This window comes from Lepeophtheirus salmonis, chromosome 13, assembly GCF_016086655.4.
Source record: "Lepeophtheirus salmonis chromosome 13, UVic_Lsal_1.4, whole genome shotgun sequence".
Lineage (NCBI taxonomy): Eukaryota > Metazoa > Arthropoda > Copepoda > Siphonostomatoida > Caligidae > Lepeophtheirus > Lepeophtheirus salmonis.
In genome coordinates this window covers 10,928,046-10,998,720 of record NC_052143.2, presented here as the reverse complement: position 1 = coordinate 10,998,720, position 70,675 = coordinate 10,928,046, and the positions used below count along the sequence as shown (strand labels likewise).

Below are 70,675 nucleotides of genomic sequence, written 5' to 3'. Positions count from 1 at the left end.
CTACGAATCTCCTAAAAAGAATTTGGGTTTGACAGTTTTGTATTCTTTGTTAAAATCCCGATCAGGACAAAGTAGAGTTTAGAGATATGTATGTGACTATAAAGGGGAAGGGGGGTATGGGTGGATGCTGCTACAATCCCCCTCCCCTCTCCCATGGACGGAAGTCTTGTTGTCATTTTTTTTTTTTTTTTTGTTACAAATTAATTGATGCTGTCATAATTTGTTTGTGGTCACAAAGGAAAATGTAAAATATTCACTCTTGTTAACTTTTATCAAACTAAAAAAGTCCTTAAAAAAATATTCTCAAAATTGTCAAAAATTATAACAAGAAAAATCCTAGTAATGCTCCTGTTTAGGAAGCATTTAGACTTAAGAAGATTAAGTGTTATATCAAAATTCTAAGGCGTCAACAGGATTTTTGATTGGGGGCAGCTCAGAAATTTGATTAGCAACACAAGGAAGAGTATTCTTATTTTATTACCAATTGATTTTTTTATTTTTGTTCATAATTTATATTCTAAATTTGATGAGAAAATTTCACTTAGTTTGGGGTATTAAAGTCATTTAGCCCTCCAACAGAGAACGTCCTTGAAATTATATTTGAGTCCAAATCTATATATTGTTTAGGATAATTATCAAATATTTAATTCTTGGTTTTTATATATAATAGGAAATATATATTTTTGTTTTTATCAAATGTATCTTTTTGTTTACGAAAATTACCAAATCAGTGCCACAATGTTATTTCCTTTAGTATAGATCTTTATATTAAATTAAATTGAACTGGCATTTCATTTTGTAAATAGTAATTTTGACATTTTCTAAATAAAATTATTTTAAATAACAAGTAATTATATCATTTTATTTATCTTAAACCTATTGCAATTCTTTTATACGATATAATGTCTAAAGATACCTTACTCGCGAAGAAGAAAAACTAATACTTCTTTGACGTAGATTTAGTCCTTTTCGTTTGTTTGGTTGAGTCGTACACAGTATTTGTAGTCTTTGGATATTCTGATCAACTTTTTGCAGATATATTTGGTATAGTGTATGTAACTTTATAATATTTTTTGTTTTCGGTTTATTTTTTACTTGTAGTTGTATTTGCTTTATACGCAAATATATAAATAAATTCTTTTATAAACTTACGCACGCTCCTAAGCTATAGTTGAGCTGTGGTAAAAACAACCAATAGGATTGATATATTAATATAACTCCATTTCCTTTTCTGTATGTTTATAAATAAATTTATTCACATAGTCACAGATCAGTACATAGAAAGAGTAAATAAGTATACGTACTCAGATAAAACGATCATTTGCTGAATAGCTGTGCTTTATGAGCATATTGGAGTTCGATTATATAAGCAGGTGCTGCACAACAGAGGAACCATGGTCACCCTCCTTTTTTAAGAATTGACATATAGCAACAAAATAAATAATGTGTAAAAAAGATTGAGAACCACCTGTATTTATAGGACATCTTCCTTAAGGCAAAATTACTATTTAATTTTAGCATTTTGTGTTCTTTCAGCAATGTACATTCATTTATGTCCAGTTCTATAATTATCTTAATTTGTAGATGTCCTTTTATAGACTACCGCTACGATTTATTATAATCCAGGTTACAACTAGTTCAAAAAGGGCTTACATATAATGACAGTAAATAGAAGAAGTCAATTGCGAATAAAATTATCTATTTTTAATTTCATTTTCAACCTATTTTTTGCTCTGGTTAATTGGTGTACTATAGTCAAACCATCATATTTTGATGTAGACATGTTAAAGGAAAAAAAGGCAATAATTGAACCAATTCTCAAGTTATACGTCTAAAAATGAAAGATGAATGTGTCTCAGTTATATCAAATTATCACTTTAGGTATACACATCCGTAACAATACTATTCCTTCAAATGAGGTAGAATAACTGTAGTTCTAGGATTTCTATGATATGAAGGTACATATGGAATGTATTCAGATTCAATTAATAATAATTTCAAACAGAGAAAGGGACCTTAATTTGCTTTTATTATACATAAATAACTGCAAAGCCATTTATTTTAAGGTGTACTTTCTACTTCATAAGAAAGCCCTATAGTATAAATGTTATGTACAATCATGGATCATACAAGAGAAGGATAGGGACAAGAGAAAATATATTTCTACTCGCTATACATTAGTCGTCATAACATTTCCCTCTAATTTTTATAACTGTATATACTTATTCCCTTGAATGAATCGATAAGTTAATATATTAATTTGAAGAACTGCATCACTTTGGATTTTAATTTTTGTGAGAATGCCAGATCGTAAAAAATGTAATCAGGGTAATGAAAAAACAGAGATTTGAATATGCTTACATAAGTTTCCACCGAATCTCAAGGACAGAGAGAAATAGATATAGGTCATGAAAAATGTTAGGGCTCAATTAGACTTATGCCTCAAATACTAAGAAAACTCTAAAACTAAATACCAACAGCAGAAATGTTATATTCAAAGTTTCCATAACAAAGCAAACATAATTACTGGAAAAATGTTCTCTGTATCAATAACAAATTGCGTTACAGAAAAGGGGGATCATATGCAGCAAAGTAATTCAGGGGCTCCCACGGTGGATGTGTTGTAGGGGCTGTAGTACTCAACCCCCAATTCAGGAATTTCTGCTTTTTACTAGAAAATTAAATATTTGAATTTTTTTTTTCAAAAAATTTATCATTTGAATATTTTTTCAAAAAAATTAATATTAGATGAAAAATTAAATTTTTCAATTTTTTTTTAAAATTAATTTTCTGTAAATAGCTATAGATTTTTAAATTATTTTTCCAAAAAAATTAATATTTGAATTTTTTTAAATTTTGATAAACAAATCCATACACCAAGCCCCCCTCAAAAATATATACTTCATCTTTGGACGCCCCTCTAATTGCCGAACAAACATTGATAAGAAAAATGATCAAGGTTGTGCCCGGTACAGATTCAGTGATACTTGTCGGTACCGTCTCGGTTCTGGTCTTCGGTCTTTGTTCTTTTTAATAGAGGCTCAGTTTGGTAACAGGTACTTAAAACAGGGGGTGCCGCTAAAAAATCGATCTCAGCAAATGATATTTGATATAAACAGGGCCGCAGCCACCTTATACGCAGAGTGTGTACTTCCCCAAATTTCCCTACGAAAACCAAGGTTGCTTAATAAAATGGTTTTCAAAGTGAGGACCGCGTGGGATGTGTAGTGGAGGGGGGCTTATTGCAGGATGATAGAGAATTGAGGATTTCTCTCAGTCTATACATACATAGTACACATGTTTCGTACAAAGGGAGCCTCAGCTAATAATGTATATGTGAAGGAAGCCTTGGTATAGTAAAGTTTGGGAATAGTTATTATTTTTAGAGCCCCGACAAACTTAGTACCGGACCTGGATCCATAAGAAGCCCTTAGCTATTTGTAACTCAGATACAATTGTATCACTCTGGTGACGTAGAAAAATCATATATTAAAACTTTGAAATTGCACATAAGAAACTCATAAAATGGACTTGTTGATTAAACCTAGTTTATTTTTATAAAGTATATGTATACAATATTTTCTTTATATATTCTATACAGGAACTAAAGTATAAGAACCGAGACCGATAAGCAATATATTACGGTATCGGTTCCGCTCTCGGTTTGACTTTGTCGGTTCCGGTTCTAGCGGTTCAAGAACTGGAACCGCTTAAACTGCTAGACTGATTAGGGTACAACCTTAAAAATGATACTACCGATCAATGAAACATACCAAAATTGAATGGTACATTATAAATATTATATAGTATATTAAAGATAAGTTTGTTATTATTTAATAGATATTTTCTATAAATGTTGTTTTCCTAGTTTTTGGCAGATATATATCATATTTTTTCATATTATAATATTGATCTCATTTCTATAGCGTAGCTATATTTTTTATGACGACAAATGAATTTGTAGGATTGTTTTGCAAATTGCACTTAAAGTATCAAATATTAATCATTATAATAAAAAAAAATTAGAAATTGATAGATTTATATTGATAGGGCATATCGGAACAAAATTATATCTAATAATTCAAATGAAGGTTCTAAACCAGGAGTAGGCAACCTTAGAGACATCATATCAACAATAATGGTAAAAAAATACATACAAACTATGGAAATGTGTTCTAAATTGCGCGTGGCAGTCAAAACGCCTCTGCGTGCCAGCATTGGCACGTGTTCCATAGGTTGCTGACTCCTGTTCTAAACTATATTTAACATTCTTGGGTAAATCCCAGAAATTTGAATACAAATTTGAATATAAATGACCAAAATATATATATATATAATCTTTCGGTTGTATCAAGCTAAATAGAAATACAAAGTTATACCATAACGGGTGTACTGATGTTAGACTTCCACCACACTTTTTAATATTGACATCATAGTATATGATTGGTTGCGTGTTTTGTCAAAATTTGTCTGTCTTGTCCAGCAATCGGTACCATACATCAAACTGAAATTCTAGCAAGCCCGATTACATGATGGTCAAACCGTGTATTTCTATTAACCTAGGGCTGTATGCATATCAATGATATGGTTAAGACGAACACACTTAATACGGATAGATATTACCGAATTAGTGAAGTAAATCAATTTTTGGTTTTAAATAGTCAACATTAATCAAAAATAAAAATAAAACAATTGGAGATTGAAAATACAATATAATATATGCTATTTTGTAGCTATTATCATTTTCTTGTGCTATAAAATTTGCATTGAACTTGAATTTATCATATTTATTTTATATTATAAACCCCCAAGATCCCGTGACAACCACCTTACTTCCAATATAATTGGAAAGTTGTATATTAATTGAGATTAATTATAAATATATTTGATTAGTATTATACAGCACAATATGTAGTCATCAATAACGTTAACCTCAAACCATTATCATCCAATTTCATTATCATTGGATACTAATAATTATTTGTAATGGAGGTCGTAGGTGGCTTATGTATATAAGCTAATAGCTTATCGATCAAAAATAGTAGCAAATTGAATTCATGGCTATTTAAGAGAGCCCCTCATAAGTTGGGTTTAGAATAAAAAATATGTTACCGAGAATATATAAAAGCTCCACAATTTAATTACTGCTTGATTAGGAAACAACAGACATTGCAAAAGAAAATTATATGTCAAACAAGTGAAAAATGTGCAGAACACAAAAAAACAACTAAAGAATTAGAATAAAAACTACTACGTAATAAGTTTATAATTTGAGACAGATAGTGACTCAATTCATTGTAATTAACCAATACAATAGTACAATTATTCTAATCTATGTAAGGAGAGTGCCTATGTGCATATTAAAGAGCATGATTTACTTTTGAATTTTTCGACGTTAAACCCCACTGTGGGTACAATATTATTTTCTCTAAACTCCTCCGGTTTAAAATGATTTAAGACAGTAGACTTTCCCGAATTATCCAATCCTACAATAAGGACATTACATTCCTTCTTTTTTATACCCAAAAAGTTTGTTAGTCTTTCGAGAAACTTCATAACATTGCAGGTCCTAAAACAAATGACAATAAACTTTTTATTGAATGATTTTGATCAAGTTTGCATTAAAGGAAAAAATATCATATTTTTATATTTCATGATTTATATATTTCGATAAATTAATTATCTTTCTCTCTGATTGTTGCTTACATTAGATCAAAAAGTATTATCACATTTCATTTAACATCCTTTATATTCATAATGGCCATAAAAGATATTCATCGGCATTAAAGGTTTGATATCTCATACAGCAAATATGAAATAATTATGGGTGATATAACAATGCATAATAATTATTTTTTTAAGTTCATTTTTGGAACAACGTTAGTATTCGACTTATGAATAATCACAAAATATTATTATTCTAATATCACTCAGCTTATATAATTAAGCCTAATTACTCAAAAAGAAAAGATATTACCTAACAGGTGCGTTCAAGACACGTCGAATTTGTGTTATGAAATACTACTTAATGGTAAACAGCAAACTCAAGGTAGACGGAAATTACTAATTTAGAATGAAAATACAGTTAATTAAATAAGAGAACTTTTAATTTAATAAATTATGTTCCTAAGGAATGAGTACATTTCTTAACTCGATTCTTGGTGCATTCAGCATGAGGAAAAAAGTTCTAGTATGACAGCAAAAGAAAACAGAGAGAAAGTGAAGAAAATTTACGAAAACTATTAATACATTCTTATTTCAAACAGACTTTACATAAGCTTGGAGTGGAATGATTTATATATATATATATGTATATGAGTCCTTCCTTCGTATTCATATTTAATTAAACTATTAATAATATTCAGCTAAACAACTGCTCAGTGGCTTTATGTAAGTCCCAACTGCAAGAAGACAGAGCGACTCGTGCTTTTGTTTCATCAACACCCATTTCTTGTAATTGTCTTAATAGGGAATCAAACTCAGAGTTAGAATCCTTGGCTCCAGCAAAAACAGAAGCCCAATGTCTGGCAGTTTTCCTAAAGGTTTCAGGTGTGTCAGAATACTGCTTAGCAACAACTGCATCAAGGGGATCATCCGGTTCAGGCGCCTGAAGAAGAGCTTGTAAAGATAGTAAAACGGTACGGAGAGTCATAGCCGCAGCCCATTGATCTTTCAGTATATCAAGACATATAGCTCCAGTTACAGATGATATATTTGGATGCCAAATTTTAGTCACGAATCTAACTTTAGGTGGCATGAACGGATACGATTCAGGTATTTTTATTTCCAATTTATAAGTCCCTCCTTCGTAAGGAGTGTCAGGCGGGCCCAAAATAGTACCAGACAAGTTGGTTAGGTCATCATTCACAAGACTAAGCTGAACTCCAGAATTAGATACTTCTTCACTTTTTACTACTTCGCGAAATTCTCGTTTAATCCGTTGCTGAGAAATATTTGACATCATTTTGAAACTTTAATTTAAACAACTCAAGCTGCAAAAACCAAAAAATAGTTTATATAAAACATATTAATTTTAGTGTACTCCTAATTTTAAATAATTATTATCAAATATTGAATACATGTGTTACTACTAGAATCTCGAAAAATATATAAACTATTTCAAAATATATATAAATAGATAATATAACACAATGAAAAATGTCATTTTAATGAAAATTTTCAAAAAAAAAGTCTTGTTAGATTTCATTCAAATATAATATGCATTATTGTTGCTAGAAGTTCAAAGAAAAATAAAATTATGTAGTTCAATCAATTAAGAGTTCCTCAATTCTTAAATATGCACAATACAGCCTTAGAAATTTAAAATTTTGGTCATACTTTCCTTGCGATATTATGTAAACTTAAAGACACATTATATTTGAAAACTATTGAATAGATAAATAAAGCTTATATATTTATCTACTAATTAAAATATTCCAAGAGATTGATAAAAATATCTAATTAATTTATAAGTAATACATTCCCGATATTATTAATTGTTTTATAAAATGGGGGTTATGAAAAAATTGCAAGAAATATATATCTGTAAATATAAATAGGCATTAAGATTAAGACATCGAAGATTAAAATATTATAAAGTTCATAGGTTCTTTCAAACTAATCCATAGGTCATTAAGTACTGGGACATATTTGTAGAAAGAATTTTTATTTTTATGTATATATTTCTCCAGTAGACCTACCTTAAAGGCCAGCCCATTATAGTATTTTGATATTAAACTGGTTCATGGCGCAAAAAAATAAGTCCAATTCCTTTAATTTGTGCTTCATATCTTTGCGAGTCGATATTAGGATGCATTATTAAATCCTAGCATCGACTTGCAAAGATAATATATTTACGTTATCAAAAATTGTCGTAATTGTTTTTTTAGCTTAGATGGAAAGGCATTTTATAGCTGTGTGACTAACTACAGAAATAAACAAGGTAATATGATCCAAGTTTGAATTTTCAAAGGCGAAAAAAAATGATTTGCAACTATGAATCGTTAATATGTTGATAGAGCCTATCATTATAGTAAATAGACCGAAGATACATATACTGACAGAAGAGAGCATGTCAATACGTATAACACACGTCATTTTCTCCATTAATGATTACTCATAATTTGTCAAAGAACAGTTACAGATCTACTTAGTATAAATAAATATGAATTGTAAGCATCTAAATTACTGATTATAAAATAAATATATAACAAGAGTTGTGCTTGAAAGACCTCAAATTTTGTACATTAATAATGTGGGTAAATTAAATTTTGTTTATCCATTTTTTTAAACGCTCCTACAGTATTAGTAGTTAATTTACTGATTTGCGTGATGACTAAGGCTCGAACTATACTGCAAATAAAATAATCAATGGATGGAAATAAATATAATTGACACTAGACACAGCAGGAAACAAATACTTATGAAATATTATAGTTAATAACCCAAGGAAACATGCAACAAGGCAGATTGAGCTTCCTATCCAAAGAAACATTTCTCAGAAACGAATTGATTATCCAATTTTAATTTATGAACCTTCATGGAATTTACAGACCTACAACTATTTACTAGAATAAGTACTAGAAGAAGATGGATTCATGCGGAACCCAACAACTCTTGAAAAATCCAAATGATGTAAAAAGGCAAAATTTCGTAATTTTCGCAAACGTAATAGGGTATACAAATTAATAAAGCCATAAGGAGTCTTTAATTTCTTTAAAAGAATCAAAAAGTGAAAAAACTCACATTCAGCGCATCAAGGGACTACCCGAATATCAAGTAGGGAAAACAACTAAGAAGTGAGAACAGAATCCAGGATATTTACACACTCCTCCGGCTTCTCATAGAAAACCTCAAATAATTTTACATATTTTTCACTTCATTTTTTTAAGGAAGAGCTAATATGTAATTTTCCACTCTGACTCTGATCCGCTGCCCCAATCCTAGAAATATTCTCACAACAACTGCTGCCATCTACAATCTCCTCCTCCTAGCTTCAGCTTAGAATTAGGGGTTATTGGCTCGAACATAACCTTTCAAATCAAGAATATATTCTCGGATATCGAGAGTAGCATAGACATTCCACAAATATACAGGAAAATGATTTATTCCAATTTCCAATGGGACTCTTTATGAGTATAACTTAGTACTCTGACCCGTAAAACGACAAGTTATCGTCCTACAACTAAATCCTAGAGCAGCTACCAGAAATTTTCGGATCAAGCTGTAGTAGTAGCAGCGCATGCCACGGCTTCATCATCAATTGAGGAATTATTAAATAAAATAAAACTGAAGTTAGTGAAGAAGTGGACGAACGAACATCGGTTCGAACTAGAATTCACTAACTGCTCTAAGTAATGTAAATATATATCAAGATACTTCATTTATTATTAAAGTATATCTTGCTAAATATCAAATAAGTATCACAACCTCGCATGTCAATTGTCATCTATTAACTGTTTGGGCAATGTCCTCTCAATTTCGACCCGATTCTTCCTCCCTCGTGGACTTGAAGGCGGAGGTGTATCGTAAAAAGGAAGAAGCAAAGCGAAATAAGGCCCGTAATATCTATGACGAGTCTGTTTATGTACCTAAAATTAGGACTAAAATACTAACAAATGAGACTCCAAAAAATGAAAAAGAGGATGAAGATTTCGAGAAGATTTCCCAAGTCCAAGATACTTTGTCAAAAAAAGCAGCTCTATATGATCATTTAAAAACGTCTAGAGAGGATAATGAACTATTAAGAAATAGATTTCTTGTAGAGTTCAAGGATTTTGAGGTGATATTTGGTGTAACTTATTCATGAATTGATTTCGAATAGAAAGAAAATCATTTTTTAATAATTCTTTTAATTGAAGGAGGCGGATGAGGACATCGTGGAATACACGGATCCGCTCGGGCGGTCGCGTAAAGTAACAAGAGGAGAACTGCGAATATTAGAGAAAGAGGATAAATCCTGGTGTGAAAGTCGTCCTCCTCCTCAAAACCTTAATGAAAGAGAGCCTGACACAGATGAAGAAACACTAAAAAGAGAATTACTAAGGGAAAAATGGTCTCAAGAAGAAGAAGAAAATCTTCGGAAAAGAGATGTTCATTATGGAGATCTTCTCTTTAACGAAGCACGTACACATGGTACTGGATATTATGGATTTTCTCGTGAAGAAATTGAACGTCGTAAAGAAATAGATGCACTCAAAGACTTTCACAAAGAAACATTGGATGCACAAAATGAAAGTAAAAAATCTCAAAAGGCTAAAAGTCGTTTATTAGCTGCTCGCCTGAAAAAAGTAAGGGAACGTAAAAGGTTAAAAATGGGTCTTCCAATTCGTCCAGTTGGTATGGAAGTAGAGGAAGAAAGGGAAGAGTCAGAGTCTGAAGGAGAAAATGCAGAATCAAAACTCGAGGAAAGTATTGCTCAGAGTGTCCGTGCAATGCGTGATAAACGTGATTCTGAAGACAGAAAGCGTAAATTTGTTCGTGAATGGGACTTGGGTAAAGAAGATTATAATGTTATGTCTCAAGAGGATTGGGTGCGTGAAAAAAGAACAGAGAGGCATAGTGAATTTGGTCCTTCATACTCTAGTTATTCAAAATCAAATAAGTATTCCTCAAATCATCATTCTTCAAGTGCAAAGAGATCTGAATATTCATCAAGTTACTCTGATGACGATCTTAACACATCTAGAGAATATCAAAACTCTAGCACCCGCTCAGCTAGAAACATCAAAAAAAATTCATCATCTTTGTCTCTAAAAGAAAGAATTGAATTATATTCAGAGTATACATGCCCCTCAAGTTCAAAATCTGACAGAGAATCTAAAGGTCCAGAAATACCACCTCCTAAATTTAATGAAACTTCAAAATTGTGCATTCCTAATATTAAAGAATCTTTTAAAAAGGGCTTGGATGAGAAAAAGAAATTGAATCAACGAATGTGAATTTCCTATTATTATGAGTTATTGAATTAAAAAATGCATATTCATCCAGTTATTTATCAAGAGTTAATATATCTACACCCTTCCCTAGTACATCGCATATCTATTGTTTGTTTTTTGTTTTTTCAGAATTTCTATAGTCTAATGGCTTCAAACGTCTTTGGTGCCAAAAGTTTTAAGCCAGTACCTCCAGAGAAAGGAAGTTTCCCACTCGATTATGAAGGCAAGTGTAAAATACAATACTTGAAGTTTATGATCTGTTTGAAAGAGAATGATTACGTTGTAGACAAGTGTAGAGAAACTTCAAAAGACTATCTTGTCTGTAGAATGGACAATGACTTAATGGCTAAGGAAACATTGGCAAATTTAGGATTTAAAGAAGATAACTAGCTATATATATGTTTTATTTTTTTTATAAATCCCATTGTCAATCAATAATTTAATACAATGGAAAAGACAGATAAAATATTTAAAATTCTACTTTGTGTAACGGGCAGTGTTGCAGCCATAAAAACTCGTGAGATCATCGAACTTATCAAAAATTGTATGCCTAACTCTGAAGTGAAAGTTATTATTACTCAAAACTCGAAACATTTTCTTCCTAATAAAAGACACTTGATAGAAGTTGGTGCTGAAAGTGTTTTAAGTTGTGCAGACGAATGGAGTGCGTGGCAGGGGCGTGGAGACCCAGTTTTACATATAGAACTTCGTAATTGGGCTGATATTGCATTGATAGCTCCTTTAGATGCGAATACACTAGCAAAGATAAGCAATGGCATATGTGATAATCTTTTGACTTGCATCCTCAGAGCATGGGAAATAGGTATTAATGTTAAAGCGTGTGTGATAAATGTTTATTTCTACTGTTTTACAGGAGAGAATGCAAAGCCTGTATTATTTGCCCCTGCTATGAATACTGGAATGTGGAACCATCCAATTACTTCTGAACAAATTTATATTCTTAATAAATGGGGTTTTACAGAAATTCCTGTTGTAGAGAAATTATTAATGTGCAATCAACGTGGCTTAGGAGCAATGGCAGAGCCTGTGTATATTGTGAAAACTGTGTTTGACGTATTGAGTAATAGGTATCCAATGTAGCAATTTCAAGTGTAAATTAGTTGTAAAGTAGCTGTTTAATACTGGCGTGTTGAGTCATATAAATAAATACATTTTGTTAAATTTGCAGAAGATTGATATTAATTTAATTTACTATTCATTTATAACGTTCAATGATGTATTGGCCAATAAGTAAGAAGTAAGGTTATAGTGAACTAGTGACCTTCTGATAGAAAGTAAGATATGAAATACCTTTACATTTCTTGGATAAAGAGAGTCAAGCAGTAATTTAGTCTACACTGATAACTAAATTATCGGTAGACATTTATCAATTATTTGTATAGCCATACCTTATTCAAAAAAAATAATCACATACGTACATATATAATATATTTATTTTAAATGTAATTAGGAATTATAGTTAGCTACACACCCAGTATATAGCTAGCTAGCTAGTGCATAAAATACATAATGTAATAATTTTAAAACAATATATATTCGGTCCGAACTCATGACACGACGTTGACGTCAGTGGTGTGCCTAGAGTTAATAATTTTGAGCGGCACTCTCACCTCATTGGAATACAATAAATATCTTACGAGATACCGTCAAGGTACGTAGCTAGTTAAATAATAAAGAATAATACATTCGAGTCTGAGGTAAGGGGATGATTCTTGATTTGTATTGGTAATTTAATTGCCATAAAAATTTACAATAGTAATTAATTAAGGGAAATGAATAAATATGAATTACTAATGTGAATGTTTAGAAATAACTATTAGAATGGCTACACACGACGTGTCGGACTTTGATGATTCCCTGGATGGCAAGATCTCCAATGAGGTACAGAATGATTAGCATATATTATACAATGATGAATGTCTTATATAGGTGAAGAAAATGAGTGTGACTGCTCGGAGAGATCCCTCTGCTCCTGCTCCTGAGGAGGAGGAAGAGAAACCATTGAACGCTGCTGAGAAATCCCTTCTACAAAAAGTGATTCGTCGTGGACTTGTTGAAACTACGAATGACATTGAAGTACAGCGGAAGGATCCGAAATCCCCACTCTTTTCCGTTAAAAGTTTTGAAAGTTTGAATTTAAAGCCTGCTTTGCTCAAGGGAGTCTATGGAATGGGCTTCAACAATCCTTCAAAGATTCAAGAAATGGCTTTACCTGCCCTTTTAGCGGACCCACCGCAAAACATGATCGCTCAATCTCAATCTGGAACAGGAAAAACTGCTGCTTTTGTTCTTGCTATGCTTTCTAGGGTTGATACCTCTCTAAACTATCCACAAGTAATATTCAGCAATGGGCCAAAGTTTTTTTTACAGATTTACTTATACTCTAAATTCGATTTTAAGGTTTTATGTCTGTCGCCCACTTATGAACTTGCACTTCAAACGGGAGAAGTGGCAACAAAAATGTCTCAATTTTCACCGGAATTAACAGTCCGTTATGCCGTCCGAGGTGAAGAAATTCCGAGAGGCTCAAAAATTACTGATCACATCATTATTGGAACTCCTGGTAAAACAATGGATTGGGCCATCAAGTTTAAGTTTTTTGACATTAAAAAGGTTAAAGTTTTTGTATTGGATGAGGCGGATGTTATGATTGCAATGCAGGGGCATCAAGATCAAAGTATTAGAATTCAAAAGAGTCTTAGTCCAGATTGTCAAATGTTGTTATTTTCTGCAACATATGACGAAGACGTAATGAATTTTGCCGAAAATATAATATCAAATCCTGTGGTGAGTTATTTTACATATTTAAATAGTTTGATTTTGCTGAATTTAGTTTGAGGTTAATTATTTTATTATGAAAATCACAATTAGTTAATCAGATTGCGGAGAGAAGAAGAGACTCTCGACAATATTAAGCAGTACTGGGTTTCCTGTGAAACCTTAGAGGCAAAGCACGCTGCCATATCGAACATATATGGTGTTATTACTATAGGACAGGCAATGATATTTTGCCAGACGCGGAAGGGTGCGTCATGGCTCGCTGAGAAATTGGTCAAAGAAGGTCATTCCGTCGGAATGTTGTCAGGAGAACTCTCTATTGATGAGCGCATTCGAATGTTGGATCGTTTCCGAGACGGAATGGAAAAAATTCTTATTACAACTAATGTTATGGCTCGAGGCATTGACGTGGAACAGGTTGCTCTTGATTATTATCCTAGGTTTGCCTAATGTTCGTTCAACTACAATTCATTTACTTAGGTGTCCATAGTAGTGAATTTTGATCTTCCTGTGGATGTTGCTGGAAAAGCAGATTGCGAAACTTACCTACACAGGATTGGACGCACTGGAAGATTTGGTAAAAAAGGACTCGCGATTAATCTTGTAGACGGGCCCAAGTCAATGGCTGTTTTAAAGGACATCGAAGATCATTTTAGTCGGCCCATTATTCGATTGGATACAGAAGACTTTGATGAGATAGAAAAAATTCAAAGCTAGATGACCACACTTCCACAATCATAATTACTCTTGTAAATGCTCTCAACTTTTGAGTTAATGTTGAATTATTATTATTGTTATTTATTATATTTTTCGATCATTGAAAAATGTTTGAGTATTTCCATTGACATTGTACATTTATATTATATTTCAAAAAGTGATATATATATATATATTATTTGTATATGTGAATATATGTATACACACACATTGTGGGATTTACAATAGTAGGAAATTATTGAATACTATATAAAATTAACTAAATATAATATATATATGCTTAGGTAGATATTGCGGTTATTCTTTATTTCCGATAAATAATTATTATTAATGTGACAAACAGAACATAAGGGGAGACGCCGTTTACTTATATATATTCCAACCCAGTTGTTCGTCTGAGTTGGTTTTAACTATGTACATAAACTTCTTTATTATCTGGAACAAAAAAAAAAAAAACTTAAAACCAAGTGATGCTATAAATAAATTTTGTTAAAATCCTGAAGAATGAAGTGCGTCTACAAAACAAAGCTCATAATACCAAAAGGCATCATTTTTTTATATCTAAAATATATCGTTACATATATTGAGAACTGACAAAATATGGCTTTGGTAAGTGCCACTAAAATTGGAACAGAATACTTTTTTTACTTATTCGAGTCTATCTTTAGAGTAGTAGGGATGAAAGCAAAAAGATAAATAACATAATAATGAAAAAAAAAACATAAGTACTTTGCCTCGATTATGTGTATAGGCTTGACATCATGTTCATATAATAAATAATATAGTTGTGTGATACGTGTGTATTGCAAATTTTCTTCTTCATTTCTGTTGTTCAAAAACATAACTATTAATTTATCTATTCACGTCCTGTACGTTCAAGATTAGTAACTAACACTATAATTATGGATATTATACCATTATTTAAATCGTGGTTTATTACTATAAATTTGAGAGTCCTATTTCTGTCTAGGTATACATAAGAATTAGATATTGAAAAGGCAAATGGCTCCGAGTTTATGTAAGTATGATAATATTTATTAATTGTACATACAAATCCACGTGAAAAAGATAAGCTCTCGAAATGAATGAAGGGAAGTTGTACTTTACTACCAAAAACATCATCCAAGGTGTGTGTATACTCGTATATATATGTTTATACCTATTCATATTCGTGTCGATTTTGATAACTCACTTAGAGAATGTGTGTAGCACCTTTGAAACAGTAGTAAGATAAACCAATTTATTATGTTTTATTATTGTCTAGAGTATTATTATAATAGAAATCTTTAACGAGAGTAATAACATGACACCAGTCCTTTGCCCTAGACTGAGGGTCAGTTAGATGATATATGCGACCTGGTGTGTGGACGAAAAAAATTCTGAAGTCACGAACTTCAGGAGATATTTCAGGACTCCAAGGGATTTCTCCCTTAAGCACCATATTATCTGGATCGACGTAGTATAAACGAGGCCCTTCAGTAAGAAGAAACATTCTTCGCCTGGCCCAAAGGCCCTTCTTTTTGTCAAGGAGACCTTGCTTTATAATTAAATGTCCTTCAACAAATCGATGATACTTGTTTTCTTTAATTTGCTCATTTAAAAGCCTAGTCCTATGTGGCTCTCCAAGGATAGCATCCACATTTTCGTCAAATGGAGGATCTCCTATGTAGCGTGGAGGACCGTTCTCGCTCTCCTCCTCATCCTCATAACTATTATCTTCAATCATTAATTGCGCTAAACGATCTACTCCTGGTTTAAGGTCTGGATTCCTCTCCCAAACAGGATCTTGAGCTTTATGTTTAGGAGCTAACTTAAGGATTTCATCAGGAGTAGAATTATGGAGGGTGTCAAATTCAAGTCCTTCAAAGAATTTGTGTGCTCGAAGGGATGTATATAAATGGCCAGAATCTTTAGCTCCAATACGATCTTGTGGTTCTAAGACAAGTAAAAGACGCACAAGATCCTTAACATCTTCATTAAAACCTTCGTGAAAATCATATTCCAATTTTTCGATTTTTTTAAGGATGATGTATTCAGATTGAGATTGAAAAGGAGGTAACCCCGTTACCATTTGGTACAGAATACATCCTAATGCCCATAAATCTGCAGATGGTCCACAAGACTTGGAGCTGAGTACCTCAGGGCTGATATATTGAGGAGTACCAACAAAACTGACACGTTTTTTTGGTTTGAGAGAGGAAGAAGTCTCCGGGGTCTCTTCCTTATCACTCCTGTCAATAAACTTGGCGGATCCAAAATCTGTAATTAATATGCGAAGTTCTGCATTGAGAAGTATATTTTCGGGTTTGAGATCCCGATGAACCACTTTGACTTTGAAATGAAGGAATTCGATTGCAGATATAATTTGGGCAGTGTAGAACTGTGTACAATCAACGTTTTGTTGGGCCAAGGTTTCCATAAATCGTAGAAGATCCCCGTTAGGAGCATAAGTCATGACAAAATAAAGACGATCACGATCCATGAAGGTGGAATGAAGTTTAACAAAGAAGGGCCGCTCAGAGTCCCAAGAGTCTGTGATGCTCTTCAATATGTTCTTCTCACTAAAGACATAGTCTGTTTTCTTTTCTTTTCGAATAAAGTCCTTTTGCAAGACTTTGACTGCCATTTCACGACCCGAATAGATTTCCTTGGCTAAAAATACACAACTGAAGGACCCCTCTCCGATCATTCGACCGAAAAGGAAATCATTCGGAGTCAGTTTACGTTGGCTACTTGCTCGACTCATCCTTCAAAATAGTCTTACAATTACTCCATCCTAGAATTCATCCACCTTCACCATAAGACATAAGTACGCAAAGAATCCTCACAACAAATCTCAAATCACTCCGATGCAATTTTCTCCGTCGTTCACCTCTTTTTAGTCTCTTTTTCTTTTTTCTTTTTTTTTTCTTCTTTTTCTTTCTAGCTTTATATATTAGAGATATTTTTTTATTCTTTTATTATATTATGAATGTATGTGTATATACAGGCAGGAAAGTCCCATCTGTACGAGGCTACAATTAATAACAACAAATTTTATTACTTATTTTACAGTAGGATATAGATTTAATTCCTGATTAAGTTATTAGTCTCTACTTTGTAGTCAACACGGACTTGAGATTGAAAATAACTTAGTTCAGGGATTGGCCACCTCTTTGACTAAGAAAATCATTTTTTCAAGTGCTACATAATTATTTATATAGATAATGAATAAACTAAATGAGACAAATCTTAATTTTCTTATATATAAATATATAAAAATTATTAGACATTTTCTTGATCGCTATGTAGACAGGGGAACTTTTGGTCAGGATAAGGGCTATCGTATCATTAAGCATTAAAGCTCTCCTGATAATTATTCATTAATTATATATTGAGTTAATTTTTTGCAGCCATAAAAAGAAACGGAGGTTCCCGAACCCTGTTCTATGCACATAATATATTTATTATCTACTCCCCACTTTGCAAATGATAAGAATGGCGGATCTTGTGAGAAAATATGCGGTAAAAATGCCTTTAAAAGCTGTATTCGAGAAGGTAAATGACACAAAAATGTGGATGGGAACATATACTAAATAAATCATATTAGATAAACATATCATCAGTGAGATAATATCCTAAAACTCGTCCAGTAAGGAATACCTGAATGTGGATGTCTTTATGCACTTTTTTAAATAATATTGAAGTGTGCACTGCTACATTGGTCACTAAACTCAATTCCTTTCCATGATGTCTGTACATATATATGTATATCAATATCACAATTGGTGTACAATAATGATTAGCTTTTAGAAAAAGGATAGTCTTTGACTTATTGTTATTTCCCCAGCATAATACAATAATGGATGATGTTCAAGTAAAGGAATTGTGAGGTATGAACGTACTACTATTGTATAGAATAGTGTTATATCCAGTATTAGTGGGTATGTACATAATATCTGCATAACTGAGATGATTGGAGTTCAACGCCCTTTAGCACGGAAATTTTCTTGTTTACATTATTCCTCTTCAGCGAAGATATCTTTCTTGCTGTTTATTTTATTTTATATTATATAATTTCACGTATTTATTTATCATTTGGTTTTTTCCAAACACACGTTATATAAATTTGTAATAAAATGGATCTTGACTTGAGTCTTCATGTATATATATATATAGAAATCTCAGCTCATATATTTCAACAACTACATTAATTAATATCTATGACAACTTTATATTTTCATTAATTCATTAAGTACGTTTTATTTAAAAATGTTATTTATTAAAATATCAATTGAGATAAAAACTTTTAAACATTCGTATCACGACTTATAATAGGTAACTTATGTATTTATTTTATACAGTTCATTACCCCTATGAATTTGAATGTAGTAGTCAAGGATATAGTACCTAAAACATGTTGCACCAGACATTGCCCATTGAGCAGCTGCTTTGTTTCTTTCCTTTCACAGAATAGCCGTGATTTAATAATACTATTAATACATTTTGCGTTATGAAAAAGTGAGTTGGGACTTGTGCTAGCAGCAGCTCTCTCTCCATGTATTTTTTTCTCTGTGTTTTGCGTTATGGAATGTCATGCGGATTTATCATAATTTCTTACGTAAAAAAAGGCTTGCTAATAGTAATACGTGTTATAATAAATGTTTAAAGATAATAAATTTTTCCTTATGTTGCTAAGGATATTACCGGAATTTTATTCAATTATTTAATATTTCATCAAGTGAAAAATTTATATACATATTTAGATTAGGCACCCTTGTACCCTAAAAAACGATGTTTGCTGCGGCGTGTACAGCGGGATGGGCTAAAGAACCTTGAGCCTCTCCCCCCTTAATCAAGGAGGGTGGTCGTTTTGAGTGATGACACAAAAATTAAATAGAACAACGTAGCTCAATGAACTTGTTCTTGAGAAATTATTCTCTTAAACTCAACGTGCGTTGTTCTTAGAGAAGAAAATATACTTCATGTACGTAAATGGACTTCAAAAGCCATTATTAGGTCAGATGGAGTAATTGTAATACTTTAATGTTTACTTATATTTAATAACTGCAACTTCATCTGACCAATAAAAGGAACATTAAAAAATATCCCTCTTTGGGAAAAAATTTTAAATAGCAAAACTTTTAAAAAGAAAATTCAAGTTTAAAATTCAGGCTCGGTGAAAAATTGTACCTAATATTTTTGCAAAAATTATCCCTCTTCCCTTATCCATGATATATATATATATATATATATCATGTGGAGACCCCTGATTTGTGTCCCCAAAAAATAAATATTAAGATTTAAAGTTTATTCTGTTAAAACTGCAGAATAATGACAAAATCCTCGATTCTTGTGCTTCAGAATAGTACTGGTATTCAATAATTAATTAATAATTATTATTGAAATGTAATCGGTTTAGAGTTTAGATTCATAGTTTTTTAACAGGGGTGGGGAAAAGTTATCTCTGGGAAAAGTCTTCATAATACAAGTAACAGGCGGGGAAATGTATTTGCAAGTAGAGGGAACGTCATCCAAGGTGTTCACAGATTTTTTTTTTTTTTTTTTTTTTTTTTTTTTTTTGGGAGCGGGTTGACAATTTTAACAGAATAGTTTTATAATTGCAAAATTTGATTTCTTTTTTTTTAACTTTAGATTTAAATTTTTTGAGTTGGGATACGATTTGAACTAATAAAATAAATTATAAAATTCAATTTTTTTTATTGCAATAACTATAAAAATTCCTCAAAAGAGGGGAGGCCAATAGCCCCCTATGGATCCTGGATCAATGCTACAAGTCCAAGACCTTAAATCTTTTCATTGAGTCCTTTGTCATTAGAGTTCAATTTATGCCCTACCATAACTATTATATAATAGTCATAGTGTTGAGGAAATTTATAAGTATGAGCAAAAAGTACATATTATTATTACCAATTTCAATCTATCGGATGCTATGAAGAGTACTTTGTATTTAAACTCTTAGAAAAAATTGGAATTTGTTTAAAAAACTTTGAATATCCAATAAAGTATCAAGTCAAGTCTTGACTTAATTATTAAATCAAGTCGGGTTACAAATTTTCAAATACGGACTCGAGTCATAGTACCTCACCTCTATTTTTTAGCTTCAGTGAACAGAATGAACCATATAAGTAATAATTTATTATTATATATATACTACATGAATCCAAATCAATACATAAGCCATCACTTGGACTCGAAAGTCATATCAATTTATTTAAAGGTTATATAGTACTCTTTAAAGTACTTATATTTTATTCTCTGCATGACGAGTGACGACTTGAACTGGACTCGATGAAAATTATTAATGATATGATTTGGACTAATGACCATAGACTTGAGACTCGACTTGGACTTGTAGTATAAGGACTTTTTCCCACCTTTGCAAGCCAACAAAAAAAGTGTAGTACCTATTACATTTTTTAAGCCAATGCGACAATTTACATTTTAGCCTACAAGTAGAAAAATTATATTGTTAATTTATTAACTATCAGAGGACAAGTGATAGTACTCGATCGTATATCCAACAAAAAATATCTTCTCATTTTAAATTACAAAACACAAGATTTAAAATATCGATTTAATTAAGGATTGGTAAATTTTAACAAATTATTATTATTTCAACCTCGAGTTATTTTGGCCTAACTTGATATCAAACAAAATATTAATAAAATTGATCATGAGGTAACATACTATATTATGTAAATGGTCTTTAATAATTATTTAGTTACATAAATATATTACTCTTCAAATCATGATACGACCGATTTTTTAAATACACTTAATAATTATGTGTATTCAGTTTCCCCTGATTTAATAGGAATATTGTAATAATGGTCTTGTAAATAGAAATTTGATAACATCAGTGAAATATATTTGTAATTTTTACTTATTTTGTAAATAAGAGTAAATTAATATGACTTCCAAATTTACATAGTTCTTCAAAAACTATTTTAAATTTATAAGACTTTTTTAGAATTTTTAAACTAGATTAGAAAAAAACAAGAAATTACCACAAGCTATTTTTGAGTTGTTTTGAGTTGAGTTCTAATCAAATTTAGGAATTTACGAACTGGGAAAAAGAATACTTTTTTAAAGACTATTTAGAACTCAAATATCTCAGGATGTTGAAAAATCTATAAAATAAAATATAAATATTGGGAATTGCAAAAATATAAATGATTATGAAATGTTTAGATTAGAAAACTTTATAAGGATAAATGTAATTACTAATAAATTCATCATTGTTTTAAATTGTAAAGCTTTTAATACTGACAACATTCAACTTTATTTATAATTTAAATTATAATATTAAAAATAATAATAAAACAATTAATTCCTGAGCTGGAACGAACAATATAAATACAAGCATAAAATTGTCCACAAAAATATTATGTATAGATACAAAAAAGGAATAAATATGAAAATTTAGCTATAAATATTTCTATCAGTTTGTTTTGTGTCTTTTCCAATAGCATCAGGATTTGATAATGGATCTAGATCAGCAAAAAGACTAAACCATTGGGACATATCCGAAGATTTATTCGAATTATTGGATAATTTCTTTTGTGATCCACTTAGAACATCATCAAATGTTGAAGTAGTTAATGGTCCACTCATAGGAAAATGAGAAATATCTTCTGAGCCTAAAAAAAAACATTTAACATTCAAGACTCAATTTCATTTTTGTTTCATCGACAATTAATGTATCATTTGCTAATTGAATTGGTGTGTTTACCTCTCATAGTTTGATCAATTTCAAAGAGTTGGGATGGCAAATAACCTCTCCCACTGTTTGAAGATGACCCCAATTTGCCCAATAGATCTCCTGTTGCTATTTGAGTTGTATTTTTAAGTTGAATATCTGTTAATGTATTGATACTTAATCCTTCCAGGCCTGAAGGAATATTATTATTGTCAGAACTTTTTTCTGGCTGATTATGACGACCAAATACTTCATCCCACTGAGCTGAAAACTCATCTTTATCCTCCAAAGACGTAGCTTGGGGCCCATTCATGAGTTCATCGAGTAGTAAGGCATCATCGTTATCCACTTTAGGTTTTTTAGTAAATTCTCGTGAGTTTTCTGTGTGACAACAAATGTTTATTACATAATGATTTTACAACAACAAAAAAATGATGTAATTATTATTTTTGTTTAATTAAAGTGTCTTACCAGAATGTATCGGTAAATAATCAAATATTTTATCATCTGCTAATTCATCGTCTATATCTAAGAGTAGTTCATCTTCTTCTATTTTCTTATCAAAACTATTTGGAGCATTTTCATGGGAAGGCATACTCAGATCCACGAGGTTTGGTGTCGTAGCATCCCTTAACAAATTAAAATAAATTAGTAGTTACATAATTTAAACTAATTTACCAATGGTATTATATGTATTTGTGGACTAATACAACTCTATATGATTTTTTATGTTAAAGATTAATGCACTTTTTTTTTTAAATTTAATCTAAGTATGTGAAGATATGAAAAATATAGCAAACATACTCAACATGTGATTCGTCTGAGTTACTTTTAGGATTGTTTAACAAATTTTCTTTTTCTTGGTTTAATCCAACAGCTTCCTTTGCAAAAGAATATCTTCTCTCTGGAGGTTCCACAAGATCTTTGATGTAGGAAAACTCATATGGTTGATATCCCTTAAACGTCTCGTTCACATGTGCCATGGTTCGACTAGTTTTCTCCCAAAAAAGTTATAAGGGCGTCTTGGTAGAGTATAAGAGCATGAGAAAACATATTGCATCTAGATGCCGCCAAAAGATCTACTTTTTGAAGGCAGTCTAATTTACACTTATCAAATTTAGCTTTACTCTTTTTAACGTGAGTTTGAACCTATCAAAATATATCTAAAATATTTTACTTTTTTAAGTTATTATTTAGGTATTACTTTTCTAAATTTTTCAAGTTGGTTATACGTATCTGGATCAAGTTCTTGAGATATTTTTTTCATCCACATAAGAGATCCCCGATATTCCGTCCTATTTTTTTCCATAGCTGTTACAGTCCATTGAGTGTCTTCGATAGCTCTTCTTTTGAACGTTTCGACCTCTTGATGAAGACGAACAATCGGAACACGTATAGACAATCTTTGTTGGCCTGAGTAGGACATTGTTTTACCAACTGCACTCATCATTTTTCCAGCTCTTGTTTTGTCGGATTTACCATAGTCTTTTAAGAATCGACCAAGTGCATTTTCTTCATAAGATAAATCTATTGAGTTGAATAAAAGACATGAAATATTTTTTCTAAAGTCTTATTTATTTACTAATTTCTTACTACAAAGACGATCTTGGTATTGTTCAATTAGTATCTGAAGATCTAACGTCGTTTCTTTAACAGATTTAAAAAGTTCCAACTTTGCATCTAACTCTGAATCTGAAGCAGCGATATGTTCATCTTCATCTTTCCCGAACTTTCTAGCCACTGCTTGTTTCGCCACCCAATACTTGTGTTGAAGTTTATTAATCGTAGACTCATTTTTACCACCTGCTGAGCCGTTCTGTTCATAGGACCATCGGTCATAACTCTGTCCACTAAATCCTTGATGTTCCCTCGATGAATACATATTTTACCATCGAAAGTCCTATAAAGACATACATACCATTTTAATATTGTTTACCTACTTTTAAGTATTTGATGTCAAAGCATATAAGAATTTAATGATAAAGGAGCATCCTATAGTCTACGGATATGACGTTTTAACATCATATTATTATCAATTAGAAATGGAAGAGTGTTACGTTAATTTTACATATATGTATGTATGTCATACAATTTAATATAACCATGATTATGATATTATTAACGGCGAAAGCTACAAAGTCTAAATACCTAAATATACATATACTTACTCCACTCTTTATGTTTAGATGCACATCCTTATTCTTAAAGTACTTTAACTATTGTCCAATTTTGTAGGTTTTTCACAATTTGTTTAATTCTTTTAAATACTAAGTAGAGAAATACACTCTGAATCACACCACCTGTATGTTGCTCCTCATATATAATACACATACTTATACTTAAAAAGAGAGAGATCCTGACAGCTTTCTACTTACAGCTGCTAGAATCCCCTTTTTAGCTCTCTCTCTCTCACACAAACACTTAACTCTATCTAATATACTATATAGAGAACGAATATTATATCATGTTCATGTATTAGAAATACTTTACTACTATTAAACTCCCTTTGCATTTTGTGTTGTGTTGGCGATATTACATATTATGTTAGTATGCAGTATGTATTATTTGATATTTTTATATACCTTCCTAGTTAATCCGTCCATCCCTTTTCCTTTCACTTAATGAGTTTAATATTCATGCTGAGTGTGATCGGTATCGCACGTACGTATTAATAATGTTGATAATAATCATTATGGTTTAGACCAGTGGTTCACTACGTAGACCATATGTAATACATCCCATCTATGAAATACTCTTTCAGTGCTGTAAATACAGAAAAACTACAGAATCGTTACAACATTCTAAACTAAATAATACCAAAAATGTTTTATAAATTGTTTTTTTCTAAAAAAAAAATATTCTAATTTAAAATTTTGGGTTTTTCTGAAATAAAGAAAGATAACTTCAAGAATGAATAAATTAAAATGGTATCTCAAAGATCAAGTTTGTCAATTTTAGTCATGGCTCTGGTCCCACCAAGAATTTGGAGTGCCCGTTCTTGGATATAGGTCTGGTTACGGGACATAACTCCTTTATTATTGATTTGTCCAAATCCGTTATTACGGAAGTAGGGCTAGATGTAGGGTAAGGGCATAGGGGGCAAGTTCCTTAGGCATCTTTTTTGGAACTTACCCTGAATAGAATTGTTATATAATTTATATATATACAGTGAGAAGAAATTTATAAAAAAAAGTCCATAAATACAAATATGGATTAACCTTTTATAAAACGAAAATATCATTTGTTTCAAATAATTATAAATAGTTTTTCTATAAAAAACTCAATTAATGAAATATGCACAAAATTGATTCAAAAAGACGAAGGTGACATCCCCCTCCCAAGGATATCCCTGTCGGAAGAATATAATTTGACTAGGTAAATTTTGAATATTAAATAACCAATGTCCCTAATATAAAAAGGTTATTAAAAGAAAACATTTATTTTAATAAATAAAATAGGTCAAAAGTATGTTTATACTAGTATATATATAGTAGGTAAAACTACCCATTTTAATCCAAGGGTCGGCCATAATTTTAACACAAAGGAGAAAGGACATATTTTAATTCTAGAAGTGATTAGGTGGGGCGTGGCCTAAATGATTGAAAAACACTTGTTTATACCTTTGTTGAAAGTTGTTTAAATTTTGATTATTTCTTATCAATTGTAATTGGGTTTTAATGTTTTGAGTAACACCTATAATTTTGGAAATATTAAGAAAGTACATAATTATTACATATTTTATTAAATAAAAGTAAGTACCCAAAATTTTAAAATTTCAAATTTCATCCTATCAGTCGTAGTTGATTGAGTTAACTTACTGAGGTTTAATTTTGAATGGTTCATATAAATACAATACACATACTAAAACTATATTAATTTTATTTTAACCATTAAAACGATATAGTTTTAATATCTGCATTGCACCATACAAAAGTTTAGTACCAAAAAATATATTGATAATAAAATTATTATACATCCACTTGATTTTTATTTTTAGGGGGAAGGGGAGATTATTTTTTTTTTTTAATTTTGGGATGGGTCCGGAATTTGACTAAATTACCACTTTTTTAGGAAAAAATATCCCATAAAAAATCCTATCCCTTTTTTATTAGATTTAAATTTTTCACAAGCCCCAAAGCTTAATTAGTTCTTACAGCTTGGTGTAGCAAGGGTCAAAAGGCTTTCTAAATTTAGTATATTATTAACTGAGGAAGCATTTAATTTTTTTCATGGGAGAGAAGAATATTTATTAGTGGTAGTTAAAGACAATTATTTGTAATTATTACTATATTCCAAAACTAAATGAGGGTACCTTCTACCCCCCCCCCCACTCCGATTCCAACGGCTATGAAGCAACTCTAACTACATAGCTCATTGTGTGTGTATATAGGACATTACAATAAAAAGGAAGTAGGAATGCGTGCTAAATTGTGCGTAAGCACTTCAGTAAACCTTCCTATACTCATTCCGCAGTTTTTAAAATTTATATATCTTAAAAATTGAAAAATTAAAAAAATATCCAATAAGAAGTTATAAATAAATTTTTCAATTTATTTAATAAAAAAATTTAGAATTCCTTTAAAAAAATGAGAAATAATGTATTTAATACAAGGTTGCGTTAAATAAAGCTATAAATAATATTCCGAAATTAAACCAAATTGTTTTATACAAGGTGACTATATAAACTGTATAATATATAGGCTAGTTGGTCTTATATGACTAAATAAAATAAGTAATTAATACTAATTAATCATGATATTCATCATCAACTAATTTAAATATTAAGCATCTTTAAACCAATCTGAATTATCTCACCTCTAAACTATTAATTATTTATATATGATCTTTTCATACTAAATATGCCTCAACCATGAATTTCTAAACACCATACCTGAACTAACATGTGTCAATTGAGCTACTTTATGACTTCAAATACTAATATCTCACTAAATATTTAGCTGATTAATAACAATTAACTAATAAATTAATTACAAATAATTATATTTTTATGAAACAAAATCGGATTAATAATATAAGCTAATACTTGAATTTCAGAAGAAAATTAATGAACTTACTCGTATATATTTGTTTTTAAACTCAAGTGTGTCACTTAGCCCCTATTTATTTACTTAAAAATCATGAGAGCTACTCAACTGCATTGTAGTCGATTAAACCTATGACATGTATTAAGTATGTAAATTATAACTAAAACAACACTATATTTTATAGACACTTAAGTACTCCGGTTATATCAGAAAGAATGATGTGGTCGACTTTATTTTTTGCTTCTGTATCTCTGGTTTCTAGAAGAAGAAAAAAACAGTAAAGAAGATACCACCCTCCATTCTATTCTCTTCTATTAATTATCTCTGCTACCTCTTGAATAGGCTGTATCCTGGGAACAAAGTGAGTCGGAACTGTAAAAATGCATTTAACAAAATTCTGTACACATGGTAAATCAAAAATCAAAAAAATCTTGCAAGAAATAATCCTATGGGCCTTATTTTATGATAAGATAACTGATGTGTTGACGACGAGTTACCCATATTACAGGATCACTGATGTAGATAAAAAAATATCCACATATACCTGGTTTTATCAATGGTTAAAAATTATTCATTATAAATTATTATGGAACATTAGGGGCGTTGCTCGAATATATTAATGTAACAAACATGAACATAAAATTTCCTCCCATTATGAAATAAAAATGAAATTTTGGTGATGATAATTTCTACTAAGATTACGAATAGAGCTTATGATACATAAGGATTGTTTTTGTTTTTTTGCTACCATTATTTAACTAAAGGACGTTTATCTTAAACTAATTCCTAATAAGGATAGAATATCCCCCTTACATTTTTAATTCCACATCATAATTTTTTGCTGTCATAAATACAGAGCTCGATCATCAAAAAATAATACACTACACCATTTAAAGCAAATGATAAATGAAAAGGGGGTTTTTAAATGCAAAAATCCATAAGTCGTACGAATAGGGCAAAATTAAAATAATATTATAGTAAAATTCAATAAGAAATTGCTAATTCGAACATTGAAAAATGTATTGTTATTTCAGCAAAATGTATGAAAAATGGGGCCAAAATGAAGGGTTTAACTTCTGATTAGATTATGTTAGAATTCAAAGATAAATACAACTTTAATCCTGATAAGTTTTACTTCACAAGTTTTAAATCAATTTTTCTTAGATTACTTTTTTTTCTTTAATTCGTGTCATTCAAAGTGATTCAGTTAAAAAAGATATGTTTTACATAATAAATGATAATTAGACCTATTCAAAAATATACTTTTTTGAATTTTGATCCGTTTCCGCATTTTTCCCATGCTTTAAGATGTAAGAAGCTCGAAAAACATTTTTTTAGGGATATAAGTATGACCTGCTTAATCTACCTTAAAGTTTTTCCAAAATGCCTTTTTTGATGATGTCGCGTAGTTTTTAGACGAAAAGTATAGATAAAACACACCATTGAATGTCAAAAAAGACATTAAACTAAAATATAACCATTTTTTTCGGCGGTGGCGAAATTTAACTTGACTCAGCCGAAGGAGTTCACCTGCACGACCTGTGGGTAGTATAGCATATTGGAAGGGGTTCTTGGTTCTTAGAAATGGGATGGCGGTGCAGTTTAAACTGCCTTGAGGCCCGGTACTTAACCCATATAACCTGAGGGTTTGGATATTTTTGAGATATTATGAAGGTTCTAGATGCTCAGGGAAGCGGCAGCAGAGAAATTTAACTTGACTCGGGAACAGCAGTTCAAATGCACAACTCGTGGGCTGGGGTGTATTAGAGCATATAAGAAGGGGGTTCTTGATGCTTAGAAATACGTCGGCGGAAGAGTTTAAACCTTATTTTGTCCTTGTACTTCACCTGTACTACCTAAGAGCCGGTGTGTATTTTGGAATATTAAAAGGTTTAATTTATGCTCAGAAAAGCGGCTGCGACACCGCAAGTTCGACGTCTGACCCAAAAACAAAGCAACTATTTCCTCATGGCATGAAAAAAGCCTGTATAATGCCTTTGTATTGGTATACTCATACTCATAAAAAAAATGAGGATAATTCTTAAAAGTTTTCGGTCTTTATTTTTTGTTTTATATTAAGCAAAAGAGTACTTAATTAATTTGAATTTATTGATGTCCCGGGCAACGCCGGGTAAACCTACTTTAGTAATTATATGTAATAAATGCTCAATTCATATTCATACTTTTTAGTACTACTTTATGAATGTTTATTTTATTTAAATAAATCTAAAGATTATTAAATGTAAATGTGTGTGTGTGTGTATGTTTGTCCTTCAATCACGGCAAAAAACCAATGAATAGATTTTCCTGAAATTTTTCATGTAGATTCTTAAGGCTCCAGAAACAGTTTTGGTAACATATTTTTTTTTTTTTTTTTGGTCTTCGGGGCCATGGCAGCCTTTAAATAGCATTTTTATCACTTTACCTATACAACCTGAGACCTGGGATGTATTTGGGATATTATAATTTTTTTTTATAGCAGCGGTGGAAGAATTTACTGTATCAGAGGCCAGCAGTCCGCTACCCGTGGGTGGGGGTGTATTCTAGCATTTTAGATGGAAAATAAAATTTAAAAATAAATTTCTCCGCCACTGGAGCAATGAATTCGAGTTTGTACAGGTAATTTACTAAGCCTTAAGGTAGCTTAAACAAAACCGCCACCGCATTTCCAATCACCAAGAACCAAGAGAAATTTATCTTACCTCGGCCCCAGCAGCTCAACTGTAAAACCCAATTTTTTCTTCATTAATAAAAAATTAATATGCTATCCTGGGTCTTTATAATAATATATATAATATATAAATAATATCCTTCAATGTAAAAGGATATTCCATCAAGAAAATTTGGGCATTTCATGATGTGACTTTTGGGTATTCAGTTAGTTGATACATGGAATTCTAGAATTTCATGGTTGATACAATTTGACGGAATTGAGTGAAACAAATGTTGTTCTTCAAAAAAATCTCGTTAATGGTAGTTAAAAAGTATTTAAAAAGAAATATTGATTCCTTTTAAGAGTAATCTAGCGAGTAAAAATAATTATTTCTTTATGTATGGAAAGACGTCCCCGGCACTATTGTATATAATAGTGATGAAATGATTAATCGGAATTGGAAATCGGAGAATCGGGTGTTTTTTCTGGAATCTGAATCAAAATAGAGAAAATAATGTTTAATTTGCGATTCCCATTCTTATGTATTATTATTTATTACAGGTATTTAACTATTTATTACTTTAATAAGTTATAATATAACATAATTAAATATATCCTTCAAGATATAAAAAACGACCATGTGAATTTGCTGCTTGAGTCTTATAATTTTTATAAATCCTACAAAGTATAAAAATAATTTATGTTTGTGTGTGATGTACGTCCCGATTAGAAAAACAATGATAAAACGCATTTATTTAAAAACCGAAACAGATAGAGACTTCATTATGGTGGAAGAAGGAACATGGCAAGTTAGCAATGACAATGAGAATAAATAAATCTGAAATAATTGCTTTATATTTACCAAAATCAGTATTTTCATCATTTCAATTATGTGTTGCATTTTCAAGAGTGTCAAAAGATTTGATTATTTTTACATCAAATGGACTGAAACAACAAAAAAAATGTTGTATACATGGAGGTTTTACAATAGAAATTTACTTATTATATAATTATAGTAAATCGTTTTAGTTAAAAATTTTAATATAAATAAAAACTTTTTTAATTCTTCATTGGCTATCTTTAAGATAGCGCGTTCGTGCTAGTATTATAATAAATAATTTATGATAATTTGTTTGTCATGCTGACTCGACTCCCCCCTTAGTCACAGAAAAACATTGAATTTACGGTTTATAAAGTACATAGACAAAACTAGCATCAATGTATAGTACTATCTCAGGGATTGATAACCGATCTCTGTCCGGAAAAATTAAGTCAGACATCCCAAAAAGTACCTCCCCCCCCTAAAATAAAACAATATGTTGATTCTGCTTTATCAGGACATTATAACAATCTGAATCTTACTACGTTTTCATTTACACATTGTATTATAAACTTTATCGATAAATATTTCAATAAAATTTTACAAAGATATTTGCCATGTATAGTGCGGAATTAACTTTTAAAGTATCCATTTAACCCACTTCTACTGTCAATTAGTAATGTAGATGGAACAATGCAGAAAATTCCCTAAGTAGCACTTAGGAAGTACCTCGAGTCTCAACAACCGTTTCACCACCAATTATCGATGCTTCGTTCTTCATACATCTTTAGATGAACTCTGCTATTCCGTCCAGATTTGGTAAAGTCTCTCACTTTATTCTCAAGAAGATACTTTTGTTTCTGATCCTTTCTGTTTCAATCATGGACTGTGAGAGAGATTCAAGAGCTTCATTTTTCTGTTGCATGCCATATTATTGGACAAAATAACTCGATTCAATTCCTCAGAAATACCAGCTTTAAAGAGTCATGGATCAAGTTCCTTGTCGACAGTTGGGAGAAAGATAATTTGGCCTGTGTGTCGTCACAGAAAACACTCTTTGTTAATTCAGGAGATACATGCTACAGCTACAAAATTGTCAATTGAAGAATTGTTAGAAGTTTAAAAGCTTGATAATGAAGAAGCTGTTTGTTTCAGCATTTTGCAAAACATACCGTCTCCAACCAACGATGTTATCTGCACATCCGACACTGATTGTATGTATTTCCCCTAGACTGATGTTCCTCCTACGACCCTTCATTGAAGACATGGATAGAAGCCGGATTACAAACAAACAACACTCAGCGATATATAAGCATAGCTCAGATGCATGCATCACTTGGTGATACATTCTGCAAATAGCAATCTGCTATCATGCCTTAACATGTCATGAATATACATCGTCATTCAATGGAAAGGGGAAAATAAGACTGCTAAAGCTCTTCCAGAAAAACAAAGAAGCACAGTCAGCTTTTAGGCTGCTTGGACTTGCATCTGAAATAAACACATCCACTATTGCCGCCGTTGAAAAGTTTGTGGACGAGATGTACCCCAAGAAGAAAAGGACATCGGTAAATGAAGTGCGGTTCCAGTTGTTTTTGAACAACTAGTCAACTTGGTCAGTCTTGGTTTATTATGATGTACGGAAATAGTACTATCATTGCTGCAAGTTATGTCTATGTAAAAGTACTAAAACTAAGTCTGCTCTAAACACATGCTGTCTGTGCAGATATTTCTATTTTTGGGGAATAAGTTTGGAACACATCAATACCTTGAACCTTTTCAAAACTTGAGGTTCTTTGTTTTTCTTTTTCAAGCCGATTATTACATGTAAATCTTCCAAGACTGATTTCCTTTCTCTGTGAAATTTAGAATTTATGTTTTCCCACAGGCAACACTATGTTGAAACATGTTGACTATTGTGCAATGTGAACCCTTAATTCCAGTTCGTTTGAAAAGTAATCTTTGTTTAATTTTTTTTTAGACTAACGGGAGGGATCGGCATTGCTTGGAATCACGCAGTTAATTCAGCACACACTCAAAAGTCCTTCTCAAACCAATAGACATAAGACAAACTTGTCTACATTAATATAAATGAATGATAATTGATAAATGAATATTTCTAAATGGATAAGGGAGGGGGCCGCTATTAGACATAAATTTGAATGGTCAAATTTGATTTTTAATCTACTAGCTACAGATTCTTATGGCATATCACTTGAGATTTAAGGTTAAGCATAATCCTCATTCCTCTTTCTTAGTAACTATAATTATTTTCTTTATTTAAGTAGTAATTGCAACTTAAAGTGAATTTACTGGTTAAAGTTTTAACATATATTCGTATTTGATAAATATTTTTTAAACTCAATTTTTCTTCATTAAGGATGAATATGTAAAAAATAAATATTTTTAACTTTTATTTTTCTATATGTTATCTTATGCATTCATATTAATAAACATCAGTGCCACTAAAAATATATCGGTTAAAAGTTATAACTAGACTATAGAAAATTATTGATGTGAGCTTCCCTTTTGTCAACATATCAGTTCCAAATCTCAATAGTTATGAAATAGTATCCATTGATCCATGAACTTAACCTAGTCGATGTGAATGATAATGTTTCTTGGAGGTCAGGCAAAAATTCGTAAAGAATTGATCATTGGTCAAGATAGTCTCGAAGAGTATTCTGCAATACTCTTCACCACATCGAAGCAAGGACGGGCCATCCTTAGGGAAATCATGGGTGACAAACTCTTTACCTCAGGGCAGGGAACTGAAAATTGATCTTTTAGCACGGCAATAGGAATAACCCAAAACTTACAACCATGGCAACAAAGGAATGACTAAAAAAGAAGAACTGCATTAAGGTCATGGAGTGGTTTGCCCAGTCTCCAGACCTCAATTTCATCGAAAATCTTTATGAGTGGGCAAACTTATAAAATCGACAAGAGATCAAATACTTTTTTTTCTACACTCACACTTATATTAATAGCCATGGTGAATACGACCTATTATATTCAACCATAGAATGTTAAGAATGGAATTTTTCTTACCAGTTATAAGTGAAAATGATTCTTGTTGAAAGTAATATTCTATTTATTTTAAATTTTTCTGGCAAAACTTTATAAGGTAACAATAAATTAAGAATTATTCTCACACAAATAAAATAATCATTACACTTACTAAAAAAGTGTAAAAAAAGTTCTTGAATATTAGAGCGTGTAAAATATAATGCAGACTCCAGTACTAAAGTACTGTATGTATACTGTATGAAGTAATGGAGCCATGTTTCATCCATAGTTATGAAACGGTGCAAAAGTTCTGCTTTATTGCTGTGAAACTTTCCTAAACACTTTGTAAACTTCTTCACGACATTTTTTTTCTCGAGTGTGAGCAAACGGGGCATCCATCTTGCACACAGCTTTATCATTTCCAATTTTTCAGATAATATACAATGTGCCGCACTTTTTGAAATGCCTAAAATGACGGATAGCTCACGCACTTTCAGTCGATGATCCACCAGTATTGAGTAATTGATGTTCTTCGCAATTTCTGGAGTCGTCACCTCATTTGGTCAACCACTGTGATGCTTGTCTTGGCAGCTCGTACGGCCTTGCTTAAACTCAGCAAGCCAAACTTTTACTTTGATAAACGGAGGAGCAGACACACCCAGAGTATTATTCAATTCAGCTTTTATATTGGTTGGGCTGAACATTTTCAAATAAAAGTACTGTAACACATAACGATGACCAATTTTCTCAAATTCATTGACAACGTTTATTCGTGCGCGGTCACATTGCCCAACGAACACTTTGTCAAATGGCCTCTTATCCGAACAGACAGCTTGCCGAATGGACAGTTTGTCGAAGGACCACTTTGTCGAATAAAATAATAAATATATTTGATGATGATTCATACTCCAATACTATGTAATTATAATTCCCATTTAAGTTACTCCAAAATTAAAAAAATAAAATGTTTAATTATTTGATTATTGGGCTATGAAAAAACATGTTTAAGAAGCGAGGGAGTCGAGTGTGGATTAATCAATGACTCAATGAGTGTCGATTGAGATTTAATGGACAATGCAAATGAAGAATAATTTGGATAGAATGTATTGGAGCTCCTATATACCTGGCCAAGTCCTGATGGACACTCATCTGTCTCGAAGTCGTCTGAGTTTCAATAATTCTCAAGATATATTTTTCATTGGAGTAGAATCTAACTAACACTGCACTGTTAGCACAAGTAATAACAGTTATTACTAAGTATGTTTTTCCAAGATTTTTCTACGATTTCATACAAGTCGTTGTCCGTGCCCTTAGGCACGGACAACAGAAACAAATGAAAAGTTGGATCATCAGAGAATATATCAACTTAAGGCATATTCGGGTACGTTTACTAAAATCTAGCATCACCGCTTTCTCTTTCTAATTATTCTTCCTTTTTTTTTCTCTCTCTCTCTTTCTATACCAATAACTTTTTCCCCCTAGACTCAACTAAATATTAATATATTAAAATGCATCATACAATACATAAATACCTCACCATGATAATTATTAGCATGATAATCTGGATATGCAAAGTACGAAAAACCGGAAATACTGTCATGTCCGACGATTAGGCGTCCTATAGGCGGCTACATTCCTTAGGTATATGCAACACTTTACTGTGGCACATAAGAGAAATTATGTGCACCCCTTGACTGGAGTTCATACTCAGTCTATTGAGTCTTTGAGGAGTCGAGTCAAGGGCGTAAGCTACGTGTTTTCAACATTTCCAGAGATCTCTTTCCCACCTATCTCCCACAGTATATGTGGCGAATTAAATTATCAAAGGATAAAGTTTTTGATCACATTTTGGATCATATTATTGAGCTATATCCACTGCAAGTGTCTGTACGAATAAAGGAATGGAAGAGAAAACACAGATTAGTAACTATTGCTTCTCTGAAACTCTGATAATCAGATAAAAAAATAAAGGGGTTGAATACTGGATAATTAAAAGGTAAGAATAAATCATTTTATTGCTTTACAAAGATTATATTTTTTTTTACCTCAATAGGTGAAGTATATTGGATGTTTATCGGAAGTGGACTTAAGGATATCATAGAAATAATCTGCTTGTTATTTTGCATATATATTTTAAACGCCTATCTTACTTTACTCATTTATTGAATTTATTTTTATTATTCATTTGATAATTTTCTTGAGATTTCCCCGGCAGCAAAACGAACAAACGTGGTAAAATAATCTGATTAATGACAATATGCCTGGGCGAACAATCGATAAAATATTTCTGGAATACATTTGAATGTCCCATAACACACCAGTTATTTTTACTCTTGCAAGGTCTTCTAGATCACTTTGTGTTTCAAATACTAGATTTATATAGACATACATTCTATTGCAGTACATACGTACTGTAATTGATCGAATTAGATATTTACATGAAGTGTCGAATAAATTTTTTAAAGACGTTTCTATAGTAATTAAATGTGTATACTTTTACATTTATTCAATGAATTAGGTAACTGTTGGAACTTAGCACTCACAAAGGACAATAATTATAAATATAGTTAAATATTCAAATGTCGTTGTATCACATTAAAAAAATACACACAAAAATTTGTTGAAAGAGCCTATAACTTGGTAAGGTTCTCATAACATGGTTTGAGATACAATACAGATATACATTCACATTCCTTCATTCACAACTCCGAGGATTCGGGTCCCTTGAGTGACTACAAAGTTGAGCCTGTTTCGTACACTTTGTGTAAGAAGGAAGGTTCACGAAGAGACAAAGAACAGTCGTTCTCATCTTTCTATTCAGATTCCAGATTGCTCCAACTGTACTTAGCTTAACAGTTTTCATCACTTACGTCTCTTATTTCCTCATTCTCTCCTACGAACCGACGTTTCAGTGCTACCCCAAATCCTTTTAGTGGTTTGCTTCACCAAGCCCATATACTCTTCCTTCAAAACATCCTGGATCATAACTAAGTAAAAATCTGAAATCAATACTCTTCCCTGATCTGATGTTAATTTTTATGCTTGTTCGTGCATCCATGAGTCTTTTCAAATCATGTCGAATTATAACTGATAACGGATATATTACAATTATTATTTCTTAGCACTTCTTCCATTCTATCGAATCCATAGAGATAAAATTTATAAATTATAAAGTCTTATTGCTTTATGATCGAATCACTGTGGTGTCTGTTTATTATTTAACTTTTAATTTATTTTAAGTACTACAATGGTAAAAGATTCGAACTACATACTTCTGTAGTTTATATAATGATCAATAATGAATATTAACTTTTGAAGCATCCTCATAATTAAATGAATCAATTAAATATTAATTAATGAACTCTTAATTATTGCAATTTGTGACAAATAATTAAATATTTTATCCTTTAATTTTGAAGTAACATGAATGGGAATCATAATTACATAGTATTGGAGGATGAATCATCAACAAATATATTTATTCGACAAACTGTCTCTTCGTCAAAGTTAGAAACACGTTTACTAATTAATGAATGTAATGATGGCTGCCAAACAAATGCCAAATAATGTTGCACCTTCAAACTTGAAACATGCCATATAGAATGTGTAATTTCTAATTACTATCAGTGATTTCTTTATAAAAAACAACTATCACTAGTACTTCTGGGATCGCTCTCGTATTTTATGTAGTCGAATGTAAGGATAGGGCAGATCCATGTTTTCCCGCATCCGGGTCGGTTGGAGTCTTTAAACATAAATGCTTGAGTAAATTTCGGGTACCTGAAGTTTCGGACCCGGGTGCGAAACCAAAATTGGATGTATACAAATATCGAATTTAATTAGTATTTTAATCGAACTTCGTAACTAAATAAAATAGGATCCGAATTATGGTTAAATTTTTACTGATTACTGATGCCAAAACAATGAATAAACCAATGTTATTACTATTAGAACATAATTATTGTTTTTTTAAAGATTGATTGCTATAACAACCACGAGAAAAAACTATTAATGGATATTCACATATTATGTCGCTTCTATCACAAGATAGACACAATGTAGATAATATCTTTTTTTAAAACTAGGATGAAGTATTAAGCAGTAATATAGCTTTTTAACATCCGTAAAAACTCGAGTATCTGTTTAGTGCAGTACAAATTTGCTTATACCATAAATTTCTGCGGATACGGACCCAAGACCCGTCCTATCTTTATTAAGCAATACTATAGGTTTTTTGAGATCTGGAAAAACGTTAGGACCTTTTTTAATAACTCGAAAAGTTCGAGTTCCCAAAGCCAGTTCGGTACTTTTCGGATAATAAAAGTTTACATATACTGTACACCGGATCCAAGACGCTTCCTATCTCTAGTCCAATGGTAATGCTATCAACAAAACGTGGGCTACAGTAAAGATAATTGAAAGATGTTTCTTATTGGTTTGCCGAAAAATAGGCTTTATTGGCGAGGAAGCATCTATAGTGATAGGTAAGGTTCATTGATTGAGTACAACAAAACGTGCTACTTTTTAGGAGAAAAAGAATGCTACATTTGTACCTATCTCTAATAAAAATGTAGCGGCGTCGCCATTTTGAGTTTCTTCTTTCCTTTTCTTCATGGAACTCTCTTCCCTTAATATTTAGTTAGAGATAGAATCTCCTACGGTCAACTTCAGATTATCTTGCAATTTCTTCAACTTTCAAAATGGCCGAAGTAGAAGCAGATCTCTTGGACTATGAGGAGGAAGATACCACCACCACTGCAGTGACTACTGAGACCAATGGAGCCGAGCATAAAAAAGAGGTTAAAGGAACATATGTTTCTATTCACAGTTCGGGCTTCCGAGACTTTCTTCTCAAACCTGAGATTTTGAGAGCCATCGGGGACTGCGGTTTTGAACATCCATCTGAAGGTGAGTGAGCGGATTGCAAGGAGTTAGTGCATTCTTTAATTTCCTCCCATAGCTGAGAATTGTGCTATGGGGTGGCAGATGGGAATGCTACATTGATTGTACTGCGACGCACTATCTCGATCTTTATCTTAGGATCGGGCCCGTCAATGATCAACACTTGACTAATTAGATTATTTCTTTCAGTTCAACATGAGTGTATTCCACAGGCCGTTCTGGGAATGGATATTCTTTCTCAGGCCAAGTCTGGTATGGGTAAGACTGCTGTGTTCGTGTTGGCCACTCTTCAGCAGATGGAGCCGGTGGATGGACAAGTCTCAGTTCTCGTCATGTGTCACACGCGCGAACTTGCATTTCAAATCTCGAAAGAGTACGAAAGATTTTCCAAATACCTCCCCGGTATCAAGGTACGCTTCCATTTCCTTACATTGCCTACCGTCTTTGCTATTCAAATGATGAATTCCTTATAGATAGGGACATATGATCCTATTCAGTGATTACCTCATTTCGCTAGTTTTCTGACAATGTTAAAATGCATCTATGTATATATATTATTCCATTGGGTCTAGTCACTCTTTTTAACCGTTTGATTTGTTTGATTTAGGTCGGCGTTTTCTTCGGTGGTCTTGCCATCAGCAAGGACGAACAAGTTTTGAAATCCAACTGCCCACACATTGTGGTTGGCACTCCCGGACGTATACTTGCTCTTGTAAGGAGTAAAAAATTGAATCTGAAACACACTAAGCACTTTATCCTCGATGAATGTGACAAAATGCTTGAGCAATTAGGTTAATTTCTACTCTTTATTAGTTATTTCTCTTTTTCTTTATGATGTAATTTTCGCACTGAGTTCTCACATTGATTTCACGTATTTGGTGAGAATTCTCAATGACGACATAGCGAACTCTCTCTTCCTGAATTTTTGTTTCCATGTTCTGACTTAAACCTATTATTGTGAAGATAAAAATTTCAATTAAATCCTTTTTATCATCCACAGATATGAGAAGAGATGTCCAAGAGATCTTCAGAAATACTCCTCATGAAAAACAAGTTATGATGTTTTCTGCTACTTTAAGTAAAGAAGTTCGACCAGTGTGCAAAAAGTTTATGCAAGACGTACGTAAAACCTTTCCCGTCGCCGCATCGGCTTAATGGGTCTATGATTTAAAAATGATAGTATTTTAAACAATGATTTTTATGGAAACGCGATTAAGCGAATATTTTGGTTAAGTTTACATTGTAACCCTTGGAATTGATGGAGTTATGTCCAATGATTGGATACACCATTTGTGATAAGAGAAGGGAGGGGAGGGGCTTTTGGTAAAGTAGGTTTAGTTGACTGGCTTTTGGTTAATTCTTCTATCAAGAATGAAGATGTGCATAGAAGAGCACGAAGAAACAGAAGAAAGAAGAGGGGAGGGTGGGCTGAATTATTGAAAGTCAGTCTTATTTTTTGGGGGTAAAGTTAGATTTTTTTGTCGGCTTAAGATGGGTCCATTGTCTTAAAAACACAACATCTACCAAGGAAATCAAGTCTTTTCCCCGTGGAATGGCTCAAACCACATCTATTATGCCTTATATTAAGAACTCCAACAACTTTTGTTTTTCCTTTTTACAGCCCATGGAAGTTTATGTCGACGATGAAGCCAAATTAACACTTCACGGTCTTCAACAACATTACGTCAAGCTTAAGGATACCGAGAAGAACCGCAAGCTCTTCGAGTTACTTGATGTCTTGGAGTTTAATCAAGTCGTTATATTTGTTAAGTCGGTTCAGCGTTGCGTCGCTCTTGCTCAACTTCTAATAGAGCAAAACTTTCCTGCGATTGCTATTCATAGGGGTATGAGCCAGGAAGAGCGTTTATCTCGCTATCAACAATTTAAGGATTTCCAGAAGGTAAGTTTCTTTGATGGATAGCGATAAGATTCTTCTCATGATGATAATTATATAGATAGGGACATATGAACTATGATGATTATTGTTCTTTCGCTAGATAGTATCTGATTATTATTATTACTTCATATATTATTAAATTTCCCTATCTTCGTTATGACTAATTTTTTTTTTTTTATCAGCGTATTCTAGTCGCCACCAATCTCTTCGGACGAGGGATGGATATTGAGAGAGTCAATATTGTATTTAATTATGATATGCCTGAAGATACTGACACTTATTTACATAGAGTTGCACGTGCTGGTAGATTTGGTACCAAGGTAATTTAGTTTATGCAATATATGTCCCTAATTTGATAGAGAACTTGATCTATTAATCAATAGTCATGCTTCTAGAGCTTAGGGGCATATTATGATTAACTGGTCGGTTGAATAAAGAGACATATTCTTTTTATTTTCAGATCTAGTTAGTACAATTATTTATTTTAGTGTAATTCTATCTTAGTTAACTTAATTTGATCTTTTTATCTATTCAGGGTCTTGCTATTACATTTGTATCGGATGAGTCTGATGCCAAAACACTCAATGAAGTACAAGACAGATTTGAAGTTGATATTACGGAACTACCTGATGAAATAGACTTATCAACATATATTGAAGGGCGATAATTGCCTCAGAATGTTTATATATAACTTATATATGTTTTTCTATCCTGCTCAAATGGGATAATTTTTAGTATCCTTATTTTTTTTTTTTTTTTTTTGTGTAAAAATATTTATAAATTGAATAAATTCTCCTAGGGAATCTTTAACATTCCACTAAATTAATATTGTAGTTTTACTGATATTTAATTTGTAATACGGGTTTTGGTGTAGCTGAAATCTACTATCTGGCGGGGTTACATAGAGTTAACATATTTCTTTTATATCTGTTACGTCATGAGAGGAAGACATAAGTGTGCACTGGTTCGGCTATTCATTGTTATTCTATCATACATTTATCTCCGAGGTCACTTTCCCCTGCGACACAGGCGTAAACAAGCTACTCTTACCTATTACAACGAAGGTATACCTTGATATAGAAATAGAAACATAACTTTAAGACTGCTCTTAACAGTCGTAATATTAAGACCAAAGGGGAAATATTGGATGTAGATCATTTTCGGTTTATTTCGTTAAAGTAAATCAACCATTTCTAGTCTAAGGAATCAAGATAGGCAGTCCCATATGGGGAAGGTAATTTAATAAGAACAATGTTTCAACGTTTATCCCCAGTCATTTATTTTAATTGATATATTTTCTATATCATAGAAAAAAGTCTTCCAAGACTTTTTCTCTACTGCCGATAGAAGAATGCCCTCTTTTTTGCACAAAAAATCTCAAAGTAGAAGCATTGCTAGTTTAATAGAAGCTGGAACATCTCTTATTGGTCCTATTAGTGGTCGAAGGAGTCATATTAATAAAGTGGATGGGACACTTGAATCAGTTTCTTGTAGTTTTGATTCACATTCAATAGAATCTAGAGATTACGACAGCAATGAAGCTAGATATTCTAGTTTAGATTACAGGGACGTAAGAAGTAATAGTAATGATTCTGATGTCCTGAGGAGGAGAGAACTTCCTAGAACTACGTGTAACATGACAAATAATGCTCAAAGGTTGGTTAGTCCTACCATAAAAGAGCGATACACAAGTTCAAATTCGCCAATTAATCAATTTACATCTCAAAAAAAAAGTACATCACCCTCAAATCAAAAACATAGCGAAGTTACAACCGTGAAAAAGTTGTTGGAAGGTATTAAACCTTCTTACTCCTTCGAAAAAGTCAGTTCTTATTCTTTTGATCGTGGTTGGTTGACAAATTTAATGCCATATATTTTTAAGGTAAATAAAACAACATTTAATCCAGTATTTTGCAGAAATAGTTGGTAATAATGAGTTTATAGTACGATTTTTTTGTGTTTTTTGTAATATTTCATTATGTTATGAAATTTATTGATAATGATACTTTCAATCATGTTAGATGGAACATTTCATCAATATGTACATAATATAATTTAAAATTTTGTATTGTTTTCTTTGTTATAACAATATGTAAATATTACATTAATAATTATAATTAATTAATGGTTAATTGCATATGTTTCCATTTTTTTCCAGTTTTTTGAGTGGATGTTCATTTTTGCATTGATATACTACGATTTTAGTATTGCTCATATTCTATTATGTTTCTTAATTTACGCTTACCAAATACATAATTCGGAAACGACAAGGAAACTGGCATTATTTGGCAAAATATCAACTCATGAATTTATATCCAAAATCGATAATGAATCCTTTCCTGCCTGGCTGAAGAGTTCAGATATGGATAGAGCTGAATGGATTAATGACATAATTGCTCAGCTATGGCCCAATTTAAATAGATATGCTACAACGTTTATTAAAACTTTTATAGAACCCGAACTTATTTCAATGCTTAATGAACTCCAATTAAAGGAATTGAGTGGTTTTGAGATAAAAAAAGTTCTACTGGGTACAATTCCTTTGAAAATTGGTGGTTGTAAAGTTTTTCCACGAGGAAGTAAATCTGAGAATGACGGCATTATGTTAGAAATGGAGCTAATTTACTCCGGTGATGCAAAAGTACAGTTTATAGTTCAACGAATCGCTGCAGAAATTAAAAATATTAATCTCCGTGGGACTGTCCGTATTTACTTAAAGCCTCTCCTCAACACATTTCCTCTAATTGGAGGTTGTGAAGTTACTTTTATGGAACTTCCTATTTATAACTATTCTTTAGGTGGAATTGGTACATTTGCTGATTTGCCAGGAATCAGTACTCTATGTAAAAGTATTGTCGATTCACAAATTAAATCTAGAGTTTTATGGCCCAACAAACTGAAAATTATAATTCCAACTCCAGAAACGGAGGATGCCATATTAAAACAAAAATCTTTAATATCACGCCCTTATGGTTATTTACACGTTCAACTTCTTGAAGCAGAAAATTTAGTGGCTAAAGACATAAATATGGTTGGAAAAGGATCTTCGGACCCGTATGCAATAGTTGTTGTTAATGGAAAAAAAGTATCTTTTCAATCTCAGTATGTTGAAAAAAATCTCAATCCTATTTGGGATTATGAATGCAATTTCATTCTTGACGGGGACCTGATTCCAGAGGATCATCAGTGTGAAATCCTCGTGTATGACTATGATCAAGGAACACAAGATGACTTCATGGGTAACGCAATAATAAATCTACAAAGTGTTTTCAACAATTTAGAGTTCGATCATTGGGTTCCCTTAACCAATATCAAGAAGGGAAAAATTCATTTAAAAATGAATTTTAGGGAATGCTCTCCAGTCTTAAAGCCTCAAGGAGATTATATTCTTCACATCTTTATAGAAAGTTGTTCTAATCTTACTTCTAATAACGATCAGCCTGTATTAAGCTCCATTCAATGTTCAGTGAATAATAATGATTTTATCCTGTCCCAAAAAGGTAAAACTAATCCTGAAAATGGAATTCATTTCATCAATGAGGGAGCTACATTTTATACTACTATAACTGAAGAATTAATTATCACTGTGAGCGATTTCAAAAATATGCAAAAAACATTCGGAGAATATCAACTAAGTATAGCAGATATGATTAATAATTTTAATGGTGAAATAACAAATGAAGTTTTACCCTTGAATTTTCATTCCAACTCTAATATGACTTTATCTGCAAGGCTTTACTCTCTATATGACTAAGTGTAAGTCAACTCATTTTCTACATTTGATTATAATATGTGATATGAAAAATAATTTTAATTTACCATATTATGTAACTAAATAATTCTATTATATTTCTAATATATTGGGTGGTCCAGAATTAAGGTGTGTTCACTGACGTGCATTCTACCAATTTAATACGCATTTATTCTTCCTTTTTACTATTATTGTCCTTCAGTCCATTTTTACTGCAATATCTCCTTCTATATTTTGAGGACCTTTTGACAAAACCTCTCCTTTTAAAAAAAAATCAAGTATAATAGTATAATCTAAGGAATACAAGACTATATGGAAGGTTTTGGAGCCCTTACATACTACGGGCTAATATTTCCATTAGTCTTGTTTATTTTTGATTTGTGAAGGAGGAAGTGTTTAGTGATAACTTATAAGTTCCCTATTTGTGTTAATTAATTGAATTAGTTACAACAGAGAGGGGTAACTGTTAATTATACGGTTCCAATAATTAACTAGAGTTAATGAGGCTATCCATTTTCCTCCTCATATTAAAGTTATGCCTGATGAATTATAGGAGTACTTCCAAGCTCCCAATAATCATTACTCAATACTTACAGATAATATGTTAAGCTGTTGCTGCCTTGGCTGTAGAAGTGGCTATCTTGAGCTAAAAAGTAGACAAAATGGACCTAATTCTTGTATCCCCAAGCTTAAGGTTTCTTTCCACTCATTTGCTAAGAATGACGACCTCAGGGAGAAGGGGATTAGGGCGATACATAGGGAAGGTTTTGTTCCTAGTGTTTGTAGTCGTCATTTCCATGAGTCTTGCTTTCAGTTGGAGAGGAATGACAAGAATGTTACTCGATTAAAAAAACAATACATCTAAAGGAATGAGACTAGCTAAATTAAATCCATATGCAGTACCGACGATATTTCCTGGTGTTCCAGCTTAATTATCAGGTTTACCTCCTCGTCCGAGATACGCAGCAGTAACTACTGTATAAAAGAGGTAATTTTTAAGACTTTTAATAGTGTTTAGTTTTTTTAACATGAAATATTTTCCTTGTTTTTATATTGAAATTATTTTATTGTTTAAATTTTAGAGTTAAGCAAGAAAACCAAAGGGTGCAGCAAAATATTACTTCATTCATAAAAAAGATCAAATAACTACATTTGATGATATAAGAAAAAATATTGACAGATCTTGCCTTCCTCAAAAAATCCATGACGTGTATGAGGAAGATTTTGCTATAATTTTTTCCTTTTCTACTCTTTCGGGTGTTCCTCAAATGAGTTGTGGATTGAAAATTCTTAAGAGATTTGTCATTTGATATATTTTCAAATGGTTTTTCTGTTTCTAAAAAAGACATTACTCAAATCTGTGAATCAATGACGATTGAAAAATATTCACAAATAACATCATCACATTTTTAAAGATTAAAAGAGATGATCCTTCATCTGACTTATTGAGGGGAAATAATTGGTTAAAGTCTTATTTAGAAAAGGAAGAGTCAGACTCAAACGAGAATCTCCAATTTATTATCGAGCAGATCGACTTACATTTAAGAAGTTCGAAAAGAAAAAGATACTCTCCTAAACTTCTAGGAATGTCTACTTTATGGCAAAATACATGCCCGGCTCTTTATCGTCAAATTAAAGAATATGGACTAATTTCTTTACCCCCACCATAAAGCACATAAAAAGTTAACGAGGGTATTTTCTGTTAATGGCCAGGTGAATACTTCTACTATAGATGATCTTTCTGCAAGACTAAAATCATTATCATCGAAAGATAAATTTATATCGATCATAATCGACGAAGTTTATTCGAGTCAAAGAGTAGAATTTGTTGGAGGAAGTTTTTATGGATGTGAAAAAAAATGGATTTACAAAAACTCTTTTATGCTTCATGAATAAAAGTGTTGTTGGGCAATACAATGAGATGGTTTGTATGGTCGAAAGATGTAACTTTGATTTGTGTGTAAGACTGTTTCATGAATCGACAATAAATGCTCTTGATCATTATGCTTCTCAAAATTCATCAAATGAGTGCTAACAAACTACAGCCGAGGTGATGAGAATATTAAAAAGATTTTGGAACGGTGTAAATGTCTGCTCTACTTCCACTCATGTCTCTAAAAGAGATGCCACTCTGAAGCACATCACCTACGATGAGAGGGACCAAATAATTTTTTTAACATCGTTTTCCTCATATCTTGAGAAAGTGTCAAGATATGACGAAAAAGGAATGCATTGAAGGAGTTACACCAGACACTTTTACGGCTGCATACAAAACAGCAATTGGTTTAAGTGAGCTATGCAAATATTTACTGGATATTAAAGGAGTTCAATACATTATTTTACAAAAAATAAACTCTGATCTAATTGAGAGAAGGTTCGGATGGTATCGGCAACTCGGAGGAGGAAATTATCACATATGTATAAGACAATTCGTGGAAGCAGAGAAAAATATACGTTTGTCTTTACTTTTAAAGTCCGAAACAAAATCTTTAGGCAATCTCAAAGACATTTTTCGAGGTGAAGATGAGAAAGGATCAAGATTTCAAGACGTAAATAAAATGTTATTTTTAATCCCTTCCGATTGCTTCTTGGATCTTCAATTTTCTTTGGGAAATGAAGGTGGCATATATTATTTAAGTGGATATTCTACTCATTCCCTGATTAAATCACTAAAAAAAAACTGTTGTGCAACGTTTTTATCTGCATCAGGAGAAATTAATCTCCAGTTATGTACTGATGGAGCAAATGTGGAAGAAGCTGATAAGTTTTTTAACAGCATAAACAGAGGTGGTCTTAAAAAACCAAGCTATGTTATGTTGCTTTTATGTAGCCACATATATTCATTATTAAGTTTTGTTTTTAATGCCGAAGAAATAATCAGTTCTTTACTGTCAATGTCTAATCCAAAGATGGTATTTATCAGAGCCGATAAAGAACTGTTTTTTTCTTCTCAATATATGACCTGGTTTAATGAAGTATGTTGCTGCCAAAATCACTCCATCGGATCTTATTATGTAAATGTATGCTCAATTTTTTAAAATTTGTTTGCAAAAATTTTTGTTTCTGATTCTAACAGCAAAATTTATAGCGGTAAAAGAAGGAAAAACAATTTCCAGTCAAGTTCCTCAAAAAAGATTACAAAATTAAATTCTAAATGATTAATACATTCAGTTTGTTTCATAATTTTTTATGTCGAGAAATCACTCAATGTATAAGATTGTATTTTTAATATTTTATTTAGAATATATGTATACACCAATAGAATATAAATGAATCGTTTTTTTTTTTAATATTGGGATATTCTTTAAATATCTTATTTATTTATTTAGCAGAACGTTTAAAAGAAAAAGAAATACACCTTCCATGTAAATCTAGTATTCCTTGTATAATCTTATGATTATTTCTTGTAAATCCCAAATATTTCCTCAGGATTTCTTCCCCTTCAAGAAAAAAAAAGAAAAACGTGAGGAAATTCGATTCGAAAGTGAAATGCGGATAAAATGTGAACGGTTTCATCGGTTTAATCAGTGTGATATACTCACAAATTGGAACCATAACGTTATAAGGCTATTACTACCGTTACCATTTTTTTTTAAATTTCTCAGCAGCTCACCATTCTAACTAAATACAAAATGGTTATTATATTTATGTTAAGATAGTCTACTGTTTTAATCTATGTACTGTAAGTGACATCATAACATAGCATATTTTATAAAACAAACTAATGATTTTAATATAAAGCCATATGAAATAATAAAATAATTATTACAGCAGAGTACTGAATTGAGTCTTGAATGTCGGATTCTGGATTGAGGTGCATAATCTCCAAGATTATTTAGGATATTTTTTCTCGGATCTGTTTCATAAGAAAGGGTACTTCTCAGGGGGGTTCTGGAGGGGCTGTAAATAAGATATTTTAAAGATACACTTGTCAATAAAATTTAAACTTTTTTTTTTGTTCTTGTATTGAGATGGTGTTTTTCTGATTGCTTTTACACCGAGAAACATAAGAATGATCTATGTAGCTCAAATTTCTTGTTTTGTGACCTACAGAGTCATAATTTTTGGCTGGGCTTAAATTGGATCAAATAACTCGTTTTTTAAAAGAAATAAATCCTTTTAAGGTGCTTAAGTGTACTAAAATGAAGGACACTCATTTTCCACTTAATGTCCTAATCTGATAAATAGTGGTTCATACCAAAAAATGTTTTATTCCTTTCCTCATTTTTTTATGGTGCCCCAATGACCAATATAAAAACAACACATAAGCAATGCGTTTTCAGAGCATACTGAAGATTATAAATTCCCATTCCAATTAGGATGGTTGTATTTCGTTATTCTTTTCATATTATTTATATAGTTTTTGTCTTTGTCTTTCGAGGGTTTCAAATGCGAAAAACCCGCTTTATTAGAGGACTACAGCGTAATATGAAAGAGTTGGAATCATTCAATACAACGCGTTATTTGGAGAGCCCATTTAATTCTTTTGATTCTGAAAGAATAATTGGATTCAAACAAAAGAAAAAATCATTTAAGCTTAAAATAAAACTGGTCCTGCGCCTACGGTCGTCTAAGGTGAATTGGAGCGAACGGTAACTTTTTTGGCTTAATAGCTACTATTAAAGCATCTGCAAGGGGCCGACCCTATAAAACTGATACTTGATCGCAAAACAATGAATAAAAACGATTTATGGTATTAAGTACCATAAATTCCTATCAAAAGCTTTCAAAAAATTTATTGGAATCGGAGTTTTGACCTTTTTACTTTCCATAGTCGTCCCTTACAAACATCTCTACAAATGAGGTCAATGTTTATGAATCCAAGACATATGGTTTGTGAGATATAAGTATTTTTTGGCATCTGTATCGTATATTTTTAGGTAAACTTTTGACAATTTGTTATGCTCCTCACAACAGAGAAGTTCCCAATCTTTTTGGATTCTTTTACAAAAGGATACTTCAGATGACTTTGAGGGCTCAATTTCAAGACATTGAAAAAAATTGGTTAAAATTAAATCTACAATTTGATTACATGCAGACCACAATAGTGGACGGTCAAGTTTAATTTGGATATGAATTTAAGCAGCTATAATATGCAGTATTCGAAGCTGCTGTATCGAAACATAGATTTACTACTGACTGCTAGCACTGTTATTCGTTTAAGAATTCAGGATTATGATCTGCAACTATATCGCCTGATGATTTTCCACTACTTGAGATATATCTTGCTACACCAAGTAATTTGATTTCACCCACGTTTCCAATTAAAACTTGTAATCTTTCTTTAAATATATTTTTGTTTTTTAGTATTGGTAGGTGTTTGGTATCCCAGTAAATTATAAGGAATTAATGGAGGTGTACCGGTATGGGTTAATCTGTGGAGGTACTATTTCTTTTTGTATGGGGATGACCTCGTTCCTATCCGAGCTCCCAGTATACTCAGAGTCGCTTCAGAAAAAAATAAAGGCTTTGGAATATCCTTTGAGCTTGAAGATTCACGCTGCTCTAATCTTGATGCCTCAGATCGTCGACAAGGTTCTTTTTTACGTACCAATGCGTCTTTCTTTCTATCTGCAACACCAAATGATACCAACCGATCTGATTTTATAGATCCCAAAAAAAATTTATCTTCTTCCTTAATAATCTTTTCCATAGCATCATTAGCCCATTCACAAAATTGAAGAATTATATAATTTTAACTGGGAGCTAAACAGGTTATTAGATTGAGAATAAATCCTGAAGGGAGTAGAGTTCTGTTTTAGAAGAGACTCCATATCGAGGCATTGTTCACATAATTATATATTTTATTTTATATTAAGTGTACTGACTATTTAACTAATTGCAAGTAATATTTAATTGTAAATCTCTTGTAGCATGAAATATATTGGTTGTTCAAGAAGATTTTTATTCATGATTACATTTAATTAATTGAGTTTATGTGTTCGTGGACCTCAACAGATTCAACTTAATGCCTAAAGCACCAGCAGTTATCTATTGCCCGTTCCCAGATTCAGATGAAATTATCGATAGCGTTTCAGAGGCAGTGGTGATTTCTCTATTCAATACTCATAGTTTGAGTCATCATAAACCACTTTCACAAGACTTAGAACAGGGTCTTAAGTCTAATCCACCACCTTGTGAGATACCCAAAATTGATTTTGAAACGACAGAAGAAGGCTAGAATGGTTGTCTGGCTTGATGGAAATGTTTTACAATAATTACGAAAGTTGTGAAAGGGTAGACCAACTGTTTCAATGCTTTGAGGTTACGCTGGGAAATTATTTGCTTAAAACTAGTCCAAAATTTTTTGGAAGAAAATGAAAATGTTGTTCTGTCAGCTATTAAATTACCGGCAGTCATACAATAAATTTGCTATGTAAAACAAACATATTTATTTAGTATGAAACAATTCCATGGAGAACCAATCAAAGCTTTTGTGTCAAGATTCCGAAGCAAAGCAGCTATTTCTCAACAATGTGAAAATACGATTGAAAATTAACTTTAAAGAAGAGATAGTTCGAATAATATTAATGAATGGAGTTAATGATTGAGAAATATTTAGAAAGATTGTCACTATACTAGAAATTGATAAGAAAAGTCTATCAGAGTTGACTTAAATTATTGAATCTAGAGAAAGAACCAAAGTTGCTACGAGCAGCCACCCAATATCGGCAGTAGTTTCTACTTTCAAACGATGGCCCAGGATGAATCAAGAAATGGAGAAGATACAAGTGTGGGAAAATGTTCTCGGAAGACCCTTCGTGTACCTGGGAACTCCATCAACGTGGAAGCTTAGATCACTATTAACAGCAGTTACGATGCTATACTTCCATTGTTCCGTGCATCTTCCGCTAACTGGCGGCACGCAAACTTTGTCACCGTTTTTGAACTCCCTTCTTTCCAAGCCTTGGCAATGAATGGAGAAAAATCTAATATCGATGGTGCTGAAAGGGATATCAATCAATGTACCTCTGAGTATTTTCACGTAAGAAATTGCACCATCTTCTCTCCGAGGACATATGTTGTAATAGAAGGGACAGTATTTTATCAGTAATCGTGTGATCGTACCAGAACCACTTCGCAAGGAAGTGCTGAAGATAGCACACCTCAGCAATGATATCTCATATCTCATCATGGATGTTATGGCCAGGAATTACAAATGATATTAGGTGTACGAGGGACTTATGTAAGTCAAGCAATTCCTTCCCTCCATCATAGCTTAGATGTCTCCTTATACTTTCGAATGTCTCAAGTACACCATTCGAAGACATTGTTGGCTCTTGTCTTTAGTGACATTGGAGGTTACAGGTACCTTTTAATCGCAGATAGATTGTCGGGATGGACAGAGGTGTGCGGTTCATCTGATTCTATAGGAGTAAAGGGATTGTTGGCAAGCTTTAGGAGTTTCTTCGCAACGTGTAGTCCTAACTTGTAGTAGCATTCAGGTAGTTCTAGACCCCATCTATGTTATAGATGTGCGTTTTTTCCCTAGAGTCATTTAACCTTTTCAAATTAATATTAAAAAAAGTACTCATAATATTGCCTGACTTTATTTTTAATCCATAAAAATTTGCTGTGGCATCCCATTTCCTTTTTTAAAATTTAAAGTTGATTTTATTTGGGGGTTTGGAAAACTTTGACAATTATTTTTCGAATCACTTATTTTTTGAAAATACAAATTACAAAATGACATAAAAAGACAAATTAAAAAATGATAACAATGATTTTTGTTAATTTTAAATCGTCACAATTTTTTTTTTTGTACCAAAAAAATGTGTTGTTTGGACATATTTGAAATTAACAATAATTATTATAATCATCATTTTTTTTTGTCTGGAGGTTATGCTTTTGCTTCCGTTTGTTTGTGTGTAAGCCACCAGGATTACGGCAAAAGTTACCGATCGATTTTGATCAAACTTGGTACAAATATTATATATGGTCACAGTAAGAGACCATTAAATTTTGAGAGGTCAAGGTAACACAAAACTTACAAAATGCATAATTGATCATAAATTTAATACAAATTGAGATACATCACTCAGTTTGATTATAAGTGAAGGTTTTGCAGTCTACTAAGTGCCCATTTTGATTTCCTCTATTTGTTTGCTAGTCACCAGGAGTATGTTAAAGTTACAAATCGATTTTAAACAAACTTGGCATGAAAATTATATATAGTCACTCTAAGAGGCAATTATATTTTTAAAGGTCAAAGCATAAAAAAGTTCTGAATGAAGCATATCTTTAAAAAAATTGAAATACATGAATCAATTTGATTTCCACTTTACCGAGTGCACATCCTTAAATGTTTCAGTAAATATCAATGGATGTACTAAGTTCCATCTAAATCCTTAAAAGTCATATATTTCTATTTTAGGATTTGTTTCAGCTTTTAATATTAAAAATTTATTATGTATTTTTTTACATGTGAAAATTTTTTTACTTCTTACTTTTTGCTATATCTTGCGACCTTTCTTCGGAAAAGAAACAGAAAAAGGCCAAAATCAGTTGGTACTTGGCCAATTCTTCCCAACTCATTAATTATTATTCAATTTTTTTGGGGGGGAAATTATACACAGCTTAACAAGAGGTAATTCAAATTCAACCAATCAGAACACTGATTAGTAGAAATATTGACAGGTGACAACAAAACAGGTTGTACTTTTTTGTGTTAGTAAGGTAAGGTAACACTGTGTTAGGGTTCTCATAGTTGATTGGTTGAACATGAGTTAACTGTTGATAAGCTCTGAACAATAGAATTTTGTTATTATTATTTTATAATAATTATACAGTTGCTAAGGTTGGGTCAATAACAAACTGATTTTGGGCCTATTTTCGTTTTGAAGGAGAGATTGCAATATACTATAAAAATAATGGGGTATTATGTGTAAAGATTGGAAGATTTTTCTGCTCCTTAAGTGAAATATGTACCTCATTCCTAAATTGTAATTTAATTTTTATATTTTGAACCATCCTAAAGGAGATCTTCACATAATAAATTATTTTTCATTTACCCATTAAATTTCTTTTTTCATCTATGACAAAGAAAACAATGAAATTAATTATGATAATGTTGATTTTTTTCTCCTATGCAACTTATGTTTTCGTATAAAAAAAGAGGTTAATGAGGATTATGATATTATATGGGGCTATTGGTTAGTCTAGACAAATTTAGTTTATTATTTGCTTATACAAGAACTTTGTTTTAAAAAAATCTCTCAATGAGGATCGTACTAAATATGAAAAATTATGTTTCTGAATGTTTGAATAATCAATAAATACAAAGATAATTTGAAATGGGGTTATAAAATCCTTTTCTTCTCCGTTCTTGTTTAGATTTCACCACCCCCTAATTTTTTATGAGGTATATAAGTAGACATTAAGGGGTCTAGGGCTTCACACACAAGAAAAACATATTTGCAGCATGCAACCACTTTTAGTTCTTGTATTCTGTGGAATCATAGTTTTTACTATGAGTCAAGATTCTCCTCTCGAGAAGTCTGCACCTTGGTGGGAAGCACTTCGTGAAAAAGATATATATCAAGAATGTAAGAGCTCATGCACGAAACATTCTCAAGGGAAAAGAAATGTTGTTGAGCTGTGTGATGATACAAAAACTTGCAAAGGAAGGAAAAAAGATATTGGAGACTATGCCATTGAAAAGTGTAACGAGTGGTCCAAGAAAGTAGGAGGAATTGTTCCTGGATATGGGCGAAGGGAAAAACATGAGCCAACAAAAGGAACATGGTTAGCATGTGCTATATTTTGTAAAAATGAAGCTGGGGTCTGGTATACACCTCGAACTGAACTTGAGGTAAGATATACATGAAATATTATAGATGTGCATACCTTATTCATCGTTTAAAATTGTAGCAACTTGGAGAGTTGCCCTTCTTTCCCGATGGGGTCTGGTGTCATCGTGATGGAAAAATTGACTATTACTGTCAAAATAGCCTGTGCTTACCTTCTAGTTATGATTTTTCTTTTCTTCGAAAGACATTATTCGATGATGAAGAAGAAGATTATGACGAATAATCTAACTAGTCTTTTTATCATTACATAAATTATTAATTAATATGAAACATGTAAATGATAAACATTACTAATATTCCTCTTAATTACTTGGCAAAATATATATTTTTAGTAAATTTATTAAAATAAATTAGTCTCCTTATTATTAAACCTCAAATAAGGTCAACAGGCAGGATTGTCTTTCATAAGTATACCATCTAATATACGAGGTGTGTTCAAAATTTTTGTATTTTTAGGGAAAAATATTTATTTATTCATCAATATGTATGTGTCCCCTTCAAAGTAATTCACCATAGATACAATACACTTGTGCCAACGCTTTTCCAATCTTCTAATTACTTCTCATAAACACTTTTATGAGTAGCCTTGAGCTCTTCCGTCCTTTTTCTCCTCAATCGTTGCAAATTTCCTTCCTTTCATAGGTCTTTTCAGTTTTAGAAACAAGGAAAAGTAAAATGGGGTCAAATTCCGTTAATATCGTGACTAATGCTTGATTGTGGTGCTGTTTCTCACAAAAAAAAATCTCTCACAAGCAAAGGGGCATTATCGTGAAGCAAAAGCCATGAATTGTTGTCCACAATTCCGGACATTTTCTTCGTAACGTTTCTCACAAGTGGCACATATTTCAAGATTTTATTATCTTTATTGACCGTAGGACCATATGGTAAGAAATCCTGATACACTACGCCACGGTAGTCCAAAAAAACAGTGAGCAAAACATTGACATTTGATCGAATTTGGCATTATTTTTTTGGTCTTGACTCGCCTGCGGTCTTCCATTGGTACAATTCGACTTTGGTTTTATTATTTTAACCATATACATATGATTCATCACCAGTAATGCCCCTACTGAGGACATCTAGATCATCATTGACGTCTTTCAACAGCTCATGAGCCATGTTCATTCACGATTCTTTTGGTCGGAATTAAACAGCTTGGGAACAAACTTCACTGACACTCGTCTCATACAAGCCAACCAATATGTCATTATCCGGAGCAACTTCTCGGATAGTGATTCGACGGCTTTCAAAAACAATTGCCTTCACTGCTTCAGCGTTTTCAATCGTTGTTTACGTGCTTGAGAGTCCAGAGTGAGGATCGTCATTGGTATCTTCCTGGTCATCTTGGAAGAGTTTGTACCACTTGTAAACATTTTTTCTATTCAGTCAGGGTTTTACCGTATACCACCGCCAACATTTCAAGTATTTTGGGGCACTTTGTTTCATTTTTAAACAAAATTTGATACAAATTCTTTGATCCGTGTTTTTCAATAGCAAAAAATCGTCGAGGAAACAAAATACTTCCAACCATTATGCCTCTCACAAACAGAGTAAACATATTAAATAACTAAAATTTTAAATATATGTTTGTGGCTAGTTTACTAATATAAAAAAATAAAAAAATCGAGCATACCAAATGAACGTTGCCACGAAATTTGAAAAGTCAGCTTACTTTTTGAAGTCCCCTCGCATACTTATTAGTCAGGTTTGTTGTCATTTACCTTTTTTAATCGTTCATTTTTTGAATTTGTTTAGTTCACTTAATCTTTCACTTTGAATTCGTTTAGTTCAATTAGTTGTTCAGTTTGAATTTGTTTATTTCACTTCTAATTCGTTTAGTTCACTTTATACTTCACATTGAATTCGTTTAGTCGTTCACTTTTTAAACGACTTTTCGATTCGTTTTAATCAATTCTATACTACATCTATAAATTAACAAAACATTTGATTGATGTAGTGAATCCATGTATGTAAGAAAATATATATCGAGATAAATTGATTTATTCATGAAAAAATAACTAAACAATTGGGTTATATTAGATATTGGAAAAAATAGAGATCTGAGATAATTTATTCTTAATAAACGATGAACAATTTAAAAGTATATTTTTGTCGTTCGTTGTTTATGGTTCAGTTTTTTGATTCATGAATGATGATCGACATACATGCTATTAGTGATACTTGGGTTGACTTTTATCCTGCAGGAACCGCTGTTTACCCGTGGATTGGGTCGAGTTGTATATATTCAACAGCACATTTCCAAAACAGATGAGAGCTTTCATCCCTTATTAGTTAAGTTTTTTAACACTATCAATTTCATATTTCTTACTAAACAAAAGTTTCCCCATTCCAGGCATCTCAAGTCTCACACTATAAGAGAATGAATTATGACAGGTTTCGTCATTTATGTGACAAGTTGTAATAATAGTTAAAGGGAATAAAAGGCTCTATTGAAACATTGATTATTGATTACATTACTTTAATCAAAATCCTGTATCTCGATTAAACTCAATAATTTAAAAGGAACAATATGGATGAAAGCATCATTTTTTTCCAATTCTACAGATTTTCAAATCAAAACGCGTTCATAAAGGACCTTTGTTCTGACGATTTAAGGTTATTTTCCTATTTAATGTAATATTATATAAAATAAAAAATATCCTCAAATACCAAATTCCAAATTTTTGTCGATTTGGTACAGTCTAATTAATGTTCATATATAATTAACAAAATTTCATAATGAAACAATTGAATTTCGATCAAATTTGTACTATTCTGAAATAGGTTTATTCCATATCAAGCGTGTTATGAATCTGCCGATCATATCTCAGAATATGGTAATTTTTATTCCTCCATCCTCATAATATTTTACCTTTAACTATATTGATCATAATGGAGCTCTTCAGTTTTTATAAAAGTATAGGATGATTCCATACAAGATCTGGAGTGATTGATGTATAAATAATGTCTATTTTTTTGGTCAACTAACTTTCTGCTTCAAAAATTTCCCTTGCATTTGCTCGGAGTAAGCAAATATGATATCTCTATAGAATATTCCTTTCAGCTCTTTTCATTAATTTGCTAATTAAAGTTGACTATTGTAATGATTTAAAGCACTCAAAAAGGGCATATAATTCTGATTTTTATACAAATTTATCTTTAATTATAACTATTAACAGTTGGCCACAAGAAAAGTAGGCTAGCTGCCATGTGTTTTTTTTCAAATTTGTATTTTTCCTTTTGACAGTCGAGGTTGAGAATGGATAAAAAGCCTATTGGGATTTTTAACGTATATACTGTTATCTATTTTATTTATAGTATTAAGAAGGGTTATTTTACCAGTGTTATCTATCCCAGTATTTTATATCTTAAAAATAACTTTGTATTTTATTCTTGTGTGTGGCTCTCTTTTAAATATACGTGTAATTAATAAATAGAAAATGACAACAAGTCTGAGATCTTAATTTGTGTTTTAGTTATAGGTAATTATGTATAACATATACATATACCATAGTTTGTAAAAAAAAAATGACATGTTGGTATGTTAGAACAAAGAAACCGAAAATAAACGTGTTCAATATGACATTTTGAAGAGTGTTTAGAGGGAAAACAATGATATATGCCGGAACACCGATGCCAATTCTACTTGAGTTCAACAGGACTTGCTGTTATCACTCCCCTGCAAATCCTCAGTGGTACTGTCCATTATCCATGAGCTCACGCACTTTATACTAAGATGTTCCCTCCTTAAAAATAAAAAAATAATGATAAGAGATTTGAAAAATTAAAAACCCTGTTCATAATGCAGCAACAAAAAGTATCATACTCGTCTAAGGTCATATTTTTTACAACTATACTTACGTATTTGCTATAGTTACCAGCTTCGACCACTGTATAAGTTATTAATTTTATTAGGCTGCTTCAAAATGATTGAGACTGCCCTAGTAAGGCAAGAAATTACAGTCAAAAGTACTCAATCATGTCTCTTAGTCTCCTCGAATAACGTCGTGGCAAGGGTTCTCCAACTCCCACAACTGCCTGGAGAGCTCCTCTTCCTTCACTAACTTCATCACCAGCTGAACGCTCTTGTGAGGTTTTCATGGCTATCGAAATCGTCATTTCGCCTTAATATATGAATAAATGAGGTCTATACGTTTATGTTTCTTTTGAATTATTTAATCAAAATGTATAATGTTTATTAATATAAAACACATCGTGTGATTGTTTTTTGTTAGAATAATGATGGAATTATTTATACTCTTACCTCATATTATGCTTGTTTGTCAATCTTTGAGTATCTGCCAATATGTATCTTCCATCATTTCTAATAATAATTGAAACGGAGATGTGATTACCAATTCTTCTATTTGAATCGTTCTCTGTTTGTTTACTTTTATTTTTCTTAATATACTAATTTTATTACCTATTTTATCCCTGATTCACATTTATTACATATTGAGATTTTGATAGTAAATATGCATTGAAATTTTGCGTCATTATTCCTATAGAAAACTACCACGGTATAAGAAGATTAACATGTCTTATTTTGATTAAAAAATTCAAAGAAAACATCAATTTCTACCAAAAATAAAAAATAACAACATATAAACCAGATTTATTTATGAATTAAGACAAAATATCTTTGAGGGAAAATGGCTCTAAGGTAAAATGTCCGAAGGCGAAATGGTTTAAGGAAAAATGTTATGAGGCAAAATAGTTTATGGAAAAACACTTTCCAATTCTACATACATAACGCCTCCTAAAGTTAATTCATTTTTAAATACGAGCGTTATTATTTTATACGAATCTTAACATGGGGGGTGAGGGGCTCTTTGTGTATTTCTTCAAGTATCAGAGGTGGGGTTCATCCTGTTTTGGGATCTGACGGTTCCCCTAAACACTCCTACTGTAAATACATATGAATTATGATATACATAAGAGAGAAATAACAAAAACATAAGAAAAAGAACAGAAACATACATACTTGTATACATACCCATGCTACATGCACATGTCTGCAATATTTTAGTTACACGACTACATTGTTATGTTTAGTTCAAAAATATGAATACGACATACATACATAAGGGATCGCTATATACAGTGCAGCCTGTATACACGCTCGATGCTACATGCTAAATGACTGTAAGATGTTATGTCTTAGATCAAAAATGCATTCATTTAGTTAAGAGATTCATACATACATAAAGATAAACTTTGCTTTACTAATATACAAAACTAAATACAACTAAATAAAAGGACAGGGTTTTAGGAAAAATAGATTTTTAACATTTGGCGAACAATTCTTATTTTTTTACTATTAAAATAATAACTTTCTATTGTCCCATACCCTGAAATCTGTTAATTACTTCATTGAAATTAATCTGAGTATTGTTTTCAATTTTTACAAACATATACCTTGATAGCAGTGTTAACTTCGTCAAGCCTCATGAGACGAAATAATTTTTGTAACAAAACTTTTTTTCATGACGAAAACAAGACAAAGACAAAAACCTAACAAAAACCATGACGAAGACAAGACGAAACTCTGACGGAATAAAATATTACTACACGAAACAATGACGATGTCTGACGAAGATTATGACAATTACTAAACTCTCACAAACAATAATGACTTACGATTACGAACCCAAAAAATAGCAATGAAATTATTGATGCTGATGGTTCGTGCAACATGCAACAAAACTTTTCTTAAAGCGTATGAAATTTAATTAATGATTAAGTGTCTGTGTAATGTGTTACAAGCAATGTGCAAAATGCACGTCAGAGGGGGCAATGTGCAAAATTCCCTTGAGATTGGGCATTATGCAAAATGCACGGGCAATCTATAAATTCAATAGTGATTAAAACCTATCTCCATCGCTATCCTTAGTATGAAGAACCCCTTCTAATATATTATTATACACCCCCGTTGTACAAGTGAACTACTGGTCCAAAAAGTGGATCATTACCCACCACTGCCCTCAGCATCAATTATCCCTTTTTATATCCTATAATATACCCAACCTACGGGTTGTACAAAATAACCGCAGGTTCAAAAAGTGGATCATTACCCACCGCCACCGCATCCCTGAGCATCAAGGACCCCTTTCAATATCCTATAATACACCCCAGCTCATGGGTTGTGCAAGTGAACGCTTGTCGAATAGATGTTTCGTTATTCGCAGAAATATTAAACTTTTTTTTACTATTATACTTTGTGGTATCTGTAAAGGTATTTGTAATTTTGGTGGTGGTTTATAACCGTCATGCGACTCCTCTGCAGCCAGGGGTTCAGCTGTTTTTTAATACTAAAATGTAAGTCAAAAAGGTGAAAAATTTGAATGAACGCGATAAAATTTGGGTATATCAGGACGACTGCAGCAACAAGTAAATATCTAATGAAATTTACATTAGAATAGTTGATCCTATTTAATAATATTACAACTACGGTTATATATTTGATATAAATATTACTAATTTGTTCAAAATAGACATAAACAAAAAACTTATTTAAAAATACTTTTCAACATCAAATGTAATAATTTCAAAAAATCATATTTTTGAACATACATAACATATCTAATATTACCTAAATATTTTTTATTAATATATCCTAAACATAAACACATTCACCAAATAAACTACTTTGCAGCATGTTGTGATATTATGGCATTTGCTATTATAGAGGTGTCCCTTTTTTGCAGATGATTTTTTTATTTTTTGAGTCTCTGCAATTTTCCATCCCACAGAATTGCTGTGGTTAGTTGCAATCTAATTTCCTTCTCTCTGGAACTTCATCAACACTGAGGAGTGACTTCTGGCAAGGCTCAGACTGCTTTCTTACATTGAGCTGTTTTAATAGATAATTTTTTGTCCCTATTCTATAATATCCCTTCTCTGCTACATGGATCAAAACAGCCAAGACGTAGTGAGGATCTGTTTGTTTACGGTCGATACTTGGAACTTGGCATACAGAACAAACCAGTGTCCATGAGCCAAGTTACTTGTCTTGTTGTCACGTTGCCACATCAAAAGAATGTCTTGAATGTCTCCATTTGCTCTCTCATATGATGTCAGAGATAGTAAGTGATGGGGATTTCCATACACAAGTTCACTTGCACAACCCGTGGTCCCAGGGTTATAACAGACTATTAGAAGGGATTCTTAATACTCAATGAAGTGGCGGCGGTGCCTAATGACACACCCTTTCGGCCAGCGGTCCACTTGCACAAGCCATGGGCTGGGGGTGTTAAATGATATTGAAAGGGTTCCTTGATGCTCAGGGAAGCAGTGGCGGTGGGGAATGATCCACCTTTTGGGCCAGTGGTTTACTTGTACAATCCGGGGTGTATTATAATCTACTAGTGGTGGCGATAGATTTTTATCCCCTTGTGGACAGGCGGTTCACTAGCGTAACCTGTGGACCAGTGTGTATTATAACATATTCAAAAGGGGGGCTTGATACTCAGGATAGTAATAGCGATAGGTTTTGATCCACCTTAGACGCCAGCTGCTCATCTTCACAACCTGTGGGCGACGTATATTTTGTAAATAAAATTGATTTCTTGTGATAATTTCTTATTATACTATAGTTTGATTGTCTGAATACAATATACATTTCAATGAAAATGCACTAGATCAAAGATGTCTAACATTTTAATATAAAAGGCCGCATTGCCACTAAAAATATCGTAATGTACCTCAGAATCTATTAAGTTAAATTTCTTGAAAAATGTCGAGAAAAAAAACAAAAAACTATTAAATACAAATTTATTTCAAATTTAGACAAAATGTAAAAAAAGGCAAAATCTAATTCTTAAAGGCCAAACTGCTTAATCGGGCAACCCTGTTAGAGTCTCAGAAAATATAAGTTACCATTAAATATTTTTCAATGTTTGTACGTATTATGAGCGTTCTACGCGTTTTGATAGTATTGCGACAATTTTACTAAAAAAAAAATTACTTGAAGTGAGAATGATAATGAACGTAAAATGACCGCACGATTGTAGATTTTGCACATTGCCCACTCTAACGGATATTTTGCAAAATGCCCGATTTTTTTACCGTAACATATGTATTTCATCAGCCCACAAGTTGTGCAATACATCGGTATGGCCTGGAGTAGGCTCATAACCCACCGCCGAATCGTTGTAATTAGCGAATGAACCCCATATGCTAGACTCTATTTACTTTTTCGAGAGGAGCACGTAGTGGGTTCATAACCCAACATTAATTCACTGTTTTTTTTATATGACCTCTAGAGTTTAACTAAAATGTTTAGTTATATGATCCATTTGAATTCCTACTGGGTTTGCAAAGGCGGCCAGCATCAAGAGGGGGGCAGAGGCTTAGAAACGTTTAAGAGCCATAACTATAAATTACAAAATAGAATTTGTTGAATTAAAAAAGTAAATAATTCAAAATCCGTTAAATTTTAGTGCCTTGTGAATCATTCATGAATCTGTCGATTTTTTCTTTGTATTCGTAGTCGTAATAGGCGAATATTTAAGTATTTAATTAATTTCAATTCATTCGTTGAAGGCCTAGGTGTTTTACAATATTGTAATTATGACACATAAAATTTTGATCTATTCACTCGAGAATATTTGGTAATGAGTCTGCATCAGGTATCTTTCATTTAAGTAAATAGGGACTAAATACCACTTCAACTTTTTTTTTTTTGAAGAAAAAGGCACAAAGATAACAATAATGAATTGGAATTAAATTTTTCTGTATGTATTTTTTCAAATTATACAGCTCATGGATTCCAACTTGAAGGTGGTGAACTAGGAAAGTCAATTAATTTGAATGTAATGGTTTTTGTATAAAGTGCATGTGAATTCATAATTAGTAGGTGAAAAAATGAAATGAAGATTTCTTACAAAGTTTTTCCAATCACTGACACCGATACTTTTTGTAAAATCATTATGTCTTAAAAGATAGTGTACTCAATTATGAAATTAATAAATTATAGAGCACCAAACAAATTAAGGACGTAAATATTCACCTATTACGACTAGGAATACAAAGTAAAAGGAACACTGACCACAAACAAGTAGAATGTCCGCAAAAAAAAAAAAAAAAAAAAATCTCACAGATTCATGCATGATTCACAGCCTGTACTAAAATTTAACAGATTTTAAATATTTTACTTTTTAACTTCAACAAGTGTTATTTGGCTCCTAAATATTTCTAAGCCTGAGCCCCCATTCTTGATGATGACTCAAGGGCGTCCGTAGTATTATATATTGAGAGGGGCTTGATTATTGGATTTTTTTAAATCCAAGAATTAATTTTTTTTGAAATTATTTTCAAAAATCCATAGCTATTCACAAAAAATTAAACCTTTGGAAAAGAAATCAAATATTAAATTGTTTGGAAAAAAAAATTTCAATCACCCTATTCACATAAAATTTAATTTTTAGGATATAAATTTCAAATATTAAATTTTTTGAAAAAAAATCAAAAATCCAGAAGCACACAGAGAATTAATTTTTTTAGAAAGAATATTAAATTTTTTGCTCTGCTGCATGAATTTTCCAAAATGACGAAAACAAATTTCTAATAAAAAATCCTTAATTTGGCGAGAACTACATCCCCTCCAGCCCACCGCCTGCAGACGCACATGTGACCGCCTTTACAAACCCAGTAGGAAGTCAAATGGATCATATTAGTAAAAAATTTGGTTATAATGTAGAAGTCATATATAAAAATAGTTGATTGGCAAAAAAATATTTATTAATGATCATGATTGAAGAAAAAAAAAGTTATATGACTAATCTTATGTTATTTATGTTACACACGCGAGCTATCTATGTGGGCCTAAACTTGTTCTTATTTATTTTCACTAAGTTCCCCGCTGGTATATTGCACAACCTCTGGGCAGGAAAGTAAATAGAGTCTCGAATAAGGGTTTCTTTTGCCAATTACAATGATTTGTTTGGTGGTTATGAACCTACTCAGGGCCATATTGACATATTTTTTGTACTTTTGAAGAACCCCATTTTTCAAACGTTATGTATTACTAAGGAAATATAATTCCAACCAGAATGATTGTTTCCAATGCAGAGGAAACTGGCTAAAACGAAATTCTGACGAATACGAAAATCTGACAAAAATCATGACGAAGACGAGACGAAGAGAAAACTGACAAAAATCATGACAAAGACGAAACTGTGACGAAGACAAAATTCTGAAAAAGACGAAACTCTGACGAAGACGAGACGAAATAAAAGATTATTATGACGAAATAATAATGATGTCTGACGAAGACAATATTATGACGCAGACGAAACTCTGACGAAGACGAAAGCTGGCGAAATGATGACGAAGACCAATGTCTGACAAAGACGAGACGAGACGAAACTGAAAATAGCTGACGAAGTTAACACTACTTGATAGTCTTTTTTTTTTCCTTTAACAGTTTGCAATGTCATTCTTAATTATGAGATAGACGTTTTCATAGTCATCCATAGAAACAGAAACCATGTCATGAATTTTAAACAACTGAGTCAAGTTTTGGTAAGATTAGATGTGAACTATTGTTTTCAACCATGAATAAAATGAATGCAACAATCACATGGCGACGGATTGAAGAAGAAGTATTTCAAGTGAACATTCAAAAATTTCCCATTTCAATCGTATCTCTAGCTCCTGATTTATTCTCTCGACAAACACATAAAATATCTTCACAAGTCTCCAAATGTATCGTATACATACATAATATCAAAGCAAATATTGTAGGGCTTATTCAAAAAGTACATAAATGGGAGGCTATCAAACCATTTTTGTGACCATCCTTTATTATTTTTTTTTTTGAGGGGGGCTAGTTGTAAAGATAACGTTATCATAACTAGGTCAGTCTGTAACAATTTTTATTGTGTTAAAATTATTTTTTCCCCTATTAATGAAAATATAAAATTATTGATGTATTTCTAAATCGATCTCTCCAGTCCATGTTTTGCCGCCCTACCCTGTATATTAAATTTTTTTCTTTAATTTAAATTATTTATCTAATATTAGACGAGCGAATCTAGTGGTGGCTTCAGCTATTAAGTATTAAATATAATATTTTTTAAAGGGACTTTTGTATTAAAAAAAAAAACAGTTTATAATCAAGAATACAATTGAATATAATGAAATAGATTATTGCTATATTAAACTCAAGTAATTTAATGATATTTGGAGAACCGATATTATTGTTTTCTGGATTGAAGTTTGTCTAAACACAAATACTCCTAATCTTCAAAAAGCATGGCAATCAAATTAGAGTCAGTAATATCAGATCCATCCAACTTTGACTGAGATTTCCATATAATTAGAGTTGGGATAGACTTGAGGCGTGTATCAGGATTTGTCCTAAAGGGACATTGAGGGTCCTTCCAAAAGTCTCTAGGACCAACAAAAACACGAAGAAAGTGTACTTCAGTCTTATCCTTCATTACAGAGTCTACAATGGGCTCTGCTACTACACAATCCGGGCACCAACTTTTCCCTATAAAAAAGTAGTAGATTGTAGGGGAAGGGTATAATTTATGACTCTAAGTCTAAAATAATTTATTTACCGGAAGAAGGATCAATGGAACCAGTGAATAGCACAGCAAGAGTGCCTCCAAGAGCCTCCATTTCCTTTACTTTCGAGAGGAATCCCTCATAACCATGAACGTCTGCCTTCATTATTAAAATTGAATATTATGTGATAACGGATAACACAGAATCCAACACTAGTTTATAGTATCTAGCAGCAACTGTCCATGCTGAATAAAAAGTAAGATATAGAAATATAACATTGAAAATGATAAGAGCCCAATATCGACGTAACAAGAGGGGGGAAAATAAATTGTATAACTTTATACCAGGTTCTATGCTTTTAAGATCGGTCTTTTACATCCATATACACCAACAGGATAATATAGATATAGTCTATATGATATCTAATCAATTAATTATGTAAACAAATGATCCAACAAAATTTTTCATAAAATAGCGGATACAGCAAGTAAATATACAAGACTTATTTATAGAATGAATTTTTATTATAAATATAAGCTACAAAACTGACAATTTATTAATAATTATTAGACTTTATATTCATTGGTCATTGGTCAATACTTGATATTCAGCATTTAATTACATATCCAAAAAATAAAGGTCTTTGAGTTCGTTAAATTCATATAATAGCCTAGATAAAGGAGGTTTCGTGCTTAGTGCATGTCTTGCAATGACGTCATGAACAATTTGTGTTTTGTTACAAGAAAAGCGCGTACTTTTAAGTTTCACCCATCTAGCCGTAAGTTACCAAGTTGTGTCGATAAAAGTTGACGTTAGCTGGCAACTTTTTCCATGACGTCACAACGGACCCAAGTTCAGTATTACTAACTACTGATAAGTGTTAATTAATAATTAAAGATAAATACTAGAAGTCGAAGGAGGATAAAAAAGTTGTGAACTGCAAGGAAATACGTTTAGTTCATAGTGATTTGGATGGATCTTTCGTGCGAAGGATTTGGATATATTCATCCGCATCCAACCATTATTTCCCTTATCACGAACTCATATTTTTTCTATTTGGATATCCAATAATATGTATCCTCTCTTCAACTTCATGTTAAAGGGATCTCACCCCATAGTCTGGGTGCTTCACTTGGTGAATATCAACTCATTTAATGGAAGAATCCTGCATTGTGCAAATGTGCTTCACATGAAGGTGTATGATAGTGACTTCTGACCTTGTGGATCATTGCCTCTATGCTCAATAAAGCATAAATTCTTCCAGATCTTTTACGAGATCATCATCGTATACTTCTACATATAAGAACTATGGAGTTCCATAAAACGACAGTATAATAGACTGAAAAGATCCAGTGAGGAACATGGATAGTTATCATCCTCCATCCACTGCTCCTTCATTGAAGTTCTTGAGTCATTTTCTCCTTTATACAACCCTTCTTCGTCTCCTACTCTAAGAAAACTATTAATTTCATAATTGTCTTTTATGTATATAACGCAGAAATGTATGGTCTATATGGAAAATTATATAACCTGGACACTTAAAGCCTCGTCCCTGATTAGTGATTTCTTTATTACTTGTGAGTCCCTTTTGTGATTGGAAAACAAATGGAAGATTATTCTAGACTTTAAAGATAATGTGCCTCTCTTTTCTTGATAGTTTTGTCTGCAAAGCATATTCTATTCTGCAATTGCATATAAGAAGCTATTGAGAACTATTAAGTGTGTTAAAAAATATTAGTGACTTCTTAACTTCTGTTGATTTTATTTGAATATCATTGCAATATAAAAACTTATTGACTCAGGAATCCTCTTGTAATCAGCTAAATTTATTTTTAGCATATTTTAATAATACTCTTATAAATCTGGGATATTTATAAAAATAAATAAATTACTGAGTGTGTGGCATACGAGCTAATTATAAGTTGTTTGATTGAAGATCCTTGTCAAGCGAGTAAAGACTTCAAAATTATTCCTACTATTAGTTAAATAACTATTATTGGTCTGAATTACCAAATATTCAATGTTATATAAAAGTGGGGATGCTTTAGAAAACTTAATTTCCCTAGTATTAATATATATAAATATATCTAGAGAGAAGAGTCAAAATCACAAGGCAAAATAGGCTTATTCAAGGCATAATATTCGGTTATGTTAACAAGATAATTACATTGAACTGTAATTTTATTATATTCAAGATAAATGACAAATTAAGATCTTATTGTTAGTTCTCAAAGGAGCATTTCATATTTAGTGCATAATATCCACTTATTCTTAATATATTATTGATTTCTTCGCTATTTTTTATATTCGAAACACCTTGTAATCCATTTTTTTAAAATTAATTTTAGTACCGTAATCGTCAGAGGGTAAAAATTTACATTAATAGAATTGTCTGGTACGAAAATAAAATACTATTATATAATATATGTATACAATTAGTTATATAAATTTGAATTTCCTTCTCAGTTAACTCCTCTGTGACGTCATCAAATAGCCAGTAGAGTTGTAAACAAAAGCAAAGAAATCTCTTATCGACACACATTGATACTAGTTACTAGTAGTACAATTTGCTGAAGCTGCTCATTTTCAAAAATATCAAATATGTTCTCCTGGAAGGACTTGAATTGCGAACATAAGGATTTAATTCATGATGTAGCCTATGATTGGTATGGTCATCGACTGGCCACATGTAGTTCTGATCAATACGTTAAGATTTGGGACATGGATCCCGACACAGGTGAGTGGAAGCTGTCCTCTTCTTGGAAAACGCACTCTGGATCCGTATGGAAAGTAACTTGGGCACATCCGGAGTTTGGGCAGATCCTTGGAACATGTTCCTTTGATCGTACAGCGGCTGTATGGGAAGAATCGCCGCCTGGAACTTGGGTAAGAAAATTAAAGGGATACACATAGTAACTTGTTTTTATCATGTTTTGAATGTTAATTGATAGGTGAGGAAAACGAATTTAGTGGATTCTCGCACATCTGTGACGGACATCAAGTTTGCTCCACGTCAGTACGGCTTACTACTTGCCACATGCTCAGCAGACGGTGTTGTTCGTATCTATGAAGCTCCAGATGTCATGAATCTAAGCCAATGGTCACTTCAACACGAGATCCCTTGTAAAACGACCTGCTCTTGTCTGGCATGGAATCCCTCATCACCCAAATCTGCTCCATTACTTGCAGTCGGCTCAGATGACTCTGCTTCTTCATCCTTACCCAAAGTGAGGATCTTTTACCCTTTCTTTTTAGTTTTACATATTAACATTTTTCTTTATAGGTCTTTATCTTTCAATATAATGAGTCTCATCGTTGTTGGATAAAGGTTGAAAGCTTTTCTCATGTGTCTGAGCCTGTACATGACCTGGCATTTGCCCCCAACGTAGGTAGAAGTTACAATATTCTTGCAGTTGCCTCAAAAGATCTTCAGATTATAACTCTTAAGCCGAATAATGAATCAGGCTATGAAGTACGTCTAGCGGGCCAATATGATGATCATGGATCAACTGTTTGGAGAGTCTGTTGGAATGTGACTGGAACCATATTGGCATCATCAGGAGATGATGGATATGTTCGTTTGTGGAAATGTAATTATTTGGATAATTGGCGATGTGTTGCTATACTTAAAGGGGACGTTAATAAAAGAGCAATTCCTAATTTCAAGTCCAACAACATGAAACTATAGCTTTTAAGTCTCACCCACCCCTGTTATTGGTAGATGTAATTATATAATAAAATGACAAAAAAAGAATTATTTTCAAATGTACACAGACAAATAAACCTAATTATTTTAATAATCATGAAACAGTTAACCCTAATAATTAATTTATTGAGGATCTTGAAATACTGTTGACTCAGGAATGACCAATGAGTGATGACCGTCATCATTAGGGATGTAAAAATTGTAAAAAAAAAAGTATAAGCTTGTAATCTGCAAGATATTAGTGCTCTTATTAATTATTTGTTCCAATTTTGAACATTCTAACGTATTATTGAGCAAGAAGCACTAGTAATCTCAGCAGATATGCCATCTATCAAACTTGCCAACATATACTTTTCCTTCTGATTTTTTGGTCCCGAAACAGGCTGATAACAAACACCCTTACTATAGGAAATATTCATCAATGTACTCCTGAAGATAGGGGGTTGCTTCTTTTGTAAATTAGCAAAAGAAACTTCAAATTATTTTTTTTCTGAATGATGTGCCACGGAAAAATACAGAAATATTGTGGTACAAATAGTAAATGAAAAATATAGAATAATTTTAAGACCTAGTAATTTTTCTTTAAGACAATCTAAAATTTAAATTCGAGGCTTGTTTTTTATTATTTTCATAGATTGTCTTTTTATTGTGAATGCAGTATTTTTTTAACCTCCGATAGTATTAATTTTATCAGTTTTATACGCGTATCTTTTGTAAATTTTAGTAACATTGCGATGTAATCTTTTAGTAATGTTGGTATTAGCATGTTCTAATCCTTTTATATTTAACATTACCAGGAACTTTAAAATACCCACAGGGGGACAATCCACGAAAGCATGTAGTGTCATTAAAAAGATTACCACAATCCTTGCATGGCATAAAAAACTTAATTATTCCAGTGGAGATTTGTAATTGAGCAGTAAACTTTCTGCCATACTTTATTCCTCTCAGATAATTTAATATCCTATTTTTCCGGGGGCCCTAAAAGCTTGACATGATCATCACATCCCCGCCCCCTACCACATCTGATGAATTAGGAATTTTCATTTTAAAATGCCAAGGACAAGATATAATGTGGGCATTTGCTATTCTTGTGAGGGGAAACTTGAATCTTCCGTTCCCAAGTGGTACAAAATTATCAATATCATCAATGGTAAGAATTCCATTATTGATTGCATATTCCTCAAGAGATGTAGGATCTTTGAGGTTATTGAAAAAAAAAACTTTTCCCTAAATTTTACCAGATTACATCTATTAATGAATCTCCCTGATATACAGACTTGAACTTCCAGATGATTCTTTGTGCAGTAACCCAATCTGAGAAATTGCACCGAGGGTTGTATTCGTGAGATCTGTTCCCATCGTTCTTTTTGGAATATATATTCGTTGTTTTGCCATATTTATAATTGTCTTA

At 32.0% G+C, this 70,675-nt stretch overlaps 11 protein-coding genes across 14 annotated transcripts; 7 read left to right on the top strand and 4 right to left on the bottom strand.

Moving 5' to 3' along the window:
- Positions 1-5,615: 5,615 nt before the first annotated feature.
- Positions 5,616-8,990, bottom strand: Ubc4 (ubiquitin conjugating enzyme 4). 2 transcript variants are annotated; one of them, XM_040723360.2, is made up of 2 exons: positions 8,746-8,990; positions 5,616-6,992 (listed from the first exon to the last, which is right to left on the bottom strand). In XM_040723360.2, exon 2 carries the CDS (start codon positions 6,962-6,964, stop codon positions 6,362-6,364), a length of 603 nt encoding a protein of 200 aa, XP_040579294.1. In that variant the 5' UTR covers positions 6,965-6,992; positions 8,746-8,990; the 3' UTR covers positions 5,616-6,361. The 2 variants fall into 2 exon arrangements, with proteins under 2 accessions (XP_040579294.1, XP_071748963.1); XM_071892862.1 differs by lacking the exon at positions 8,746-8,990 and adding an exon at positions 7,339-7,440.
- Positions 8,991-9,290: 300 nt separating this feature from the next.
- Positions 9,291-11,354, top strand: LOC121127825 (coiled-coil domain-containing protein 174). 2 transcript variants are annotated; one of them, XR_011783231.1, is made up of 4 exons: positions 9,291-9,781; positions 9,861-11,002; positions 11,067-11,160; positions 11,224-11,354. XR_011783231.1 is itself a non-coding variant. In XM_040723358.2 (2 exons), the coding sequence occupies exons 1-2, from the start codon at positions 9,467-9,469 to the stop codon at positions 10,938-10,940; spliced, it is 1,395 nt and encodes a 464-aa protein (XP_040579292.1). In that variant the 5' UTR covers positions 9,291-9,466; the 3' UTR covers positions 10,941-11,043. The 2 variants fall into 2 exon arrangements, 1 of the variants encoding a protein (XP_040579292.1); XM_040723358.2 differs by lacking the exons at positions 11,067-11,160; positions 11,224-11,354 and having other exon boundaries at positions 9,861-11,043.
- Position 11,355: 1 nt separating this feature from the next.
- On the top strand, positions 11,356-12,128 carry Ppcdc (phosphopantothenoylcysteine decarboxylase). Its single transcript, XM_040723359.2, has 2 exons — positions 11,356-11,760; positions 11,812-12,128. The coding sequence occupies exons 1-2, from the start codon at positions 11,385-11,387 to the stop codon at positions 12,036-12,038; spliced, it is 603 nt and encodes a 200-aa protein (XP_040579293.1). The 5' UTR covers positions 11,356-11,384; the 3' UTR covers positions 12,039-12,128.
- Positions 12,129-12,175: 47 nt separating this feature from the next.
- On the top strand, positions 12,176-14,740 carry Dbp80 (putative ATP-dependent RNA helicase Dbp80). 2 transcript variants are annotated; one of them, XM_040723357.2, is made up of 6 exons: positions 12,176-12,609; positions 12,766-12,839; positions 12,888-13,292; positions 13,359-13,745; positions 13,830-14,153; positions 14,217-14,740. In XM_040723357.2, exons 2-6 carry the CDS (start codon positions 12,780-12,782, stop codon positions 14,451-14,453), a joined length of 1,413 nt encoding a protein of 470 aa, XP_040579291.1. In that variant the 5' UTR covers positions 12,176-12,609; positions 12,766-12,779; the 3' UTR covers positions 14,454-14,740. The 2 variants fall into 2 exon arrangements, with proteins under 2 accessions (XP_040579291.1, XP_040579290.1); XM_040723356.2 differs by having other exon boundaries at positions 12,566-12,655.
- Pdk1 (Phosphoinositide-dependent kinase 1) lies at positions 14,731-17,450 on the bottom strand. The gene has a single exon (XM_040723355.2). The coding sequence runs from the start codon at positions 17,197-17,199 to the stop codon at positions 15,697-15,699; it is 1,503 nt and encodes a 500-aa protein (XP_040579289.1). The 5' UTR covers positions 17,200-17,450; the 3' UTR covers positions 14,731-15,696.
- A 4,247-nt stretch (positions 17,451-21,697) lies between these two features.
- ICA69 (islet cell autoantigen 1-like protein) lies at positions 21,698-24,490 on the bottom strand. Its single transcript, XM_040723502.2, is given in 8 exon segments — positions 21,698-22,096; positions 22,189-22,536; positions 22,627-22,784; positions 22,960-23,162; positions 23,164-23,304; positions 23,360-23,682; positions 23,749-24,055; positions 24,324-24,490. Coding segments are annotated over 7 exon segments (1,680 nt in total). The 5' UTR covers positions 24,038-24,055; positions 24,324-24,490; the 3' UTR covers positions 21,698-21,878.
- A 13,775-nt stretch (positions 24,491-38,265) lies between these two features.
- Hel25E (ATP-dependent RNA helicase 25E) lies at positions 38,266-41,307 on the top strand. The gene is made up of 7 exons (XM_040722926.2): positions 38,266-38,590; positions 38,774-38,994; positions 39,192-39,375; positions 39,585-39,703; positions 40,206-40,484; positions 40,664-40,801; positions 41,017-41,307. Exons 1-7 carry the CDS (start codon positions 38,383-38,385, stop codon positions 41,146-41,148), a joined length of 1,281 nt encoding a protein of 426 aa, XP_040578860.1. The 5' UTR covers positions 38,266-38,382; the 3' UTR covers positions 41,149-41,307.
- A 111-nt stretch (positions 41,308-41,418) lies between these two features.
- LOC121127708 (uncharacterized) lies at positions 41,419-44,356 on the top strand. Its single transcript, XM_071892859.1, has 4 exons — positions 41,419-41,545; positions 41,597-41,715; positions 41,791-42,363; positions 42,640-44,356. The coding sequence occupies exons 2-4, from the start codon at positions 41,707-41,709 to the stop codon at positions 44,233-44,235; spliced, it is 2,178 nt and encodes a 725-aa protein (XP_071748960.1). The 5' UTR covers positions 41,419-41,545; positions 41,597-41,706; the 3' UTR covers positions 44,236-44,356.
- Positions 44,357-53,550: 9,194 nt separating this feature from the next.
- On the top strand, positions 53,551-54,391 carry LOC121128610 (uncharacterized). The gene is made up of 2 exons (XM_040724204.2): positions 53,551-54,043; positions 54,103-54,391. Exons 1-2 carry the CDS (start codon positions 53,654-53,656, stop codon positions 54,262-54,264), a joined length of 552 nt encoding a protein of 183 aa, XP_040580138.1. The 5' UTR covers positions 53,551-53,653; the 3' UTR covers positions 54,265-54,391.
- Positions 54,392-65,112: 10,721 nt separating this feature from the next.
- On the bottom strand, positions 65,113-66,030 carry LOC121127617 (thioredoxin domain-containing protein 17). Its single transcript, XM_040723037.2, has 3 exons — positions 65,900-66,030; positions 65,609-65,800; positions 65,113-65,538 (listed from the first exon to the last, which is right to left on the bottom strand). Exons 2-3 carry the CDS (start codon positions 65,718-65,720, stop codon positions 65,282-65,284), a joined length of 369 nt encoding a protein of 122 aa, XP_040578971.1. The 5' UTR covers positions 65,721-65,800; positions 65,900-66,030; the 3' UTR covers positions 65,113-65,281.
- Positions 66,031-68,026: 1,996 nt separating this feature from the next.
- Nup44A (nuclear pore complex protein Nup44A) lies at positions 68,027-69,370 on the top strand. Its single transcript, XM_040723038.2, has 3 exons — positions 68,027-68,441; positions 68,507-68,782; positions 68,839-69,370. The coding sequence occupies exons 1-3, from the start codon at positions 68,157-68,159 to the stop codon at positions 69,241-69,243; spliced, it is 966 nt and encodes a 321-aa protein (XP_040578972.1). The 5' UTR covers positions 68,027-68,156; the 3' UTR covers positions 69,244-69,370.
- Positions 69,371-70,675: the final 1,305 nt, after the last annotated feature.

Coding starts and splice junctions, on each gene's coding strand:
- Ubc4 (XM_040723360.2), bottom strand. CDS start 6,964: ATGATGTCAAATATTTCTCAGCAACGGATTAAACGAGAATTTCGCGAA.
- LOC121127825 (XM_040723358.2), top strand. CDS start 9,467: ATGTCCTCTCAATTTCGACCCGATTCTTCCTCCCTCGTGGACTTGAAG. Junction 9,782..9,860: donor TAGAGTTCAAGGATTTTGAG/GTGATATTTGGT, acceptor TTTTAATTGAAG/GAGGCGGATGAGGACATCGT.
- Ppcdc (XM_040723359.2), top strand. CDS start 11,385: ATGGAAAAGACAGATAAAATATTTAAAATTCTACTTTGTGTAACGGGC. Junction 11,761..11,811: donor CCTCAGAGCATGGGAAATAG/GTATTAATGTTA, acceptor ACTGTTTTACAG/GAGAGAATGCAAAGCCTGTA.
- Dbp80 (XM_040723357.2), top strand. CDS start 12,780: ATGGCTACACACGACGTGTCGGACTTTGATGATTCCCTGGATGGCAAG. Junction 13,293..13,358: donor CCTCTCTAAACTATCCACAA/GTAATATTCAGC, acceptor TTCGATTTTAAG/GTTTTATGTCTGTCGCCCAC. Junction 14,154..14,216: donor GAGGCATTGACGTGGAACAG/GTTGCTCTTGAT, acceptor TCATTTACTTAG/GTGTCCATAGTAGTGAATTT.
- Pdk1 (XM_040723355.2), bottom strand. CDS start 17,199: ATGAGTCGAGCAAGTAGCCAACGTAAACTGACTCCGAATGATTTCCTT.
- Hel25E (XM_040722926.2), top strand. CDS start 38,383: ATGGCCGAAGTAGAAGCAGATCTCTTGGACTATGAGGAGGAAGATACC. Junction 38,591..38,773: donor TTTTGAACATCCATCTGAAG/GTGAGTGAGCGG, acceptor TATTTCTTTCAG/TTCAACATGAGTGTATTCCA. Junction 40,485..40,663: donor AATTTAAGGATTTCCAGAAG/GTAAGTTTCTTT, acceptor TTTTTTTATCAG/CGTATTCTAGTCGCCACCAA.
- LOC121127708 (XM_071892859.1), top strand. Junction 42,364..42,639: donor TAATGCCATATATTTTTAAG/GTAAATAAAACA, acceptor ATTTTTTTCCAG/TTTTTTGAGTGGATGTTCAT.
- LOC121128610 (XM_040724204.2), top strand. CDS start 53,654: ATGCAACCACTTTTAGTTCTTGTATTCTGTGGAATCATAGTTTTTACT. Junction 54,044..54,102: donor CACCTCGAACTGAACTTGAG/GTAAGATATACA, acceptor TTAAAATTGTAG/CAACTTGGAGAGTTGCCCTT.
- LOC121127617 (XM_040723037.2), bottom strand. CDS start 65,720: ATGAAGGCAGACGTTCATGGTTATGAGGGATTCCTCTCGAAAGTAAAG. Junction 65,539..65,608: donor TTCCATTGATCCTTCTTCCG/GTAAATAAATTA, acceptor ACTTTTTTATAG/GGAAAAGTTGGTGCCCGGAT.
- Nup44A (XM_040723038.2), top strand. CDS start 68,157: ATGTTCTCCTGGAAGGACTTGAATTGCGAACATAAGGATTTAATTCAT. Junction 68,442..68,506: donor AATCGCCGCCTGGAACTTGG/GTAAGAAAATTA, acceptor GTTAATTGATAG/GTGAGGAAAACGAATTTAGT. Junction 68,783..68,838: donor CTTCTTCATCCTTACCCAAA/GTGAGGATCTTT, acceptor TTTTCTTTATAG/GTCTTTATCTTTCAATATAA.